This window comes from Papaver somniferum, unplaced genomic scaffold (assembly GCF_003573695.1).
Source record: "Papaver somniferum cultivar HN1 unplaced genomic scaffold, ASM357369v1 unplaced-scaffold_154, whole genome shotgun sequence".
NCBI lineage: Eukaryota > Viridiplantae > Streptophyta > Magnoliopsida > Ranunculales > Papaveraceae > Papaver > Papaver somniferum.
In genome coordinates, this window is record NW_020624820.1 from 2,860,852 (window position 1) to 2,931,419 (window position 70,568).

The following is a 70,568-nucleotide window of genomic DNA, read 5'->3' on the forward strand; positions in this document are numbered from 1 at the left end:
CATCTTTACTACCAACTAATACCACACCTGCATGTCTACATGGTCGACTCCAAGCATGAAGCAACATGCAATCCGTGCATAACCACATTTGCAGCTGCCACAAAGCAAACTCTCAAGCGTTGTAAACATCATGAATGGTGGATAATCTAACCATGCAGCGTTCTTTTTCATCTCCATTGACAAGATGCTTGTCATTCAGGTGGCGAATCAAAGAGTTCCTGGCATAACCTCTGCCTCATACCCCATCTTTATTGTAATGATACTTATTGGTTTATTTTTTTGTGTATCAGTATCAGTAATAACAATATTTTTAATAACTGAAGGAGCATTAGCAGCTAACTCCAAAACATTATTAACACCAATGGGAGGAAAAGCCTCATGGGATTCTAGCATAAATTTTACAAGACATGAAACATACCAGAAGATGATTCACATATTTCATGATTTTTTTCTATCTCTTCAACTATTTGACCTTCTTCAATTATAGAATTATCTTTGTTTTTAATAATGGACCCTGACAATTCTATTTGAACAATTGAAGGAGTTTGAGATTTCTTACCGGAACTTTGAGATTTCTTACCAGAACTTTGAGATTTGTTATTTGCACTCTCTGATGCAGAACTATTCTTTAGTATCCAAGTTTTTTTTTCCTCTCTACATTCTGCAACTAAGTGACTCACCACCTAGCAATTATTACAGAATTTAGGAGTATTTGGAACATTTTCTTTCTGAAAGAAACCTCCATGCTTGGTTTGAACCCAAATTTGATGTGGAATTTTCTTTGCTAAATCAATCTCTACTAGAATACTTGCATCATACCCTACTTTCTTCTTGAGAGTAGTTTCATCACCTTTAACTGGTCTACCTAGTGCTTTTTCAATAGATAAAACTATTTTTTCACTCCAATATTCAATACATAATCCCGGAAACTGAACCCATACAAAAGCTGAAGATGATTTTCGTTTTTCTGGCTTGAAATCGGGTTCCCAGAATTTTAATTTTAAAATCTGATTTTCAACAATCCAATAACCAGAACAAATCATCTTTTTATCTTCTTCATTATCTAATTTAATGATAAAGAAACCTATTCGCAAAGGGATTAGCTGAACTGGACCAACTAAATTCCATTGTTTACGTAAAATAGATTGGGAATATTCCATTTTAATCTTCACAAAATCTAACTGACCGATTAAACTAAATTTCTACTCATCAATGCTTTTATCAATTACATCATTTGGAATGCAGATTGCAGGATCTTCATCCTTCTTTCCACACTCAGGTAGACTAGAAATATCAATTAAAGAACCAGATTTGTTAAATCTGAGTTGATCCATTTATTGAGACAAAATTGGAATAAAATTTGACGAATCTACCATTAAAAATGGCAGATTACTAATCATCAGAAACACCTGAATTAACGAATATTACCTAAAGGATTTGAAGATTACGCTCAAAAACTGAATTCAAAACAAAAAAAACAAAACCGAGTCAACAACCCGATTCACAGGCACTCTCTCTCCTCACTTACAAAGCCACATGTTAGCCTTAAATTCTCCATTTTTCCGTATAATCAGTTGTCTTATACCCGTTGCATAACTTTGAGGCTGACCCCCATAGAAAAATAGTCAGTTGAACATCCACAACTATATCGTCAAATCTCTCCATTCTGCATTTGAAATCGATGTTATTTCTTTCTTTCCAAATAACCTATATTATCGTGTAAGCCTTTGTTGAAATAGGAGATACCCAACTGATATTGAAACTATCAAAAAAATGGTTCCAAACGTTCATTAAGGTTGACCAGTGGATGAATAAGTGGTCGGTTGACTCATGGCAAGTGTTGCAAAGGACTATTGATTACCAATATTAAGCATTACCAAACACAAGCCTTGTTTCGGCGAATGAACTATGAATTTTTACGTACCTAAACATTGCCCATCTATATAGCCGTCCAATTAAAACTCCACGTGCACTTTTCTGACCTTCCCAAATTATTTGGAATTTTGACGTTCCGAACCAAAATCTGGTGTATTAATTCAGAGTCCTTTTATTAGGAGGGAAAGAATGGATTCGAGGAGGGAAAGAAATAGGCTAAATCCAGGTCAAGGTTTGGTCAATGAAAAATCCAACGAAAATAAATAAACATTTAAAATATACCAGCGTTACCCTTAGCAAGTTCACCATCGTTACTCACTCGTCTCTTCCTTAGACTCCATGATTGTTTATCTTCTTCGATTAAAAACCCAATTTTTTTTATAAAAACTAAAAATGATTGATTAGTGATTGAGCAACCATAATTTCTTTATTGGAGTAGTCCAAAAGTGCGATTATGTCACACAGGGTCTAATGAGTCCCATATGCAACCACCATATTTCATCGAAATCTTGTATTAAATTTTCCTTTTGTAAGGCTAGATTAACGTTTTCATGGGAACATTTTTTAAGTTCGGGGTTGAACAAATTTGATTGGAAACTCATTATTTTGACATTGTTTTCAGTCATTAAACACAATGTTCACATGTCCAGATGCTTACGAAAAATTAATTTTCTATAGTGTACAAGAAACTGAAATGTGAAGAGGAGCGGCGAGATTGCGAGAAGATTAGCTTTCTCACTTGATTGTTTTAAAAAAATTAGGGTTAAGTTTAAGGATGTTATGAACATTTTAACACCTTTTCAATCGGTCAATCCCTCCTGTAAATTTTTTGTTCCCTCCTCATAATTCTTCCCTCCTCAAATCTAGGGATGGCCATTTTCCCCACCTAAATCCATCCCCGTGAGTATCCACTCCGTTTGGGTAGGGTTTTATCTGCACAAATGGGGATGGGTCGGGTATGGGTAATACCCGAAACCTAAGTTATGGGATGGGGCGGGGACGGGATTTAAGGTCCCCTCCCCATACCCACCCCGTTCATATCATAGGGGTTTAGACTTTCGTGCAAGAATTTGTATGAAATTTTTATACTTCCACCACTTAGTCAAGCTTTTTTTCATTTATTATATTCTCGATCATTCTTGTATGTTCATCACTTTCACTCCGTTGTTGTGATCCGAAATACTCTCTAAAAGTTAAAATAGAAAAAATGAAGTAGATAATAAAATGGTTAACGTGGACGAAGGTAGAATGAGAAAAGAAAGAGTAGAAAAACTAATAAGCCAGTTAAAGATTTTTTTTATTCACTTTAAAATAAATTTCTGAATTAAATTTTTTAGAATGCATTATTCTTACATTATTATTTCGGTTTGAATCATATTTAAGTTATGATTATTTATAAACAAATTTATGTATTAACTCAGTGTTATAGATAACTCATGGGAAACCCGCTTCGTATGTGCATTTTCCGTACCCGTCCCGCCCAATTCATGTGGGTAACTGAACATGTATGTGTATCTTTTTTACGAACGGGGTAGCGATTGGGATTGGCATACCCGCCCCATGGCCATCCTTACTCAAATCCATTCTTTCCCTCTTATTAACCGGACTCTTAGTTCGGCCCATCAAATCATCGACTTATTTAACTTTTACAAAACCGAATGATACTGGTACGTTTGCATTCAGACGATTCCGTTGCCCAATTTCGAATCCCTAACCGGACTGGGGACTACATTGCTAAAGAAGATCGCATAAGGCATCTTCACCACTTATCACCACTTGCTAAAGATAAATCTAGTCTGATGTCCAATATCTTTGATAAAAAGGAACTTGTAAATTTATGTACTTTATTTCTTAATTAATATATTCTTTTTTCCATAACTGGGACACAAGTGTTAATTTGGATTTTTGTTAAAAGGACAGCCAAAAGTTTAAGGGGAAAGCTGACTTTTGGTCCAATGTCTTTGATCTTGACTTAATTTGGGTGTAAATATAAACTAGTACTAAAAGTTATCTGTAACGTCAATTCTTCATCGCTACTAAGACGACAGTAGTGATGATGGATCAATGATAATTGAAACTAACATTTACGCATCACCACTTAGATATTTTTTGTTTACTGACCGTTTTTATAGATTCTCTCTCCATGTTTTCTCTGATTCATTGAGAGAGACACTAAGGATTTTCATCAATGCTTCATCATGACCAGCAGAATCCACCTATTATGATCAATGAACAAAAACCTTATTTCGTAATCCTTTGTGTTACTTTGTCGGCAACATTAATTGGTACTAGACTACAAGCTACTTCACAAATAGCCTGGGCTCAATCAGGTTGAATTAATACTCAGTTGGATTGATTGATCAACAATTTGGTCTTTTACAAGGAAGAAAAAAACGATTCAGAAGCTCCACTCTTACGGAGGGACTAGTGTATTCGAATAAGGGAATTCACATGGTTTGGATCTGCTTCTTTACAAATGAAAACTTTCTAGCTATCTTTAATCAAAGATCCATCTCTACTGCCTACTTGTGATGGCAGCGGTAAAAAACTAAGAGAGAGAATTAAGGTCGGAGATCAGTTTTAGTAGTAATTTATATTTGCACCCAAATAGAGTCAAGGTCAAATATAATCGACCAAAAGTTAGCTTTCCCCGAATGTTTTGGCTTTCCCTTTAAAAAAATGTTAATTTGTGTAAAAAGATTCATTTTTGATTCTGTTGAGACCCATTTACCCATTAAACAGGATCATTTTGGATTTTTGTTTTGTCTTCGGGTGTTTGTCTTCTTCTTCTTAGAGTAAAATAAAATACAAACATATTCAATTTCCAAAGGATCCTCGCTCCTTTAATCTGAACTAAAAGCTTTGTCCCCCTCACAGATAGTTTTCCACCGTCTGTGATGTTTCTCTCTCATCCCATTACTAATCACACTCTTCTCTTCAAAGAACCCAAAAGATCACCATGGACGACCACTTCATCTCCTCTACAAGGTTTCATCTTTCTCTCCCTTTCTTGTTCAAATTTAACTTGTGGGTTTCTTTCTTCCTTGATATTTAAGTAGAGGGTTTTGCTTTTTTTGTTTCTTATTCAACATATTATTACTTGATTTTTCGGGTTTGTTTTTATTTGATTACTTAGGAAATGAAATAGACAAATGACTTGCATACTGAATATCATTTACCGCTCTTGTTTTGGCCAGGTAGACTTTATTTCGATTGCGTTAGGACTAAAGTACATTTCTTTGGTTTAATTATGAGTTTGTAACATTAGTTTTTAATTGGATTTGTAAAGAATGTTACTTGCACGGCACAAAGATAAACTTAGAAAACCCATTATTTGAAACATAAGAATGTATCAAAGAAACTTGTCTTGGGGTCCATCGGCATGATCTAGCTCCATGCTCGTCTATATGTAGCATTGTAGGCTTATATTCGTTTCCTTAAGTCTTAATACTAAGCATAATTTTTGCTTAAGACTGTCACATTGAGCAGGTAATCTTTTTTTTTTTGAGAAACATGTTAGCTTCATCCTGAACAATAAGCATACTAGTACATGATTGTCATTTTGATTAATGCTGCAATTTTATGAAGCTGTTCTTGTGGACTCTCGGATTAGCGCATCAAAAGGAGCTAGTCATTATGTTATGGTACTGTCGTCCAGTATTTACTATTTTCTATACTTTTTTAATGTTATTGATACCACAGATTGTATGCGTAAACCAAGAATTGTCTTGTTTGCACTGTAGTACCCCTCGAAACCAAAGGAAAGAATCAGGGAAATGTTCACCAAGGTTGAACTCTCGGTTTCCTCGTATGACACTGCTTGGGTGGCAATGGTCCCTTCACCAAATTCACCATCATCTCCCTGTTTCCCCAAGTGTTTAAGCTGGATATTGGAGAATCAGCTTCCGGATGGTTCATGGCCTGTTGCTCACAACCATCCCTTACTGATTAAAGATGCTCTGTCGTCCACATTAGCGTGCGTCCTTGCTCTGAAGAAATGGGACATTGGCGAAGAGCATGTAAACAAAGGTATGCGATACTAACATGCTTTCATTCATCGTCCTTCCTGTTTCTTTTCCTTTAAATGGTCTGAAATATTTGCAGGCCTTCAGTTTATTGGATCAAAATTCTCTCTAATCAGTGATAAGAATCAGCATGCTCCAATTGGATTTGATATCATATTTCCTGGTATGGTTGAATATGCTAAGTTTTTAGGCTTAAATCTTCCCATGAGTACACCGGCTATAGATGTTTTGCTCCAGCACAGAGACTTGGAGTTCAAAAGGTGTGGCCTCAAAACCTTTTATTTTCCACAAGAAAATATGATTTGAAGTTAGAAAATATGTGCTCTAATAAGCATGAAACTAGGCCCAGCTTATCATATATTATACCTTTAGATGGACTTCTAAAGATGCTGTGTTTTCTCAAGGCTAGATGCCTCGCAGAGAGGATGTTTCGCCATTAATCACAATTTCCAGTTAAATATGGAGGCTCTCTATCAATGACTCCGAGATTCACTTTTGATGAGTCAACTGTCAGCGTGAAAAAGAAAAATTGAAAATATCTTGAGGATCTTGATTGTCTGTTTTCAGAGTTGTCCATTTTTACTAACTTTTCTTGTCACTGCAAATGTATCCCTCCAGAATTTCTGAGAGCAACTCCGAGGGAAGTAAGTTATATCTAGCATATATTGCAGAAGGTTGGGGAAAATATCATGATTGGAAAGACATCATGAAGTATCAGAGGAAGAATGGATCACTGTTTAACTCACCATCTGCTACGGCAGCTGCTTTTGTTCATCTTCAAGATAGTAACTGCCTCAATTACTTGCATTCACTCTTAGAAAGGTTTGGTAACGCAGGTGATTCTTTCTCCTTTTCATTAGAGTTCCTAGGTATCTATGCTATCATACAATACAAATTAATCACTTATGTCGCCTTGTACAGTTCCAACAGCTTATCCTCTAGACATATATGTTTCTCTCTCCATGGTTGATAATCTTGAGAGATTGGGTATCGATCGACACTTTAAGAATGAAATAAGAATTCTTTTGGACAGAATATACATGTACGTTCAGGTTTAACATTTTTATGTTGGTTTAGTAACTTAAGTTAGTTGAAGCTTTGATAAGTGCGAGATTGGCCAATGACAGATGTTGGTTGCATATGGAGGAGGAGATATTCTCAGACATGGCCACGTGTGCATTAGCATTTCGGATCTTACGAATGCATGGATACGACATCCCTACAGGTACTCAATCCAAGAGAAATTATCAGTTAGGAATCTTCTATTTATTGCGACTAATATATCATAATTCTGGTGTAGATGCTCTAGCCATGTTTGCTGGAGAAAATTTCTTTGAAACTCCAGGAGGATGTCTAAAAGATCTGTGCAGTACATTAGAGTTATATCGAGCTTCACATATCTTGATATCTCCTGATGAACAAATTTTGGAGAGACAACATTTGTGGTCTAGTAATTTCCTAAAACAATGTTTATCCAAATGTTTGACAGCCACCGATGTGTTTGATGGACGTATTATCCAAGAGGTAAGTGTGGGCCTTGTCGAATTCTGATACCCTTGTGAGTATGTGTTTCTTGTGTGCCAGCATAACCTTTTCTCCATGTGACATTTTCTTGCAACTTTCTTTTCAATTGCATTTCTACATTTTAAAAAAAGTTTAGTTGGTGAGTATGGTTGTTATGTTAATAATGAATATATGTCTTTAAGAATATTGTAACTGTGCGGCTGGTTGCTATAGTAACTGCAATGTTCTATAAAATTGATATTGACATTGTTATCAAAAGTTGCACCTACCTACCTACCATATTTTGTACATTTCAGGTGGATTATGCCCTTAAATTTCCCTTATATGCCAATTTAGAACGCCTTGAAAACAAGAGAAATTTGGAGCACTACAACATAGATAACTTGAGGATTCTCAAAAGTTCATATAGGTATACTTGCTGAACTGTTGGAGAATATTTCTTAGAATTTATCAGATAAATCAGTAGGCTACTATCAGACATATTTTATCGGTATTTTTCTAACTATTGGCAGGTCCTCGAACATTGAAAACAAAGATCTCCTTGATTTGGCTGTTGAAGACTTTAATCTGTGCCAATCAATACACCAGAAAGAGCTGCAACAACTAGAAAGGTGCCTATTTTATTTGCAGAGATTATTTTAAAATAAATATTTGACTCAAAAGCTTAACTACCCTTTTTCTTTCAAGGACAAAAAAGACGACGGCAGGTAATGCTTATCGAAAGTAACTTTGGTGCTCTTCTGATGTGAGCAGGTGGGTTATAGAAAACAGATTAGATAAGCTGAAATTTGCAAGACAGAAGCTGACATACTGTTATTTCTCTGCTGCTGCGACTCTTTACTTCCCTGAATTATCTGATGCTCGCATGTCATGGGCCAGAAATGGTGTCCTAACTACTGTGGTTGACGACTTCTTTGACATTGGAGGTTCCGGAGAAGAACTAGTAAACCTGATAGAATTGGTCGAGAAGTAAAGCTTAATTTCTCCTTACTATTTTTATGTCTGTCCTACCAAGTTCAGTTTTAATTGTTGCTCATTTTACTAGAGTTTTCACTTTGTTGATTCACTAGTAATGTGACCAATGAAACCTATTCCATTATGATGATGGGGACTTGAGACGGTAAGTCTCCACCATGTATTTGGTGAAGTTTTCGTGATGCACTTTACTTGTGTCAACAGAGCTGGATTCTTTAGTAAGCTTCAAGAGTTTGAGATGTTATATTAATGCCATGGTTACAGGTGGGATGGAGTTTCAACTACTGATTTTTGCTCTGTACATGTGGAGATTATATTCTCCGCAATTAAAAATACAACAAATGAGATAGGAGAGAAGGCATTCTCACGGATAGGGCACCACGTCACAAGCCACATAATTGAGATAGTGAGATCTAGCCCTATGTTTATTCCGTCTTTATATATACTTACAAGTTATGGTTACGCGGCCTAAATGTTATTTCTTCGGCAGTGGTTGAAATTGCTAAACTCCATGATGAAAGAAGCAGAATGGACCCATAACGAGGTGGTACCAACACTGGAGGAATATATGGCAAATGCATATGTATCTTTCGCCTTAGGACCTATTGTTCTCCCAGCACTTTATCTTGTTGGACCTGATATCCCGGAGGAGGTTGTTCGAGATACGGAGTACCATAATCTTTTTAAGGTTATGAGCACATGTGGGCGCCTCCTAAATGACATCCAAGGGTTCAAGGTATCCGTTACTTCCCTATTGTATTTTCCAGTAATCTTTATAAACTAAATGTGTTAGAGTCAGTCTATCCCACCCTCTTGCATCATCCCTATCGACAACCCCATTTTGTGTGGCTCACATATGATTAAAATGCTGATTTATGTCTCAACACTTGTTCCTATAGATTCTAACCCCTTCAAATGCTGTGCTAGCAGTCTAAATTTCCATATAATGATATATGTTTTCTGGAGGTATTCTCCTTAAATTCGGTTGTAGAAACATTCTCATTCTGTTGATATATTTTATTCTATATCCAATGTGTTCTTCACTATAAATAGTTACTTGGGGACCAACAAGTGAGGTATTTCAGTTCAGGAGAAAATCTGTCAAGTGGTTTAAATTTTGGGCGTCTATAATATTCTTTTTTTTTTCTTCGTCGTGTCTGTCTGCTGCAGAGAGAAAGTAAGGAAGGGAAACTGAATGCTGTATCACTGCTCATGATTCCTTGCAATGGTGTTGTTTCTGAAGAAGAGGCTGTGGGAAGGATTAGTGGTATGATCGAGATCAACAGAAGAGAATTGCTGAGATTAGTTTTACAGTCCAAGGACAGTGTGGTACCAAGACCTTGCAAAGATTTATTCTGGAAGATGAGTAAAGTAGTTCATCTGTTTTACAGGAATAATGATGGGTTTACATCTTTACAAGAAATGGTTAGTGCCGTTAATGCTGTCATTGAAGAACCATTAAGCATTCCTCCAAGTGATGTTTGTTAGTACCGCATAAGCTCGTCTTATTTCTATATTGTTATTAAGCAATCAACATTACTTGGCTTGTCTTCAGTCGTCTCACCCGATATGTACTACAAAGTGAATGATTTTTCTTTTTGGAATACGACAATGTTTTTCTGCAATATGAAGTCTTTTTTTGAAGGAATTGTTAGAAAGAAACTATCTAATGCAGTAGATCAACGAGATCATTCGACGATTATGAGATTTATTAAGCTTTTTCCGTTGTTAGGTCTTGAAGGAGAAGGGTTACAAGTTTATGTTAAGAATATAAACTTGGAAAATACATGGAATATAGGAAATTGAGTAGAGTAGAATCAGAAATCATTTCGTATAGTAAGAATATACTCTCAGTTGGAACTGTGGAAGGCCCGGATCCGAGAGAAGTTGAGCTGTATTTGGAAGAGATCTTGGCATTGATAGAATTGGGCGAGCAGTACACAGGGTTCATGGTTCGGGAATTGAGATCCGTTGATCCTGAATTGTGTCCACGGGCGACAAAAGCATTTAGAAATGGAAGTTTTAGTAAAGTTGTTCAAGAAATTACTGGGTTTTATGTGATTCTGGAGGAATTCTTTATGGTGGAAAATGTGAGGAAGGCAATAAAGATTGACGAGCACGTGCCTGATAGCCTCACTACTTCTACGGTTGATGATGTGTTCTATGTTTTGAAGAGTAGCTGTACAAGGGCTATCAGAACTTCAAGTATGAATTCATTACTTGCTATTCTCAGCGGCACAATGAATTTGTTAAGCAATGAGTATCAAGAAGCTTTGCAACATAAAATGAGAGAACCAAATCTTGGTGCCACGCTGTTTCTTGGTGGTGTTGGTGTACAAAAGATAGGAACTGAGATTGCAACAGCTCTAAATAACATGGATGTCAGTGGTGAACATGTCCAGAAACTACAACATTGTATTGAGGAGCAATGTGTAGAGGTTTTCCCTGCACCAGCTGACCGAGAAAAAATTATATCTTGTTTGTCTGAATTAGGGGAGATGAGCACCGGTTTTAAGCAAGCTCTAAATGCTGGCATGGAGCAACTGATCTCTACTGTGACTCCTCGAATCCGTCCTGTGCTGGACATAGTGGGAACAGTTAGCTATGAGCTCTCTGAGGCTGAATATGCAGAAAATGAGGTGAACGACCCCTGGGTTCAGAAGCTCCTCCATGCTGTGGAAACAAATGCAACATGGCTCCAGCCTACAATGACATCATCCAACTATGACTCTTTTGTTCATCTCATTATTGACTTCATTGTTAAGAGGTTGGAATTGATTATGATGCAGAAGAAGTTCAGCCAACTCGGTGGTCTTCAACTGGATAGAGATGCTAGAGCACTAGTGAGCCATTTCTCTGGTATGACTCAGAGAACCGTCGGAGACAAGTTCGCTCGGCTTACCCAGATGGCAACTATCCTTAACCTGGAAAAGGTTTCTGAGATTTTGGATTTCTGGGGGGAGAATGCAGGACCCATGACTTGGAGACTAACTCCAGCTGAGGTGAGGAGAGTTTTAGGTTTGAGAGTTGATTTTAGACCTGAAGCAATTGCTGCTCTTAGATTGTAGACCTCATTTCTTCTGTTCTTGTTCTGGCTAGAGTTCATATTTTCTTACTTATACTCAGGTGTTACAGATTGATAAATTCAGAGATTATACCCTGTATCCTTTCTGATGAATGACATATGGATTCGGCGGTAGAGTTGCTTATATCTTGAAAAGCTATCAAGTTTCCCTCTTTCCACAAAAACCAGACAATAGTCACAGGCAACACTTACAGCACCAAAGCACTTCGACCCGAAGCTCTCATATGATCAGTGTTCTTTCCAACTTGAAACACAATGATTGTCCCCAATGAAATCGCCACTCTCGTTTACACATATTGTCTTGTGCTGTCTTGTGCTCTATCTCCACTCAGATCCTGAATTATCTCAATACTTTCAGAATTGGAGTGTCCAAGACAAGCAAACACCATCATTATACAACACGGATTTTCGCGAAAACCACTTGCAAAATTCACAACTCAACAACAAAATTGCACCTATTAGAGATGAAGTATACAAAATAAGGAATATTTGAGCTTCATCAGTATCTCTATATAATGCTTCTCCACCCTTCTACCAAGTTGAACCTGGATGTCGCTGCATTTTTCAAAATCAGTCAGCTGGTGGTAAAAAGAAATACCACAAATATCTATGTGGGACCCGCAGCTGGTGATATATAGATATAGATCATAGACAGAAATTGAGGATAGGATTTGCAAAAACCATCCATGGGTAAGATTTTTGAAAAAGCGGAGACATAAAAAAAAACTTACCCAGAGCCAGAAGAAGAAGAAGGAGGAGAAGGAAACAAATTAAAAATTATGCAGATTTCTTCAAGCATTTCAAGCTCAAACACTCGTTATTTTCTTAAACCTCATGAACCCACATCACAAACATCATCAAGAGTCAATTTCCTAACTGTTAGAAAACAAAATAAATGGCATCAACGTGCTCCATCTGCTATAAAAGGGACTGGGTTTCCTGGGGCTGGGTCTGGTTTTCTTTCTACAATTGAAAGAGCAGTTGTTGAAGAAGAAGAGTATAGGAAAGCTAGGTCTGAAGTTAAAAGGAAAGGAATTGATATCGAAGGTTATTTAATTGAGGGTATGTCAATCGGAGGTCATGAAACTTGTATCATAATTCCAAGATTGAATGCTGCTCTTGATATTGGAAGATGTCCATCTAGAGCTGTGAATCAAGATTTCTTGTTCATAACTCATGCTCATCTTGATCATATTGTAAGTTTTTACTTCCATTCTTATTATTCAGTTGCCCCCCCTTTTGTACATAATATACTTTTAATTGGAAAATGATACGCGGGTCAATAGAAATTTGATTAGTACCTTAAAACTTAGAAGTGTCATTCGGCATCTTGTTACAGTTACATTTACAAGTTTCTGAATAATTTGTTCAGCCAAAATGATTTCTGCTCAAATGACACCAATATTAGAACTCGCTTTTCAGAAAGGGTAGAGGTTTTAAGGCCCATTGAGTTGCCCTATGTATCAGATGGTTTCATGAATATGCATTTTGGTCCTGGCTGATGTTGATTCAGTTCATTAAGTTGGTGGACTAGTTAAGTGTTGTATTGAATGGTCACTACTGTTAAATGCATAAAGATTTGAACAAATATTACGCTAGACCACATCAACATTCAGTACTTGTGTTTCATGAAAGGTAAATTATACTACCATGTTGCTGCTGACAAATCATATCTGAGTGAAGATTATGTATCATGAATATCCAACATTCAATATTTGTTTTACAAGAGGTTACTTTCTCGAAAGTAGTCCTGCAAATACAACTTGGATAACCATTTTGTGTTATTTACTTGAGTTTTGTGTCTTTAGATTCTTTAAATTGCTTTATGGAGCCATCCTGTATATTCCAGAATGAGTAATTTGTTACGTGATTTTAGGGTGGGCTTCCAATGTATGTTGCAACTCGTGGCCTTTACAGCTTAAAACCTCCAACAATTTTTGTACCTTCATGCATCCAAGAGGATGTGGAAAAGTTATTTGACCTTCACAGATCTATGAGTCAAGTGGATTTGGAATTTGATCTTGTTGCTTTGGATGTGGGTATGTCATCCTTTTTTTATAACCTATTAAAACTTATCTCCATGGCTAATGAAAGCTGCCAGCTGACACGCAAATTTGGTTCCAGGTGATACCTATGAAATACGGAACGATCTTGTTGTTAGAGCATTTGAAACTAGCCATGTTATTCCAAGTCAGGTTTGTCCTCTTCATCTTCTTTTTTCTATCATTTTCCCCTCATATATGTGTGCAGTTTGGTGGACTGCTTGACCCATTTGGTCAGTAAATATAATTCCTTTGTTTGCGCAGGGCTATTGTTTTTACTCGGTGAGGAAGAAGCTTAAAAAGCAGTACTCTCATTTAAAAGGAAGGCAATTCGAGAAACTAAAAAATTCAGGTGTTGAGGTTTGTATTTGTACACTACTCTGTAGGGTGCAAATTAGACATTTTTTCTCTAGTTTTAAAATGATGCTACTCGTTGGAGCTGGATCCAAATTCTCCAACATTATGCTTGACAAGTTTTTTTTTTCTTTAGATTACAGATACTGTATTATCTCCAGAGGTAGCTTTTACAGGAGATACATCGTCCGATTTTTTCCTTAACCCACGCAGTGCTGATGCCTTGAGAGCAAAAGTTCTGATTACTGAGGTAAAACTGTTGAACTGAATTGCATGTTAAGTTTGTTAACAGCACGCATGTACTCCATAGAAGTAAAATCAGTCGATTGATAATAGCAATTAGCTAGCGGTTGCACGTAATAAAACAGATAAATAGTTTCATCTTCTGCTGATTTTTCTTTTTCCGCAGGCCACTTTCTTGGATGAAGCAGTTAGCGTTGAGCATGCTCGAGATCATGGGCATACTCATTTGTTTGAGGTACACAGACAACTTTTTGTCATGGGTTTTTCGTGCATCATTTGTCCATGTCTTCTTTTCCAGGAACTAGTGCTTTTCTTTCACCATGAGTTACGAAACAATCCACTGTAGTCTGTAGTATACTATTTCTTATGTCCTTGCTCCAGAAGACCCAAATAGTGGAGTATGACTGGTTTTGTCGATGACCTCATTCTGAATCATGAAACTCTTGAACCCATGTAGATCATGGAACATGCAAATTGGATCCGCAATGAAACGGTACTGCTCACACATTTTTCGTCCCGGTACAAGCTTGAGGTGAGCATCACCCATTCAGTTAAGATTTTTTTTTTTCCACATGCTAAGAAAATTTCAATTTATCCTTTACTATTTATTTGATAAATCATACTCTTGTGGGCAAGGCTTTGAGTAAGCTACCTTCCTCGGGAGCTGTTTTATCAGATAAATCATACCCAAAGTCTGAAAACATTTGCAGTAACCTCTCTGAACAAGTTTGGATTTTACTAATACAATGGAAAGAAGTACATTTATATTACAGCCATTGAATATGATAAATGGCCAATACTTAGAAGTTATATCCTGCATTTGATTGGCCATTGTGTAAGCATGCTAATGTATTTCTCTTTCAGGACATTCGGGAAGCTGTTCTGAAGCTACAGCCAAAGATGTCGGCCAAGGTGGTTGCTTTGACAGAGGGCTTCAAATCAATGTACAATAACTAAATAACATATAGATGATTCTAGTTCTGCACATTTTTGATGTAAAGAGATGTAACCTCTTCAGTCCATTAGTATTCGTTTCTTTCTCATGAATAACGTTAGTGTTTTTCCTAGTTCATATCATGCCATTCATACTCATGCTGCTCGTGCAAAAACAAACTCATGGTTTTAATTTTTTCATTATTATTTTTATTTTTCTCAGATAATGTCAAGCTTTTCCAAATTGGACTCTATGCAGCCTTTGACATTCTAGGAAGAAACTACCTGTCTTCGTTTTGCTGCTGCTTAAATTGTAAATAAAAAACATACAAAAATTCAAGAACATTTTTAACTCCAAACAAGCAATTGATATTATGGAAAGTCGATTCAATCTTACAAGCATCGTGTGTCCATAAAGGTGCACTTGCGAAAATAGAACCCCAAAACCAATATTGTTGCATAGATTATGCCCCAGGTGACAATAGTGACATGATGAACGCCCAAAATCATTCTTGAACCTACCCCTTCCTGGAGGGTAACGGCGTAACGCCCTCTCCTACTCGCCCACTTTTTTTGTTGAATGACCATCACAAATTTAAGACACTAAAGTTTTGGTGTACGGCCGTATTTTTCATGTGCCACACGTATTTTTCACTGCCCCCACGGCGAGGCATATTTTCCAGTTGCAACGCTTATAGTCGTTCCTAAAGGTGTGGATTTATAATCTTTTTGGCGGTGCTCCTATTAGGAACACTTGTAGTTGTTAATTGGTGACTCGAATAACTGTTGTTAGTAATTTAAGAATGCAAATATATGTTCCAAAATTCACCCAATAGTTCCAAGAGTGTCGCAGCTGTTGTGCAACGGACATCCTCTCAACTTGTAACAAGTAATGGCATAGTCCAATATAAAATTGTGATAGAAATCCATTTCACCTAGAGGAAGGATCCCTTCACACTTTTATTATCACACTATCTCACACGTTGGACGTTATTTTTGTGAATAAAAAACCAAACCGTAACGGATTTGAAGCTAATATTTTTAGGATATATTCCTCTTACCAAGTTCTACATGCCTACCAAAAATGAGCACATTCCAAAATATAAAACCTCACAATCTACCGGTCTTAATTTCGACAGCCAGAGATCCGTTGATTTTCAACGGTTCATTATCGAAGTAGTAGATGGTGGTGTTATACGTCTCGGAATACGCTCATTTTTGGTAGGAACGCAGAACTATGTAATAGTAACATATCCCCTAGATATTAGCTTCAAATTCGTTATGGTTTGGTTTTTATTCGCAAAAATGACGTCCAACGTGTGAGATAGTGTGATAATAAAAGTGTGAGGGGATCCCTCCTCTTTCACCTGTTGGCATAAAAGATATAAGTTCTGGTGTGTTTATATATTTTTTTTAAGTACACAACATAGCATAATATAGACCAGGACCAATTATTTACCCAACGAGTGAACGATAGTTCCTTGGAAATCAATCACGAATGCTATGTGCTTGTAATGTTATACCGATATGAATCGACTATGGCGAGAGCATACTAAATATTACTTAACAATTGGAATCATAGGTGTAATATAGTGATCGACAAAGCCGAAAACAAAGCTTGGGCTTCCCTTCTATTTTGAGACCTTAAGTGCAGGTTCTGAATATAAATTAGTGGTTGCAATTGAGTTTATTTAGTGAAACTAGCGTTTAACAAGCGCAAACAAAATAAAAATCTTTGTCAAAGAACGAAGTTTTCGCAAAGTTCATACCTTATTGCATATTGTATGTAGTTCAACTGTTCAAATTCGACAAAGCCAAAGCAGAATTCGTGTTGCCACAGATCATGTATAATTTAAATTTGATTAAAAAAATTGATAACTTTACGTCAAATGGGATCGGTTAGAGCATCGCTCGGTTGAACCTATAAGTATCGGTATGTCAAGCTTGTTGTCAGTGTTAAACAGCCAAAAATATTTTCTGATTTGTTGTCTACTAAAGTCAATCTCGGATATGATAAAATTTAGTTGAATCTCATAAATCACCGAATACCCTTGAAGATTGAAGACTGAATAACACGAAGAAATATGCGAGAACTTCATAGTCAAAGGTATGTGAATACTGACTATCTTATTTACTTATTATTTCTACCATTCTATCTTCCGAGATAATGTTGTACAACTTTTATACATATGATGAATTACAAAAAAGAAGTTTCGTGTTCAAGCTTGTACTTGACTAATCTCTAAACACGGACTCAAGCATTGGATGGTCATGGTACTTATCTATTTTGAAGTTAAGCACATTTTTTATTGTTCAACAAACTATTTTTTGCGAAAGAAAATCCTAAAAACATCAAGTTACATTAATGTTCACCAATTGATTTTCTAGTTCGCGAACGGTCCAAAAACTTGATGTTACTGAACTCTAAAGTGCATAAGAGTTCTCGAACTGATTTTTGTAGTTCGCGAACTATGTAGTTTTCACTACGTTCCTGGAACTTGTGAATTTTCTCTTGTGTTCACAAACTGTGCATTTTTGGATAAGTTCCTAGACACTCCAAACATCTCGAGTTCGTGAACCAAGTTTTTTATTTCGCGAACTAGACAGTTTTTGAGTGGTACTAAACTCCGACTTTGCTTGATGGTTCACGGACCATACTAGGTAATTCGTGAGCTAACTTTTTGTGCATGGTCCTCAATCGACAAATATGCGGATACACATTCTTCTTTGTATTACAAGGAAAACTTCTCACATGCTTACAGAGTCAACATTCTATGGATTAATCTATATGGAAAAGTTAAAGTTTTCTTGGGTGATTCGTAAACTTGGAAAAAAATTCACGAACTTGCTTTGAATGCAAGTAATAGTTGCTTGAATTTTAAGCAACCTAGCATGATTCATCATTATATGGAGGATTCTCTGCAACCATGCACGGCGTTCACTAGTTGTTGCTAGAGTCGTCCTCCAAAGATCTAGGTTTCCTCGAGAAACATAATTAGGCTATGACTTTGAAAACTTCATTTGGTATTCGTGAAGCTCGATGAGACTACATTTTACCTGATAGATCTTTTTTATCCGGAAAAAATCTTGATAAGGTCCGTCTCTTCTACTATATGACCATTCAAGAACTGTTGATTGATGAATAAGATTAATAGAAACTAGAAAGAGTTCTTCGTCTCGATAATTGAATTCAGAAGAAAATCGAAAATAAATAACGAGTCTTCACAAACTAAAATCAAGGTTTGTGGCTATCAATTCATGAAACAGTAAGCTGGAAACATAGTTTGTTTTTGACATGGAAAGAGAAATCATATTTACTCGTCGTTGTGTCATACTTGGTAATTGAATTTTTCTTTCTTTATTTTATACTAGTTTTCTTTGTGTATGATAATCAATAGTTCATTGATGTAATTTTTGTTGTTTTTCATTGTATATCCTACTGTTGCAAAATCAATGTTTGTTAACATGTAAAAATTATGGTTTTTCCCATTTACCAAGATGTTGTATGGATACTACCATCGAAGTATATATATGGGACCAATTTTATTACCAGCAATTAGTAATTAAAGTTCTATATCAATTCATTATATATATTTTTTGACAAAATTATGTAAATTAGTTTTAAAACATAATTTGAAGTGAAATGTAACCTAAATAAAATATTACACATATTTCTCAATAAGAGGCAAAGTAGTCAACGACGAATTAATTATTATTAAAAATTATTCATCTAATGATTTAATTATATGACCCCCAAAATATACTACCTGCAAACGATTGGATATTAACTTACGCAACATTGCACGAATTAATAATTACATCTCCCAAAAAAAAAAAAATTTATCATGGAATATTCAGGGTTCAAACTAGGAAAGCAAACAAAGAGATATCGAAAATTTACCAAAAAAGTAAATTAAAACTACTTAACACAACTACAAGATACAAGAATCAATAGGTTATGTAATTCTCATATGTTGTTTTTTTCTAGAATGGATGAAATAGACGTATTTTACAGTGCCATTAAAACTCGTAAATGGAATTTATTCTCTCATAGGGATCACTGCTAAATGTTCCTAAATCTATGCTTCTTGTTGGTTGAGGGAGAGGAACTTGACATAGGTTATCAACTAATTGTCTTGCAACAAAGAAAAAAAAGAAAAAAGAAAAATTTATTTGATTTCTTATTGGAATACATGGTTAGCGAAAATAAATATAAAGAAGTCATTAAAAATTTGTTATTCGGTTTTTACGATGAAAGAGTGATGCCATCACAGTGAAGCATGTGAATGAACTAAAGGTAAAGTCTTACATATCATGTGAGATCACAATTCAATGTTTGACTTTGTATAAATTTTGAGGATGGTGTTTTTCTGTTTTTTTAACATGCTATAATCCAAATCACATTTCCAAATATTGTAAATGATAAAAATTTTAACCATTTGTGAGTTTGTATATGAGCCTCGATTGGAATGTTATATTATTTTTCCATATAAATCATCAATTGCCTTTCCATCTTTATGATCTGCCTTCCATTTCTCCAAATCCAAACTACAAAGACACTATAACTTTGTGATAATTGTTTTTCTTTTAATAATAAAGAAATTACTGGTAAAAAAAATTTACCGTAAATTCAACCTTATGATAAAACTGGTTCGTCTTGAGTATTCTTATACCTTATAAATGGTTTATTTCCTTACGTGAGTTTAAGCGTGAATCGTGAAGTGACTTTTTTTTTATATTTAAGTATTGAATCGCGAATCGAAGATTCATGGTCAATTTTGTATTCATGAAAAATAAGATGGATACACATTATAGATTTTATTATTAGTTAATATGATGTAATTTACTATAAATAGATAATCTTAAGAATAAGTATGTATTTGAGTTAGATGATTTTATGATCCAATTACGTTATATATTTTTTACATGTGTTACACATCGTAATAGAATCAGTGGTTCAATGGTTAAATCACAAACTAACATACTTATGTTAAGGGTTCCACTTTTGTTAACGACTTTTTTTGTATAACAATAAAGTATACTTCTAGGATTTACAAGAGTTGGAACGAACAGAACGACAAGCACATCGCGCGTGCATATTGACTAGTAAAACATAAAATCAATTTTATTTTTTCTCGCTTTTAGAACTATTATCAGAAACTGATAAACCAGTCAAATGACATTTTCAGCAAAATGAACCTACTAAAAGCTACTCCACTTCTTCTTCATAAACTATATTGTTATTCATCTTTAGATCTGCAAACTTCAGAATCTATATAGTTATTCATCTTTAGATATGCGAAACTAGTATCTCTCTAAAGATCCAGGTTCAATACAATACCTGGTTTGATTCTTCACTAAAAGCATCTTCATAATAATATAGTGCTATCTTCACAAAGCTATTCATCTTTAGATCTGCAAAACTAGTAACAATAATGTAGGCTTCAAGGATTTACATGAATTTGATGGTGATTTTGTACGATTCAAAATAAAATTTATGATTCATAGTAAAAAGAAAATGTTAAAGTGACTCCGTTGAAACCATGAACATGTGAATGCACTTCAGAGCATGGATACACTATTATTTTCCGCTTATTTATTTTTCATACAAGTAACCAAACTATGATCTTGAAAACTAAATAAGTAAACATGAATCAATTTTGTTTGTTTTTTAATAAATGCGCAAAAACTTTATATTAAGCAAAAACAATTACATCTTTCTTAATAAGAGAGTACGGACCTTGTCCTTCATAAACATAGATTGAGAAATTCTCCAATACGTTTTGTTTCGAGCAAACTTAGCTAAAAAGTCTCTAATACCACTTTTATTAACTAAAAATTGATTATGATCATTATCTTTCTCCTCAATTTCAAATATTAGTACAACACATTATCTCAACTTTTATTTATGTTTTCCTATTTCTCTCTCCTTCTTGTTGAGTTATCTGGAAAACCACGAAAAATGCAAAATCGAAAATTCTCATAGTTTTGATTACATGAAAATTCATTAACATTTTCAAATATGATATGTAAAATGATAACAAATAATAATTTTTTTCATGAAAAAAAGCAATAAACTAAGGACAAAAAACTAGTCTTACTACCTCAAATTAATAAATCAAGTTCCGGTTTGATTGCCTTGTCTATAACCTCGCTAAAAGAATGTTCAAGTTTTTCTAACAATCACGCTCAATAGTATTTTGCCAAAAACCTACATCAGCTTTTGTACTTACATTCGACGTTTTCACATCTTTCCTCCATCTTGTTTTTATGTAGTTGTTAGGCGTCAACTCTATTCCATGCCAGATTCATATATTAAAAGCATGGTTCAAGAGTGTCTCATTAAACTCTAGCTAACATCATGCAAAAGAAACCTCATAGTAATTTGAAATTGAAATCACATCAAAGTTAAACAACTTTTTAAAGTTTGTATCATCAATTCCATGCATTCACACTCTTTCACGAGTAACATACTTAAATATTCTAATAATATGATCTTCTTTTTGTTTATAGGTTCACAATAAATTTTCGACGTCAAATACAATATATAGGTTTTTTCGAAGAGAAAAAAAAAAGTAATATGGTCTTGTAGATTAGTATGCATTTCCGGGAGAACCAGCTAGCTTTACGACTCATCAGCTTTAACTTTTGAAACATTAGACGATAAAAGTCACCAGAATCTAGTGATGACGTCCCGGTTGAAAAATAACAAAATTATGTGAAGACATTATAGTCGTGAACTACAAAACTTATCTGCTATATTTCTACTATATATCTTTCTAAAAACATGTCACATTCCCATGATCGCCAAATCCATTCATATACACATTATTGTTTTTGTACTAACTCACTACCTGATTGATTAAGGAGATCAATTTAATTTTTTATCCAAAAATTAATGTAGAGATCATGACGAAAAAAACTAAGCATTTTTCGACTTTAGTTCATGAACATGCTCCAAAACGAGCTTGTTGGTCACCTCTAGCTTGGCCAGACCACCATATCTAATTGTAGCTTGAGGCTGTAATAGTTTTTCAGATACAAACTCACGTTTACCTGCTCGTCTCGGGAACTATCAAACCACTTGGGCTTTAGTTTTGGTTTGTGTGTTGTTTTTTTTTTGGACCGTTAGGGCATTTGGACATGTTTAAGAATTGTTGTTGGACCTGTTTTGGGTTGTGTTAGGGGTGAGCATGGGCAGGTATGTGACGGTTTTTGCCTCATCCGCATCCAATCCAATAGATGACGAATTTCAAATTTGGCATCCGCATCCAATCCAGCATCCAATGGATGCATAGATAGACGGATTGGATGCGGATGATCCAATGGATTTGTTTTGTATTTAAACTTGTAGACTAAAAAGATAAAACTAACAAAAATGACGTGAATAATGAACGATCAACGAATAAAAGGAGAAGAATATGACTTAATTTTGCGTCTCAAGCTCAAGTCCTAAAACTTTGATGGAAGAAAATGATGAAGAGATAAATCAATTATATTTTTTAGCGTTTCCTCCCTTTAGGAGGAAACACAAAATAGCCCTATTTTTTTTTATAATAAGAAGTTTTATTGCTTAAGTAAAAGGAAAGTTACAGTCTCTTGCAAGAAGACTACAAGTTTCTACAGAGAAATTATTCAAGAGATTCATGTTTGTAGTTGTTTCTCTAACAGTTTTTGCAATCGCATCAGCTACTCGATTATCTTACCTACTAACAAATAAAAAATTACAATGAATAAAACTTGAGCTTAAGTACTTTATTTCTTTCAATATGTTCATGTTTTCCCACTGAATAAGAAGAACATTGTCTGTGATTGACTAAATAACCAGTTTCGCATCAGTTTTTATGTGAATTTTCGTCAGATGTTTTTCTCTTGCCCACATCAATGCTTTACGTATATCCATGTATTCACCAGTTTCCGGGCTCAGAACTCCATCTGCGTAGAACCTTTTGATTCATTCATAGTTGCCTACATGGGAACGTAAAAAAATACCAGTACCAAGTGCATTAGTCTCAAGATCAAAGCTAGCACCAACATTCAATTTTAGTAAATCTTGCATGGGAGGTTGCCATTATGAGATTCTATAACGATCCATGTTATGCAGGATCATGTTAGAATCATATGAGTGGGAGTGCAAATGATACTGTATTTTATGCATTGAACTAAAAAGGTTAAGAGTAAGTCCCTGGAAGACCGCGTCCCATCTATACTTCCAAATTATATATGCACTCATTAGAGTGAACAACAATTTAACATCATTGTTGATGTTGCAGATTGTAAACCAACTCTCCACCCATTCAGATACGCTATTGCACCTGCTTGCACTTCATCTATGTCTACATTAACTAACCTCCAAACTGTTCTTGCATGTCTACACCTGAACAACAAATGTTCTATGTTTTCCTCACTATTACAACAGATAACACACTGATTTTCAATGTTGTCATTATAAAGACTCAGCTTAAACCTAGTATGATGTATATCATGTATGCATTTCCATGTAAATAGTTTAATCCTATGTGTTGTATTGCTACTCCAAAGTGTCTTCCAAATTTTTCCTTGAACAATTCTTCCATTTACGATCACTTCTGAACTGCTCATAATGAGTTTCTTGTATGCAGTCTTTACTGAGAACTTTTTATCTTTAGCTGGCATCCAAATCATGACGTCTTCTTTAGAAGTATCAAGGAATAGGTTCTGAATTTTCGAAGAGGTATTAGTATCAAAAGTTGGTTTAGTAAATCTACATTCCAGTTTTTGGTGTTTGGCAATATCAACTCATCAACTTCTTGATGAAATTTGTGAAGTTCACTATTCATTTTTGGAGGAAAATCTAATCCAGGTATCCATCTGTCAAGCCATATTTTTATTTTCCATCCATTATTAACCTCCATGAAATAATTATGTTGAACTACCTGAAGACCTTTGATAATACCATTTCAAGTGTAGGAGCAATTAACATCTTTAAGGTTTTGATGAAGAATGTCATCATTGTTGAAATACTTGCTACCAATAATTTGAATCCAGAGTGCATCTGATTCAGTACACAGTCTTCATGCCATCTTAGTGAGTAATGCTAGATTAAGCATTTCTAAATCTCTAAAAGTAAATCCTCTCAAATCTTTAGGCTTACAAGCTTTGTGCCAAGCTAGTGGATTTGTACCTATGTTAGAATTATATCCCCAAAAGAATTTCCTCTGAATTGTTGTAAGTTTTTTGATGAGCTGATATAAAAGTACCCATTTGATAAAATGGAATTGAATTTAGGACATGCTTAATCATTGTTGACCTGCCAGCTTGAGTGAGAGAAGTAGAGGACCATGTGGTGTATCTGTCATGAAATTTTCTTCAATAGCCTTGAAAGCTTCTTGCTTTGAATGACCTAGAAGCAAAGGAGAACCAAGATATTTTTCCTCAGAATTCATTGTATTAACACCTAGAATTTCTGTAAGAGTCTCAGCAACTTCTGGTTTGGTTTTTCTACTGAAATGTACATAAGATTTATTAAAGTTGATGACCTGTCTTGATTGAGTACTGAAATTATGTAGAAGCTCCAAGAGATTATTAACTGATGAGAGATTTGCTTGAGTGAAAATCAAGTAGTCATCTGCAAATAGCAAATAATTAATGGTTGGAGAGTCAACAACCACTTTAACACCTTTGATTATGTTGTTCTGTTGAGCAGAACTGAGATGTCTTGAAAGAAATTCCATATATAGCAAGGATGAAAAGATATAGTGATAAAGGATCACCCTGTCTAATACCTCTTGTAGGTTGAAATTCTTCGAAGGGGAGCCATTGAGCATAACAACAAGAGATGTAGTGCTGATACATTGATAAATAAGATCACAAAAATCATCATTAAAACCAAAATACTTGAGAACCTTAATTAAGAAATTTCATTCTGACCTGTCAAAAGCCTTTGACATATCTAGCTCTAAAGCCATCCAAACAATCTGACATCTTTTCTTCTTCATTGAGTGTATGATTTCCTGAGCAATGACTGTGTTGTCACTTATTAATCTTCAAGAAACATTGGCAGCTTGATATGGAGATATAATTTTCTCCATTATAGGCTTCAATCTGTTTACAATAATATTGGAAATGATTTTGTATGAAGTATTACATAAACCTGCGGCACATAAAAACTTCTTCTTCTTAGGAATGAGCGAGATGTAAGTTTAATAATTTGTCTCAAGATGTGCCTGGTTTCAAAAAATCTTGTAATCGTATATTTGACTTACATCTTCACCAATAATAGACCACTGACTTTTAAAGAAACCTGCTTGAAAACCTTTTGGCCCTGGATCACACCAACTCTCCATACTTTTGAGGGTGTCATGTATCTCTTAGTGAGAAGGAACACTAGTAAGAATAATATTATCTGCCTCAGTGATTATGGAGGGAAGAAGCATAAAAAGACGTTCATCCAGACTAGAAGCTATTGAAGTACTTATATCCTTGAAATGATACTGGTAGACTATTAAAAATACATAATGAACCTCATATATTATAAAAGACTTATAAGTATTTAATTCTAACGAATGCGGATATCCAATAGATTTTTAAGAGTGCATTCGCATTCAATCCAAAATTCGTCATATCCCAAAAGTTGCGTCCGCATTTAATCCACTAGTGAACGGTCCGGGCATCCATCTGCAAAAATGCGAGAGGACCGGATGAAAACCACAGATTTCAGGCTTAATGCTCACCCTACTTGTGCACAAAGGAAACAAGGGGAGTTGCATTCTCGGCTAATTTGGGCATCTTGCCTTCGAGAATCGTAGTGCCAAGTGTCTTTATGTTGGGATGCAGCTTTATTTTTAATTATCCAATACTCACACCATATTAGTTTTTAGTTGTACCAGAATGAAGGAGCATCAAGCATTTGGTTTCAATTATCTTTTTTTTGTATAGAAAAACTTAGGCCTGGACAATCAGCTAAGGCAAGTACAAAGCATTGTTGATGGCATGGAGATTGTCACTCCTCCTGCCATCATTGTTTTTACAGAAATTGGCTAAATGAAAAGCATCCATGTTTTGAGAATGATGAATGATATTGAGATTCAAAAGAACAAAAGAAACTTGATGGATTCTGTTGACTGAATCGTCTTCATGTTTGTGTATTCTTTCATGGTAACTGAGTTGAAATCTTCCTTTTATAGCTTCATGGTAGAGAAACTTGAAACGAGTTAAGACCTACAATGATTCAGCAGATATTTTCACATTTGTTTGCTGTCATTCTTTAGCCCACTGGAATGCTAGGTCTGCTCCTCCTGATGCTCCCCAAGGTCCTGTGTATCCTGAATATCCTCTGGTTCCAATGATTGTTCATGTAAAATCAGTCATAATTAGTGCAGTATAGTAGAGATGGTTCTCAGAGTGTCGGAGGGTACATATCTTAAGTATGTTCCCAAATTCTGAGGAAATGTTTCTGTTATATGGGGAAATGTCCTGACTCATAGTTGGGTCAGCTTCCTCAGGGAGAAGAGTAAAGTCATTTATAATATGGTTCTGCATGTCATGCATTCGATGGTGATTGCACAAATGTTGCTTTATGTGCATAGCTGTAACTTTTGCATTTGGCTGTATGTGTCTGAAGATTAGATCACATCTAGCCTTCCAGATATACCAGCAACTGGTAGATAATATACTCTTTTCATTACTTAACATTCCTGATAAGAACCAAGAATTTAACCAATCTATGAAAATAGTATTGTGATCGAAATTGGTGTGATTATCACCCATAATCTCCTTCCAAACTTGTGTGACAGCAGGACAGTTTAGGAACATGTGGGTCATGGTCTCTTCTCCCCCACTATTGCAAACAGTGCATCTAGAGTTTATATAGTGAAGGATACTGGTTGTTTTTGCATTAGTGGGGAGAATTCCATGTGCACACTTCCAGATGAATATTATGATGACAGGAGCTACCTCCATCCTCCAGATTTGATCCCAATTTCCTGCATGAGTATCATTTCTGTAAAGATGTTCAATTTTTTACTTATAGACGCCTCTTACAGAGAAATCTCCTTTTTCAGTTAAGTTCCAGATAATTCTATCTTCTTCATTTGGGTGGCTTTGCAGATTCAGAATCTTTGTAGCTTCATTTGTGTTGAAGAGAGTGATGACTTGAGATTCATTCCAGGTTCCATCTGGAATAAGAAGAGATTCCACCTTTTCTATGTGGTGAGGACAATTCTGTGGATTTTGTAGTCTGGAGGAGGTATTTGGTATCCAATGTCCTCCCAAATGTTGATTATCTTCTCATTTCCTATTCTCCAATTGCAATGTTGTTGTATGTTGCTTATTCCTTCAAGGATTCTTTTCCGTATCCAGGAGTCACCATATTTTGGCTTAGTATCCATATTGAGAACATTTCTACCTATTAAGTACTTAGAATCCATGAGTTTATACCATAGAGAATCTTTATCCTGCTCCAGCCTCCAACCAATTTTTGTTATCATGGAGCTGTTGAAAAGTTCCAAGTTCATGAAGCCTAAGCCACCCAGATCTTTTGGCTTGCATAAAGAAGTCCAAGCTTTAGGATAGTAACCAGTAGGATTCTCTATGTTTTTTCCCCAGAAGAAAGCCCTTTGAAGTTTATCAAGGTCTTTGCAAGTTTGCTTTGGAACCTTAAAGCAGTTCATTTGATAGATACAGGCTGAGGAAGTGACAGAATTGACGAGAACTTCCCTACCTGCAGGGTTTAGAGGGGTATATTTCCAACCTGAGAGTCTGAGCTTCATCTTTTCTACCCCTGGTTTAAAGGAGATGATTTTGCTTTTGTGAGTAAAGAGGGGGGATCCCAGGTATTTATCATCCAACTGCAGAACTTGAACACCCATAAGGCCACTGATGTGAGGAATGAGGCTTGGATTAGTGTTTTTGCTGAAGAGAACACCAGATTTATTGAAATTTATAAGCTGCCCAGAAGTGCTTCCAAATAGTTTCAGAGTCTTCATTATATTTTGTGCTTCAATCAAGTTTTCCTTGCAGAATATCATACAGTCATCTGCAAAGAGGAGGTGACTAATGGGTGGAGCTGCTTTGCAGATCTTGAGTCCTGTAATGATTCTTGTCTCTTCAGCACGTAGAAGAGTTCTTGAGAGGGATTCCATGCAGAACAGAAATAAATAAGGGGATAGAGGATCCGCTTGCCTTAGTCCTCTGGTAGGTTTGAAGAACTTATCAGGAGAATCATTGATAAGAACAGCAGAAGTAGATGTGGAGATACACTGAAAGATTTTGTTGCACCAGAGTTCATCAAACCCATTTTTCTCATAATGTCCATTAGAAAGTTCCAGTCAAAATCTTTGGTTTCAATTATCATCTTTTTTTTTTGAAACTGGAAATTTTATTGAGGAATAAATGGCAGTTACGTTGTGTGCATCCTTGTTCAGTTGATCAATGATTTCAACCGGAGGAGCGATAATCCAAACATCACTAATTCCTTGAGTTCTAGCTAATTTTGAAAGAGAATATGCAACTTTATTTTTCTCTTTTGGCACATAGCAGCATTGCCAAAAAGAATGAGAGCTTAACAAGTTTTTTATATCTAAAGTTAAATCATGTAATCTCCAGTCGACATTCATAGTAACACCCAAGACAGCATCCACCACAAGCTTTGCCTCGAGCTCAAAGATGACTTTCTCCAGATTTTTCTCCACTGCCCACTGCATTGCCTCCCATAGAGCTTTACTTTCAGCTTGTTCTGGACTCGAGGCTTGAGTTAAGTAGAAGCATTTGGATCCATGATGCTCACCTGCAAAATCACGGCAAATTAGACCAATTCCTCCATTGTTATTAGTTGAACTAAAGGAACCATCAGAATTTATCTTAAAGTAATCTAACACAGGTGGTTGCCAGTGCAGATTTATTCTATTTTGAGGTTCTAGAGTTCTGTGATTTTTGATAGGCTGATACTCTAAGACGGCAAATTCTCTTTTGCATCTTTGGATGATATTTTCCACAGAAGGTGAAGTCCCTTTGAAAACAGCATCACATCTAGAGATCCAAATACACCAAGCTGTGATAGCTATCTTGCACAAGTCAGGTTCCTGCAACTGTCTGACAAAAAGTTTATCAAACCAGGCACATATCCGATCTTCTAACAAGCTACCCTGCACAATATGCAGACCCATAAGAGCAAACCAGATAGCTTTAGAGAAGGGACAATCAAGGATAAGATGATCTACAGTTTCAGGTTCATGGGTGCAGAAAGGGCAGCTGTAGTTCTCATCTTGAATTATTCCATGAAGTTTATCTTTTGTAGGGAGAATTTTCTTCACACATTTCCACAAGAATTGCTTAGTTCTTGGCAGCACTGGTAACCTCCATAACTTCTTAAAGATATTTTGCATTGTGGTTTCAAATTATCATCTTGATAGCTTTTGTCATAGATTGGATATAGCATGTGAACTGTAAAGGACTCATGACGTACTTGTGCATTAGCTTTTAACACGCGTAAAAACTGTGCTGCCTAGTAGCATGGTATTAGTATGTCCAGTGCTAGCTTTACAACTCATCAGCTTTGACTTTTGAAACATCAAACGAAAGTCACTGGAATCAAGTTTTTTTTTTTTTTGACACAACTGGAATCAAGTTATGCCTGGGTGAAAAACTGCAAACTATATTGAATCAAAATTGAGACCATCACATGGAAATAGTTAAATAAACAACAAAGATTTAAGACATTTACATCAGCACTAGAATCTTTGTAGTGGCACAAATTAGATGATCCTTTTTAGCTAACGGGGGCAGAAGTGAACAGCAGGGACGCATTTGTTCCTCCAAACCCAAAAGAGTTCGACATTGCAGCTCTTATCTGCATCTCCTTAGATTGAGTCAAAGGCATGAAGCCATCTTGGAACACTGGATCTGGTTGCTGGAGATTCAAAGTTAAAGGAGCAGTTCCCTGCAGCAAGCAAGTGTATTACCACAAGTACTTGCGAAGAAGGTGTATTACGGATAATCTACAAAGCAAGTATAGAAAGTCATAACAAAACATAAGATATCATGCTTACATGGGATATGGCTAAAACAGCAAAGATCGCCTCTACAGCTCCAGCTGCCCCCAGAAGATGACCGGTAGCACCCTGGAAAAGAAACAATATTTTCACTCTTATCACCATCCGTAAAAACTCATATTTATGTATCACTAACAGTCATTTTGTTCATCAAGAACTTAGTCCCAAATTGTCAGTCTAGAATGTAAAGGATCTATTCATAGATCCGAATTCTTTAGGTTTCTGCCAACATTTCACATCAAATGTAAAATATTTGAGAGGTAAAATCATTTGCTTTACAAAGTCATCAGAACTTACCTTTGTCGAGGACAAGGCCAGAGCACCTGAAGTATGCTTTGAAAACATGGATTTTATGGCATTCGCTTCTATTGCATCTCCTGCAAATAACATATTTCAATAATATGAATTGCCACTAGGAAAAGGCTTTGCAGATGCATCTGGAGCGATATCACATAAAAGGAGAAAATTGATAATGTTCAGAAATTGTACCTAGAGGAGTTGATGTCGCATGCGCATTTACATAGTCCACTTCATGAGGACGAAGGCCAGACTGCATGATATGGAAACAAGGTGGTCTACTTTAGTAGAACAGAGAATCAATGGTAAACTGCATTCGACAAGGGATAATTTATATCCTAGAATTATCTAGAATCTTTACTAACTTAAAAAGTAAAGGCTAAACCTTAAAGCACATAATCCATACTCCATATATTATTCTGAATCTACAAAAGATAACCAGTTCAAAGCTAAAAAGTCTCTTTACCTGTTTTAGTGCACGTGACATGGCCAAAATTGCACCTCTACCGTCATTGTGTGGTTGAGTAATGTGATATGCATCACCTGAAAATGCGAATTGTGGATAAGAAACAACCTGAGGTTAGATATAAGGAGCTATGAACCATAACATATCCACTATGAAGACCTGACATCCCATAACCTCGAACCTCAGCATAAATTCTTGCTCCTCGTTTCTGCGCATGCCCAAGCTCCTACATGTCACAAAAATGGATGATAGCATGAGATGTAAAAAACACAAGGGAGAGCAATCTTCAACGAAGAGACCTCAAAGTGCACAAACTACACTCGGAAAATTAACGTGTTTGGTAGAAAGTACACTACATATGCACAACATAAAGTATAAATCAGACATGTGATATGAATGTCGTTCTTCAGAATCAAGATGAAGATTTCCAGTTCAGATTAAGAAGGCAAGAACTCGATCTGAGAAGAGACCATTTTAAGCATGATGAACAAAGTAAGATTAGCTGCAACACCTCCCTGGGACACTATGCGAAATTCAATTTGTGTATGACATAAAAATGACAGACTTACCTCCAACACCATAACACCAGAACCTTCACCTATCCTGTAATTAAAAAAAATGTTTAATACGTAAACACCAATGAAAATATGTGCAAAAGATCACTTTCTACCAAACCCAATTGAGATAAGAAAGTATTTGCTTACACAAATCCATCTCTTCCACAATCAAAAGGACGAGAAGCTTCTTGCGGTACAGAATTATACTTTGTGGTCAATGCCCTTGATCTGTATACACAGTAAAGAAGATGTCACGTGTTAAAAACATTAATTTATGGCAAAACAGGGTAACAGTCTAAAAACATTAATTTATGGCAAAGCGAAGGATGCTTCCAATGTGAAGCAATAAGCAAAAAAAATACAAAAAAGAAAAGATCATAAACAAGCACACACTTTGCAACTATTTTCAATTTGCCATCAATCATACATAAGGTATGTAAAGCCATCAATCTAACGAAGTTTATAAAAGAGACATGGAGCTGCAGATCAATAACTGGGCAAAAGTTGCATAATGGATACCAATGGTGAAAAACGGGAAACATAATTGAGTTCTAAAATTCATTCACAATCTGAAAACAATCACACCATCAAGTAGATTAAGAAGGCAGCACAAGAAGAGTTCAGAAAACCGGAAAAAACGATGATAGCATTGTCGTGATCTGCTGCTTCTTCTAAAACTCAACGCCTCAACATATCCATAGTTTTTTACTTTTCAGATTGTCTGGGCCACCAAGGAGGAAAACAAAGGGCCAAACTAGTGGAAGCAGAAGGCTAAACTCATAAAGCGATGGTGTTGCAGTATGCATTGATCGCCGTAAAGAATATATGTATCATGTTAGAGGTAACAGATATTTATATCCCGTATAACACTTGCCATGTATGCCACACTGACAGAAAATTATAAGAGACCATATTGCAATAGTTGAACTAATTTTCATAAGTAGCGTATAGTGTCACTAAATTAAAAGGGAATAATAGAAGGAAAAAAGATATTCAGATAAAGTATGAAGCATGAACTGTCACATTCAGCAAATACAAGTGACTATTGGTCCATACCAGTTTGTAATGGTGTATCAGATCATTACCTACAAAATCCTGCTATTGACAAAGCATCGATACTGGATTCTGTTCCTCCAGCTACCATTACATCTGAATCTCCAAACTGAATCATCCTCGCAGCATCACCAATTGAATGTGCACCAGTAGCACAAGCTGTTACAGCAGCATGATTTGGACCCTAAAGTCAAAAGTCAGAGTTTACAGCAATTCCATACATACATTCAAAGTGCTAAGAATTGAGAAACATGTATTCTCCTTCTGTATTCAGACATGGCATTGAGAACCGTTGAGTACACAGGAGTCATTTATTAAAGAAGAGGAGCCCCATTGGCTATATCATTAACAAGCGTACTCATCTATCAAACTGTTCAACTGTGGGGCCCAACTCTTTTGACTGCCTTGGTAGTTCATAGATGGAACTCCTGGGACATCCCTGATCAATGAGTTGATGAGCACAGGGAATCATATATGTAAAGAATCAACCATCCTTAATGAGCTTATCAGATTCGTTTTTGGAAATTTAGGTGTGTGTGTGTGTGGGGGGGTGGGGTGGGGGTGGGGGTGGGGGTGGGGGGGGGGGGGGGGGGGGGGGGGGGGGGGGGGGGGGGGGGGGGGGGGGGGGGGGGGGTGGGGGGGTGGGGAGGGAATTGGTGGATTTAATCCAAGCACCTTGAATCCATATCTCATGCTAACATGACCTGCTGCCATGTTGATCAATATCCGAGGGATGAAAAATGGACTAAGCCGGCGCAGACGCTGTGATAAGAAAACAGAGAAGTGCCAATACATTATTGCCCCGACCATGAAGCTCATAAACATGGCTTAATGAAGGCCATCAAAAAATAATGATCATGTCAACAAATAATCTGATAAATAAGTTCATTCATAGAAGGCAGGTCAAACCAACCTTCTCACAGATCATTTTTGCTGCATCCAAAATGTCACTGATGCATCCAGTGCCTGCTCCAATAGAAACTCCCTGGGAAAACCAAGAAAGAAAAGTTTCATCACAAAAAATCAAGTAAGAAAGTCACCAAGAAAAAATTCCCATCTCTAAACACTATAATCATATAGAGAAAAAACAATCTGTGACCAGTAAACTTTACCGTCCTTTCTTTCTTCTCGAGTTCAGTAGGCAGCCAGTTAGCATCTCTTAGAGCTTCATCCGCGGAACACAATGCATAAGCTATAAATCTCGCCATAGACCTATTGTCCTAAAAATAAAAAGAAACCATAAACATGAAAAACTACATTGTATTAGCTCTTCGAAACATCCTTCTCATTTTCCATAAAACTCAACAAGAATTGTACTAGCTATGTGAATAAAACATCTCAGCAACTAATTCCCACAAACCGACATTATGCCCACATAAAATTTCAAACAGGGTTTAGGGTTTTAGAAATACAACCTTAGAATTCATCCATATTTCCTCATTAAATTCACCAAAATTGGTCCCACAAGGAACAATAGCAGCAACCTTAGATGTTAATTGTTCAAATGTCTGCAACTGAGTTTCTTCATCAAACCCTTTCATATTAAGATCCTCCAAAGAAAGTGCCCTAACTCCAGAACATCCTTTTATAAGTCGTTTCCATGTAGTTTCTACTCCACATCCAAGTGGTGTCACCATTCCTAACCCTACAAAACTCAACCAAATTTCAAATTCCTGTAAGAAAAAAAAAAAAAATGAAATAGTAATCAAATTGATAGCAGAAATTAGAGATTACCAGTGACAACAACTCTTCGTTGAGGAATTAACGGAAGCGGACCAAATGGATCAGATGCAGTAGTAGCAGTAGATATTGAACGACTCATATGATGATGATAACGAGAACGAAGCAATTTATTCCAGGCTCTACTCATTGCCATGACTACTGAACCTCTCCTACTATGCTCAGGAAATTGAAATTTTGAACCCTGAATCCTAGACACCGAATATAGGAATTCGAGGGGAGATTCATGCACATCCACACCGTCCAATTTGTATAACTGGACCCTTATCTCCCAACCTTTGAGTTAAATTTAAACCGTTCAATATCTTCAAAAAAAATCGAATCAGAACCGTCGGATGGACAAAAATGGCAGAAATATAGATCTTTCTTTGTTTTTCTCTCATTCTCAAAATCTCTGTTCGTTCAGCCACAAGCGAGATTTCTCTCGGTCTATTTCAAAAACGCGCCAAAAGGTAACAATATAAACGGATCATTGTATTTTGTATTCAAATTATTTCCCTCTGTTCGTCCCTCTTCTTCTTTCTTCTCTTAGGGTTTCGTTTTTCTTTCTCTCTTCTCTAATGGCTTCTGATTCTTCTTCATTGCAGGTTTCCCTCTCAGTTTCCTCACCCCAGAGGTTGATTTCCAAGCAGATTTTGGGTTTTACGGGTTGGGTTTCTTGATTTTTTTTTGTAATTGTGTTAATTGATGGTGTAAAGGAGGGAAGGGGGAATTTTTGGAGGTATGGATCTGGTTGGTGATGAGGCTGTGGAAGAGAATTTAGTTGTTGGGGAAAAGAGGGTGGTGGATTGTGATGAAAGTGAGAATTTGAATGTGAAATTGAAGAAGGCGAGAGTTGATTATGGCGGAGATATGAAGAGGGTTGCAGAAATTGTATTGGTTTTGTCTGCTATGGGGAAAATGAGAGGTGGGAGAAATCCTACTGATGTGGAGAAAGGGTTGATGGTTGAAGCGAAGGACAAGTTGGTTGAGATTTGTCAATTCATGTCTCCTCAGGATGTTATACCTAAAGATGCAATCAGGGTTGTTATGGAAGATCTTGGGCTTAATAAGTCTGCAGATCAAAGGTTAGGGTTTTGCCCTCACAAAATGTCCATTTCTGCAAAACTTGTGCTGGCAAAGAGGAAGGTACTACACTTTGATTTGCTTTGCTTCTTATAAATTTCGATTTGCTTATTAGCCTGAGAAATTCCAGTTGCATAGAATTAAAACGAAACCAGTTTGTTCTGTATGTTTTCATGTGCATCGTAGTAAGAGTTACCATTCTATGGATTTCTATCTTCTTCTTGTTTTCTTTGGGTTCCACAGTCTGCCAATTACACTTCAGTTAGATGTGTGAGCCGAATTTTCTAAATCCATCTGGAAAAGCCAAAGCTCGACTTCTCTGGATATAAACTGGTTGAATTTTTCGCTAATACTGCTTAGCTGAAGTTGCTAGAGTTAAATAGGGTGGAATGCTAGTGTTAAATGAAGTCATTTAGGACTTCAGAATGAGAATGTTATGTGTATTTATCCTTGGTTTTGTGTATGTTTAAGTGGTGTTTCTTTTATTATGTTAGTTTCTATTGGTCAGTCATTCCGTGCACTATTTGTGTAGACGGAAGAGTCCAAGAAATTTGCTGCCCAATCTGGAACATATACGTTACCAATCGCGCAAGAAGGATATGGTACTAAGGCCGACGCCAACCGTCCATTTCGTACAGTTCACAAGCCTCCAGCACTTGGAGGCTTTCAAGCTGCTTCATCAGTTGTTCATGTTCCATCCCTAGCTTCACCAGTTGTTCATGTTCCATCTCTAGCTTCACCAGTTCACAAGCCTCCAGCACTTGGAGGCTTTCAAGCTGCTTCATCAGTTGTTCATGCTCCATCCCTAGCTTCACCAGTTGTTCATGTCCCGTCTCTAGCTTCACCAGTATTACTTAATCAATTGCATGTCAATAAACTGCAGTCTGCCTTAGTTTCGATACGATCGATTGGCACTTCTTCTGGACCTGTTTCTTCTTCCTCGCAGTTGCCTCGGAAAGAAGGGGCATCTTTCAGATTAGATGGAAGACTGAATGGGACAATTCGTCCGTTCCACGTTCAAGGTACTACCTTATTTGTTGTTTTTTGTCCATTTTTAAAATTTAATGAAACAGCATATCCAGTGAGCATGTAGTCATATGATTTCTTTGTGTCCCTTCTTTATTTGTTTTCTCCCTTAAGTATACCTTCAAAGTAATTTGCTAGTTCACCTAGTAGTTTTAAATATGTAAATTATGTTTCCATAGTGCCAAAAAAATATCCTATATGCACGGTGTGGTACCTACTGGAAGTGGCTTTCTAGGGAATACGTAAGAAAAGAAAAACTGATGGAACTTATTGATGCTTACTAATTGTGATTCTGCGAATGCTTCAAAGAATCCAGTAGACAGGTTGTGTTAGTCTAATGCTGTAGGTGCCGAATTCTGTCCTTCTGGTGAGGATACCCACTAGGAACTTCCTTTCAATGCATCGAGTATGTAATCGTTCTTACTTGTCTAAATTGAGATATACTCTTAGTTTGGCCCAGTCTTGTCAAATCTAGATTTCAAGAATAAGCCAGATCGGAAGCCAAAAAACACCCTCTAACATTACAAGACCCTGAAAATCGGACATGAAATTTGAACTCAAATAATTCTGAACCTTTTTTCTACAATACAAATCGATCAAGAAAACTGAGAAATATTGTGAAACATGCAATATATGTACTGCTGTTGTAACATGAATGGTTTTTCCTATGTCTTACCTGCTGAACTAAGATGTTTTCTCTGTGTGTCTAGGAAGATACAATTTCGTAGATTTCTGATCTGTAGCTTAACTTCAGTCTGTTTTTATGTACATCAAACTTGGATGTTAAAGTTGACGGCTTGTAATATTGCTCTTTATGCTTCTAGCAGTTTCACACCAGGCTTCATGCTATCATATTTTATGTAACTTTTAGTCATCAACTGTTTTGGGGTTTTGAAGCTTTTTTTTCTCTTGTTGTTATATTGCTCAACGATTATAGATCTTTTCTACAGCAAATGCCTCCGGGAATCACTCAACATTTTCTCCACAATCTTTAGCTGCAACAAAAGTGTGTCAGGGAAACGCGGCTCTAGATAATACTCGTAGTGCCAATGGAACTACTGAAGTAAGTACATATAAGGTAGCAGTCCAAGTTACAAGAGATCAAAACTCAAAACCTTCTGTTCAAACTGTGCACAGAAAAGTTAGTCATCAACCTACTCAGGTGACGAACTATCAGTATCCTTCTTCAGTCTTCTCCAACCCCAGTGTCATTGGCACAAATGCTCAAAAGTTCTTGCATCATGTAGTTGTCCGAGAAACAGTATGTATCTATATTTTATCTTTAGATGTTTGTTTTATTCCGTACAAGTTTAGGAGTTTACTGTTGTGTTATGGGTTGTCAGAAACGAAGAATAGCACAACGACAACGGCGTGAGAGAGAACGAGCAGAAAAAAAAACAGAAACAAAAATAGTGAAGGTGATTGATGAAGATGTATGTATATTTCAGAAACTTGATCTTCAATATTCTTCCAAATTCTGTATTATTTCAGAAACAAAGTTTGTTTTATACTGTCCAAGTTTGGGAGTTTACTGATGTTAATATGTGTTATGGATCGTCAGAGACGGCTACTGGGACAACGGCAACGGCGTGAGAGAGAACGAGCAGAAAAAGAGGAAAGGTTGGCGCACCGGCAACGACAACAACAAGAACAAGCAGAAAAAGAAACAGGAAAGGTGAACGATGCAGATATATGTACACTTCAGACACCTGGTCTTTAATATTCCTCTATAGTTTGTATTATGTAATCGATTCAAAAAAAATTGTATCATATAGTCGTTAATTCTTGGAGATAGAAACCCTTCAGATTTTAAACTTTTAGATAAAAAGTTAACAATCCTGTTAAAGGGGCGGCATGATCCATTAGAGGGGCGTCAACCTAATAAGACAAAAAGGGTCATTACACGGTAATTCATGCCACCCTTATCAAAAAATAAATGGAAATGACCAATTAACCCTTATTATTAATAATCAAGATTAGTGATGATAATCAAGATTAGTGTTGATAATCAAAATTAGTGTTGACAATTAATTTTCACTTATAATAACTCTAAAATCAGATTTTTAGAGTTGAAAAAAAAAAGTTGTGAGGAGAAGAAAAAAGACATTTTTGTGAAATCCTAGATTTTGATTCACTCAACCAAAATGAGTGATTCCAATGACAAATTTGAGATGAGTGAATCTCTAAATTAGCTCCTATTAGCTTTTTGTCGCTCAAAATTATCTAAAGTACGTAAAAAAATCGAAACTTTTAAAATTTCAGAAGAACTTACGGTTGGAATTTAGCTCGTTACCAACCGTAACTCTCAGTTACGGTTCCAAAAGTATCGAATACCAACCGTAACTGGTTCAATTTGGGGAAAACCCAATCGTAATACCAGTTACGGTTGGTAGAATGACAACATATAGCAACCGTAACAAATTACGGTTGGTAACTAATGAATCGAGATAAACCATAATTAACCTACGGTTGGTAAGGTTATTTGAGTTACAAGTCGTAACTCAAATACGGTTGGTAACAGTGATGCAATTACAAACCGTACGTAAAAAGAAAATGAAACATCCTAGACAACTTACGGTTCGTAACTTAAGTAACGAGACCAACCGTAAGTGATTTACGGTTGGAAAAAAAATTCGTAACTGAATATTTTATCTCAAAATCAAGAACTTACGGTTGGTATTTGAGTTAAATGAACCGTAACATCAACCAAATCTATAGTTACGGTTCCAATTGCATTATTACCAACCGTAACTCACATGCAACACATAAATTTTAAATTCAATTTTGATCCAAAACCCTAATTTTTGATACAAAACTAACTTAAATCAAACACAATAAACAAAACCCTAACTGGGTCTTTTGGAAATATAGTTTTCAATCAATGATTATCAATTTTTCAAATCGCTGATTAGTCGAGGACGATGAAAATTTCAATTTTAATGGAGGAAGAGAAGAGAAGATGAAAAAAATCAAAAAAACTGTTTTGATTTTTCTGATTCCATTAGGTTAAAAATAGAAATAAGGTAATCTGATCAATTTACACCCCTATAAGACATCCCCTGACCAATAAAAGGGACATTGTTATCACCCTTGCCGCCCCTCCAATAAAACATGCCGCCTCTTCAACAAGATTGAAAGTTAACCACGCCATGAGAGGAGGCAATTCTTGACAAATCGGATGAATGACAAAAAATAAAAAATAAAATTGTTACAATTGGACTGGGGAGCCAGTTGGGCTAGGTGTGCAGGTGCACACTAAGTTGGCTCCCCATCTGATGCGATTTGTAAAAAGACATGGAGTACCTTCAGTTATTAAAACATACACATGTCATGTTCTCAAGTAAAATTAATTATATAATTTTTTTATTTTTTTTATTCAAAAGTGGGAAATTATTATTTTTAACCAATTACATTATTTTTTCCTCCTATATATAAAATGTGATATCTAGCTGAAAATCATAATACTTGGGAAAAATTAAAAATATGATTCTCTCTGGCTTTCCTAGCTAATGAGTAATGAACTTACAACATCGTTAGCTAATCTATTGTTTTGATTGACTTACAAAACCAAAAGACATTGCTGGACATTTTACTTTTAATATCTAAAAAAACACCCTTCAGGTAGCTCCTTTGGTATGACACAAAGTCAATAAGAATTCCTATGAATAGGGATGATCGGAGCTTTACAAAGATTTATCTTACTATGCAAAGTCTACGTAAATATCCATAAATTGAGACCTATTTATTTATTTTAATATATTAAAAGAAATAAATTGTTATCCGATCATTTCAACTATCAGATGAGAAAATAATAAACATCCGGCAATTGAGCGACCTAATGAGGAAAGGAAAAAAAAAAGATGTATCCGTTCATTAGATATCTTTTCCACTATGCAAGCATCCAACGACCTCATAGATTATCCACAAGGATCCTCTCAACTTTGAGGGGTAGGATCTAGACTTCACGAAGATATGGATAATAAAGTCATCCATAATAGCATTTTTTTAGTCCATAAGATGTGGACCATCACAAAAATGTGGAGGATTTTTCACCCCATAGAAAATTGTCCTTGTTGACCCACTGCGGTGTAGATCCATGCTCATTAATTGGACTTAATGATGAGTGCCAAATATTGTATATATTTGCACCTTTTTATTGGCATTTAACTCATCATTTGTGCACTAACGCTCCATTTTATCCCATATTCTGTGTTTTCGTTGTTTTTAAGAATAAATACTTTTCTCAATTAATTTTGCATTTTTAGGTACTAAATAAAGCCTGGTTAACTCACCGAGCGAAAAGAGCAAAGAAACGACAAAGACTCCCGCAGAAAGGCAAGGAAGATTGATGTTTGCAAGAGCCGGATCAATTAAAAGTGGGCTTGAAGAGGAAGAATTGTTCTTAAAGAAGATATGGGCTTGGCATACCCAAGGCCCAAGACCCTTACCCAAATCCATTTCCATTATCCATACCTATTTCCATGAGAGCCGTCAGATTGGATCCATCTCATCATCCAACGGCCACCTCATCGTTGTGCATCAAAATCCGAAGCTCCTGTCAAACACATAGTACCTAACTCCAATCTAAGCCGTCAGAATTGTTGTATCACGCATCCAATGGTCGCTGCAAGCTTGTTCCATCTTAGCCGTTCGATTCAATCCAGATGTGATCTTCCAACGTATCATCTTCACTGGACATCGAATTTGCTACAACCGCTCAACACTACAACACTTAACACCTATACCCAAACACTCCCTAACCCATTCTCCATCGGGTTCTTCTCCTCTTCTCCCCAAATTCCTCTCTTCCATCACCTGCAACTTCCGCCACCACCATCTCCTGCCATCACTGCCACCACCAGACCTCGAACCACACCACCACCACAACCACCCGACAACTCCACCATCTCTCTACCTAGCCTAGGTGTTTCATCAAATTCACATCCCACTGACCTAGGGTGTGGAGTTGATGAGGCGACTCGAGCTAGGGTTCGCAGTTCACAAAGAAGAGCAGCAAAAGCAGCAGGACAAGTGGGAAGAACAGAAGAAGGTATGGGTCGAGGTGAAATCGCAAGTGGGTACGTCAAATTGAAAATCCCCAAATCAAATTTTAGGTTTTCAAAAATTAGGATTTAGAAATTTGGGGATTCTGCACTATAAATAGAACATGGTGTTTGTAATGTTAAGGGTATGCCCGGATTAGCCGGTGCACCAAGCTGTAGTAATTTATGTTTGTTTTCAGTAGTGTTATTATGTTATAATTCAATAACTAGGGTTTAGATGAAACCTTAGCTTTCTGCTGTGTTATTCATACTAATTGTGTTGCTCTTTAATGCTTAAACTGTTAGGATAGTTTCAATCTTAGTACGTCAGTGCTTTGCTTTCACAGTGTATGCCATGTATCCATTGTAGTCAGGATAAAACAGTGTTGATTATGCTGCAGCTCATGCTTTAGAGACTATTGTTAATCCCTTGACTAGTTGTGCTTAATTAGACAGTTAGTGCTCCGGATTGATATTTTAGTTGTGATTGAATCATCCATTGGTGAAACACCTTAGGTAAGTAATAGACTTGACACCTCTACCTTATCTGTTAAAAGGACAAGAGTACCATAATCAGTTGAATACATAGTATGAGTTAATGGTGGATTCGACAATTCTAGTACCTTCATTCTTAGTGTTTACTCCCTGTATTATTTGCCTCTTTTACTTTTATTTATTTTCTGTTGTAATCCTCACCAACACCTTGTCGTATCGACACATCAAAACAACCCCCATTTTGGTTACTCTTTCTTGTTTAGAATCAGTTTAAGTGAGACCATAGTTTCAGCTTTACACCCACCTTGTCCCTGTGGATCGACCTGTGCTTGCCCTGTGTTACATTGTGACACTGTGCACTTGCAGTTAGACATAGTCGTAGGTACTCTTTCAAGTCCTACCACTTAACAACCACTTCATTATTAGACTCTAAGATAACATTGTTATAACAAAGCGCTTCTGCCTAATTAATTGCTTCTTCCATAGGTAGGCACCTATATTTATAATATAAGATGCATCCATATTAACTTTTATGAAACCAGAATTTGGCATCCAATTACTTGTTGCAAGGAAATATTATTAATACATGTATCATTATCAATACAAAGAGTAAACAATCTGCGTACTGTACTCTGACTATTTGGATTCAGATTCTAAAATTCTTTATTGCACCTGTGTTTTCATATGAACCAAGAAGCAATTATTAATTTGTAGATATAATACTCGGGTAACATGTTCAAATTATGCCGAGATTTATTGTCCACAGTAAACTAAAGAATAATCCACTCTTTAAAGTTAATACATTAATTCCCAATTTGCCATATATTGATATATGTAAACTCAGCCAAATTATTCAACATGAATAAGCAAACAGATTTCCATTACCTTGATTGAATATACCTTTGTTGATGAAGTTCCTATTGACGTCGTTATTTTACAGGCTTCAATCTTCAAGGTCGATTGGCGAATTCTGATACTCAACTACCATGTTCATTCCGAGTCCGAGACTAACTCTAGTAAATATAAACCAAGATGTAGTTTTGACCAACTTAGTTTTCCAACAAGCTTGACATACCAAAATTGGTGAGTTTCACCAAGCGATGCTCTAACATCTTTCTCTCTTAAAAAGACTATTTTTTAAAAAGGATATAGTTTGCAAAATTCGCATACCATTAATGTTAGAGTATTGCTCGGTCAAACTCACAAGTTTTGGCATGTCAAGATTGTTGTCAATGTTAGTTGCATAAAACTATAAGTTAATTTATAGTCTACTAAAGTCAGTATCGAACTAGTATTAGAGCATGGTAGTTGAGTATCACCAATCAGGAACAGAGATAAATAGAAATTATACATTTCTCTTCCTCTCAGGCTTTGAAATTCCACAAGATTCATATATGTTCTTAGGTTAATCTTGTGAGTTAAAATTGATTGGCCATCTCAATTACCTTTCTAAGAGAGTAGACTATCATAGTTTTCTTGATATTTTCTTTACCTTTGAATATCCCTCATAAAAAAACTTCCATTACCTTGATTGAATATATTTCTGAAGGAAATCAATACGTGATCTGTTAGAGGCAGATTCGTTAAAATTCTTCCCTTCGGCTGCAACAACTCATAGGCATGTAAGAGATGTCATCTAGGAGAATCAAGTGTGTAGGAGAGATTTAAGAGACGTAAAAGAGCTCGATCAAAGGTGAATTGCTAAGAGGATCAATACATTCTTAACTAAATTCTAGTATGAAGTCTGATATTAAGCTAGTATTTGCAGCGGTTTGACATAGTGCGGTGTTCAAGATGGACGAGGTCCCATGATTTTTCTATGAGATTGTAGTTTCCTCGTTAACAAATTTTCCAGTGACTTGCGTTATTTTTTCCCGCATTATATCATTTATCTTTATAATTGAAATATCACATGTAGTACTGTTAGACAACTGCTCGGTCGAGCTCGCAAGTTTTGTCATATCAAGCTTGTTGTTAATGTTAGATGTATATCTTGATTTCTAGTCTACTAAAGTCAAGTCTCGAACTAGGACTAGAGTATAGTAGTTTAGTATCAGACATCACTGAATAACCCTTGAAGATGAAGACTGAAGAACAAAAAAAAGAAATTTTCAAGAACTTCATCAACAAAGAGGTATGTGAAAATGGAACCATCATATATAATCATAACATTTACCATTTTATCTTATGAGACTATATCGTATGATTTTGGTAGATTTTGGTAGATTTTGTACTGCAAAGAAGAATTTTGAGTCAAGTTTGTCTTGATAAATCTCTCGAAATATGATTCAAGCAATGGATGTTCTAGATCCTTGGCAATCTTGGTGAAGAACAATTTTTGTTTCAAGTAAATCATTTGGAAATTTCCTAAGCAATGATATTCATTATCCATGACGACTGGGAATGTTTCAAATTGTTTAAATAAAGTTTTTAAAACTACTGAAATTCTGAACATAGGGTAGGTAAGCATACCCAGTGTGTGTATCCTAGACATCTGAGTTCCGGAATAAGTAGGTGCGCATACCCTAAGAATCTTAGTTCGTGAATGGGGGGAGGTACGCATACCCAGTATGCGTACCCCAAGCGTATGAGTTTGTGAATGGCTAAGAGTACACATACTTGATGAGTGCCAAATATTGTATATATTTATCCCTTTTTGTTGGCATTTAACTCATCTTTTGTGCATTAATTCTACATTTTATCCCATATTCTATATTTTCATTGTTTTCAAGAATAAATATTTTTCTTACTTAATTTTGCATTTTTAGGTAATAAATAAAGTTTGGATGAATAGCAGAGCGGAAAAGAGCAGAAAAGTAGTGAAAAGCCGGGAGAAATTACACAAGGAAGCCGCGAAGAATGTTGTGCACAAGACCAAAAGGCTAGAAGTGGGCTTGAAGAAGAAGAATTGTCCTTAAAGAAGATATGGGCTTGGCATACCCAAGGCCCAAAACCCTTACTCAAACACATTTCCACTATCCAAGCCCGTCTCGGATTTCAGCCGTCAGATCGAAGCATCTCAGCATCCTACGGTCGCTCCATCATCGCACATAAAACTCCGAAGCCCCCGCTTTACATCGCAACGCCCATCTCCATCTTGGGTCGTCCGTTTTGCTACATCCCTTCATCCGACGGTCGCTCCACGCTTACCTCCGTATCGCCGTTGGATCCACCTACCATCTTCCCATCCATCGCTCCTTGTCGCAGATCATCAAACCGCGCTATCCCCGCTTCACACCGTAGAACCCGATACCCTATACCCAAACAAACACTTCCTTTCTCCCAAAACAGTCGAGCTCCTTCCCCTTCTCCCAAAACCAGTTGCAGAACCACCACCACCTCCATGCCCTGTTTCTGCAAACTGTCACTACCTCGCCTTCTCCACCACCATCACTTCTTCCCCGACCGTAGCAGATACCACCATCACGTCCCCTTCTTCTCTAGCCATCTATTACATCAACTTCTCAACCCGAAAACCCTAGTTTAGAAGTTGATGAAATAGGTGAGGTTAGAGACAGAAATTGAAGCAGCCGAGAAGAGCAGGAAGGTCAGAGGAAGCATGGGTCGAGACTACATGGAAGAAATTTCCTCGATTTGGGTGAGTATCACTAACCCTAATTTCTCTGTAATTTGGGGGTTTCTCTAGAAACCCTAATTCATGTTGGGACCGTACCAGGAGAGGATTAGAGTAGGGAAATGGGCTCAATTAGACCCATGACATTAGAAAAACAGTAAACCTAATTGTACTGTTTTATTTTGGGATTTTGGGAAAATGGGTGATAACCCTAATTTGATGTTTTGGGTATAAATAGAACTGGAGGGTGTGTGTGAGAGAATATGCTGGAATAGCCAGCGTCCAGAACTGTGTTCTGTTAATTTTTGTTCTGAATTTATGTATGTTCACTGTTTCTCCATCCATTCTGTTAGCATTGTTATCATGTGTGTTCTGTTATTGTTCAAAACATATTCTGTTCTGTTCTTACTGTTCCTGTCCTGTTTAATGTGTATGTTCTGTTCTGTCTTGTAATGTTCTCATGTTGTTCATGTCATTCTTAGATGTGTGAATGTTAGGCTAAAGCCTTTGAAGCATTGGATTGATTGAGCAGTGGGGAGAAACTAGTGCTCACTAGTGACTGTGAGCAAACTGGTTCTCTTCCCACTCTAGTTGTATGCCTAGGCTCTCTTGTTTTGTCAACTGTTAGCTTCTCAAATGTTAGGATTAGTTTACTGTTGTGTGTCAATGCTAGGTTAGAGCCTTAGAGCATTGAGTTGATTGAGCAGTGGGGAGAAACTAGTGCTCACTAGTGACTGTGAGCAAGCTGGTTCTCTTCCCACTCTAGATGAATGCCTAAAGCCATTGCCTTGGCTTTGTTTTTTTTTCCTTCTTTTTTTTTGTTTTTTTTTTTAGAACAAGGAAACACTTTTGATACATATACAAAAGGAAACAAAAGATTACATGACACTTTGCAAGAGGTAGCCCTTTTTGATGCACCCAGTTAAATTCGATGGTTGTCTTTCTTAATGTAACCTCCACCTTCTATCCCAACCAACCAAAGAACAAGCTAGTCAAGTTTCGTTCAGTATTCTAAAGTGATTGGCAATCGTAACTTCCTATCAAACACCTTGAAGATCGAGGCCATACATGTATTGGTAGATCGTGCGCGTGCAAATTTCTTATCACTATGTGAATTGTGCTAGAATCAGGGTGCCTAAATATCTAGACTAAGACTCCTAATAATTACATATTTGCACAAGAGTCAACATTTCAAGGTAAATGAGCTCCATTTTTATGAATTTTTAATTTTTTAATTTTTTATTATGATTTTTCAATTTTTTTGGAATTTTTCAATTTTTTCAAAAAGAAGGAGTTCTTGTTTTCAATTTTGGCATATTATCAAAGTATCTACTTTTCACCCCCAAACCTAAACTAAACATTGTCCTCAATGTTTCAAAATATGGAAAGAATTATAAAACAATATATGAAGAGGATCATGTTGAGTAGAGAAAAAGGAAAGAGAATGCCCGATTTCGGCGAAAGCAATATTAGAACTCCGTTATTCAAGGAAAAAAAAAATCCAACGTATGTCAGCCGAGATCATAGTGGATTAGCAAAATATATACAAAAGGAACAAAAAGGGTTTTAAAATTTTATCTACTGGATTATATACAAAAAAAATTCACCATACACTAACAATCTAAAGAGTTGAGGATCAACCCAAAAGACAAAGTGTAGAGGTTTCAACAGCTTCACACAATAATAATATGGTAGGCATGCAAGTGAAGCTGTGAAACAAAATGAGCTACCCCCAAACCTGGATTTTACAGAAGATATAATTTTGAAAACAAAATCGCGCAGTTTCGGGGGTTCATCATGCACAAGGTCTAGCTCGAAATGAACTGTGCTAGGGACGGGCAAACATGCTAATTCCAACTGTGGATCCTCAAAGATATTATACTTAGAAGCAAAATAGTCCAAGAGGACTTGGGAAGCACACAGTTCCAATCCTAGATTAGGGACTCTCAGAAAAGTCGGTTTGACAATATGGGTACAAACCAAATCTAGGTTGGGTGGAAGGCCATCAGAGTGTGACTTATGTAGGACGATAGGCACATCATTACTAATCACATCAACATATCCTAAGTCTTCTACACGTGTCACAACATGCTCACCATGCTCACACAAATCAGAATCATCAACATCATCAGAAGAATTATTCTCATGCATCGGCAAATCAGTGGAAACATCACAACGTGACCCAGGTAGAGAATCAGACACAACAATTATATTTTCATGCATATTAGTGTCAACAGAAGATTCTATATTACCTAAGTCATCTTCATAGGACAGATGCACATGCTCAAAATCAGTATCAACATCATATGTATATGGAATACTAGAAGAAACATCATTCATGAAGGTCGAGGCAGAGAAGCCTAATGTATTTGAACCCAAAGGTTCCATAACATTTTCAGCATAGACATGTTCTTCTAACATATCATCATCATCATCATCATCATCATCATAGTAATATGCATACTTGTCCCTATTAGCAGTTGTGGTGTCATTAGTCAACTCATGTTCCTCTAGATTAGGTTCATATTCAATATCATACACATGAGAAGGACTAGACATGCTATTTCCAAAGTTCAATTCATTACCACCAATATCATGTGACAGTGTCTCAGTTTCCCTAATGGACTCCCAGTGACGGGTTTTCTCTGCAATCTCAGCTAAAAATTTCCATGCATCATCCACAGTTTTATCAAGAAATTCACCATTACACATACACTCAACCATGGCTCGAAATTTAAAGTCTAGTCCCTCATAGAGGATAGCGACAAGTCTCCACTTCTCAAATCCATGGTGTGGACATTCGCTCAACAAATCATTAAAACATTCAAAATAGTCAAAAACAGTTTCCTCATCCAACTGGACAAAACAATTGATATTTTGACGAATAGCGATGGTCCTATGATGTGGAAAAAATCTTTGGAAAAATTAATTAGTGAGTTTTTCCCAAGTGGTGATTGATTGTGGTCTCAAACCGTAAAACCATGTTTTGGCCCTTTCTTTAGAGAAAATGTAAACAAACGCAATTTCAGAGAGTCTTCGGACATATGATCAGGTTGCATAGTCCGACAAATTTGTTCAAACTATCTTACATGAGTATAGGGGTTCTCAGAATCGAACCCTCGAAATATAGGAAGTATTTGTATCATGCTTGCATTTATTTTAAAAGGGGTATTGGTTTGAGGTAATACAATACATGATAATGGAATTTTTATTGTGGGATACATGTATTCATGGAGAGCACTAGGTTGGCCCATATTGAAAAGACACAAAGCCCACTATTTGGTTTTAATGGGTTTGGATTTCTGGGAAAAATATTTGGTTTTAATGGGAGACATTTTTTGGTTTTTTTAAAATTTGGGAGCAAGTTTGGTTTTAATGGGATAAAGAAGAAAAAATTTGGTTGTTAAAATGGGAGCAAGTAAAATTTGGTTTTTGAATGGGAGAAAAGTTTTGGTTTTTGAAATTAGGAGCAAAATTTTGTTTTTTTTTGTTTTTTGTTTTTTTTTTTTTTTAAAAGAAAATAAAATTTGGTTTTTGAATGGGAGCAAGCCCACTGTTGGCTTTGTGTTTGCTTTGGCTCAGCTGGTTTGAAAACGTTTGGTGAAACTGAGTCCAAAATCTCGGCCTAGAATTTGGGTACTCGGCCCACTAACGAGTTAACCTAGCGTGATCGGTTACAAGCTCAGCTGGGTTTAAAAACCCAGAATACAAAATACCAGTCCAAATTAAACAAGCTCACAAAAATTAAATACAAGCCCACAAATTAAACAAACAAGCCCACAGAAATTAATTACAAACCCAACAGAAAATAAAAAGCCCAAAAATTGGCTTTAATATTACAAGCCCACAATTAAAAATTGGAAGCCCACAATTCGGGTTCTCTTAAATGGGTTACCTTTTAAGCACAGCCCAGCTGCTCTGATATTGTTGCAAAAACCCAGTTGGGCTTTGGTTCTTTTCCTTGGTGGCGTCCCAGTAGAGGAAAAACTGGTTCAGATCAGCAGGTCCAACAGCAAATGAAGTGAAGCAGATGCAGATGCAAATGCTATGCAGTGAAATGCAAAAATAGCTAATAAAACTACAAGAAAAACACATCACCAATCCCCGGCAGCGGCGCCAAAAACTTGGTGGACCCGGGAAAGCGTATAAAATTGAGCGAAATGAAAACGGGCCTACAGTAATACCGTACTTGCACGAGCTACAACCGACGACCGTGCACTTGCGGTATTACTGTAGGCCCGTTTTCATTTCGCTCAATTTTATACGCTTTCCCGGGCCCACCAATACTCAGTAAGCGTACCCTAAAAACATAAGTTCATTGACTTGTATATAGGTATGCGTGCCCTTACACATACCTACCCAATAGCGAACTAAGCAGATGCTCACAAACTATTTCACAAATACATTTGGCATTGTTACACTCTTATAAACACGTCAAAGAAAACTTTGTTCACTAAATCACTTTATGTTTGTGAATCATGGTTTAAGTCTTGAGTGTTAATGAATACGAATTATGCTTGTAAGCTCATAGGAATATTTTCCGTGAACTATCATTGTACACGGTTCTAGAACCTTGGACCATAGTGTATAGTCTTCTATAAAATTTCAAGGTGAACTTCTCACATGCTTACATGAATTCCTAACAAGAATTTAATCTAAACTGAGAAAGTGTTGCTTGAATCTCAAGTTATCCTAGCTTGAATTCAAAGCTACCGAGAGCCTTGAAAAATATAAATATAGATGTTCTTGCAACTGGAATTCTCAATCCCTGACATTTCTCTGCCCTAGTTGCTTGCTAGAGTCGTCCTCTATTAATAAGGGTTTCCTACGTGAAACATAATTAGGTCTACGACTTGAAGACTTCACTTAGGTATTAGTGAATCCAGGTTCGACTATCTTAATTTTATCTGATAGTTCATGTATCCTTATCTTGTTCTTGAGGTTTTCGTCAATCTCATAACAAGAATGAGATAGATAGAAATTTTAAAGTTCTCTTCATCCCAGATTTTGTGATTCCTCAAGATAGAAATATAAAACTCTTCCTTATTGATTTGTTTAAATTCTTTTTGAGAGGAGGTTAGTAATTCAGGCGTCTCGGCTAACTGAGTGTAAGTGTTACATATTCGTGAGGTTTAATAGCTTTGTCTATTGCAAACAGATTTCCATGACCTAAATCAAAAAAGAGAAATGAAATAGGATTATTTTAAGTTGTAAATGGACGTCATCTAAGGAAATTAATTGCATAGAGCCTTGCAAGGTTCAAGAGACGATAAGGAGCACGGTTGCAGCTGAATAGCTTATAGGGTTAATTCGGTATCAACTACATTCTAGTAAGAAATCTGATAATAAGCTAGCGTCTGCAGCGGATTAATACATTTTGTTGTTCAAAGCTGGATGAGGTCCCAGGTTTTTTTTTGTAGGTGTAATTTTCCTCGTTAACAAAATTTCTGGTGTCTTGTGTTTTTTGTTTTCCGCATTATATTATTTTATCTTTATAATAGGAATAACACAAGTAGTGCGTTGTCAATCTAGGTAGTTTAAGTCCTTATTAATTGTGATCAATAACGAGACTTGTTCTTGTTGAATTCGTATCTTGAAAGATAAATTACAAGTTTCTCACTTGTCAGAATCCGGATCCTCTTGATTTGGATACGACTAGATTGATCGTGGATATTGATTTGTGAGATCGTCTAAGAACTCTTCTATATAATCAGGTTCACGAACTTGTTAGTATAGACATACTGGTTGTGGAAGAGAACTAAAAAAACTCCACATACATATTATTCAAGGATCTTAAATTTAAATCTACTTGAAATCGTATTAGGTTTTGTCCATGTAGATTGCTCAACGAAAAATTTGGTGGTGTACTTGGTATCCTCTCCTTTTCAAGTACGTTCATTAACCAAGATAGTTTTTGGCTCAACTGTAAAGAACCTACAAGACTTGTTCTTGTGAATTCGTATCTTGAAATATAGATTATATGACTTGATCTTGTTGGAATTTGGTTCGTGTACTTGATTTTGAGACCGTCCAAGGAATTTTTTCATAAGGTTCACGAACCAAAAATTTGGTGGTGTACTTGGTACCCTCTCCTTTTCGGTTACCATATAGATACGAGTCTAAAAAGCATGTTGTCATGGAATCAAATGATCTTTCTACACTTTCTAGAGATGTTTGGTAGGAAAGCTAAAAAATCCTTGATCATAAACTTTAGTTAAAAGACAAGACCATTGCATTTGATGTATCAAATAACGTTAGTTCATCCTCTGGAAAAAAAAATAGTATATATAAGTTAGGCCGAGAAATGTTGTGAAGAAGAGGAGTTGATTGTTGAAAATGAGCTTAACTCAACAATAACACTTCTTATATAACGAGTTAAAGACTTCCTAAGAAAAAATGAGACAAACAAGTCTTTGACAGATCATCTTCAAGGCAACCATTTTCTTTAAATAAAAAAAATTGTCTTAGAAGATGATGATAAAATTCAATAATTCAAATGTCGTGGCTTTGGACATATAGCTAAAGCATATCACAACAAAAGCTTCTACAAGGGTAACGAAGCATATCATTAAACTCTTGATAATATATCCTAAGATAAAAAAAAAAAATGAAAGAACAACAGACTATGATACATTCTTTGTTGAAACATCTTGTGGTCACATAGAAGATGAAGAGTCTGAAAAATTATTTATGAATTTCTAACTGATTTTGAGGAGGTCAGCAACGAAAATCTTATATTGGAAAAGAGAACTTGGCATTTTAAAAAGATGTTTTCTTTTAATAAGTCTCAAGAGTTAAAACATGTAAAGGTCGAACTCAACAATACAATTGTCCTAAAGGAAAGAGAGATTGATATCCTGAAAAGTGAACAACAAGGTCCCTCCGGCAGTTCTAGCAAAATCTTTCTATGCTTTTGCCAAAAGACCTTCGGTAATATGAGTGAAATTCGCCTATTGGGTATAACATAAATTCTTTTCCCCAAAAGAATATGTCCGTCAATGCAAAATAAGTTTTGCCTAAAAAATCTATAGATAACTGTAGTGTTGGAACAAAAGCTATTGCAAAAAATCAAGAAGAACGCGTCCCTAAATTATGTTCCTTTTGTGGAAGAAACTGTCACTTTATCAATTCCTGTTAGGATTCAACCAAAACAAAAAAAATTCAAAAGCCAAACTCTATAATAACACGAAACAAATGGAGACTGAACGAAAATTAAATATACCATTAAAATATGAGTTAAGATATTCGGCTTTTCAACGACCATCATTGTGGACGCTCTAATTGAATTGAAGATATTTTTTGAAAATTAAATTTGAAAAGGCATATATATATTAAAATTTCATGTAAAAAAATAAATCGATTTGCTTTTTATTTATCACCAGATTTTTAGAGCCAAAAGAAAAAAACAAATCATAAGTGAATAAGCTACTCTCATAAAACCAACCTATTATTTTGTAACGGAGCACCAAAAACACGAAATTGTACCCTAACTAAAAATCGCCAACAAGGAAAGGCAAAAGAGGCGACAATATAACCCAAGGTCCTCGTCAACCCTCTTATGTATTTCTTACCCAGGCCACACTAGTCCATCCATATTGTATTTTTCGTTTGAGCGACTCGTTTAAAACCCGAGTCCGATTTTTATTAATCCATCTCGTTTCTTTGTTTCTCTCAGAACTCCCCCTTGCTACTGACATCTCCAAACCTCTCCTTCCGCTCCACCATACGCGAATTTCTTCTCTCTATCTATTCAAACACCCGCCAAAAGGTAAATAATATAAACCCCCGATCGTTGTTTTCAAATTATTTCCCTCTCCTCGTCCCTCTTCTTCTTTCTCCTCTTATTAGGGTTTTCTTTCTCTCTTCTCTTATGGCGTCTAATCCTTCTTCTTTGCAGGTTTTCCCATCGGATTCTTCACTCCCGAGGTTGATTTCCGAGCGGATTTTGTGTTTTAGGGGTTCGATTTCTTGATTTTCAGTGTTGGATTTGTTAATTCATGGTGTAAAGGAGGAGTTTTGCTTGATTTTTGGAGATATGGATCTGGTTGGTGGTGGTGAGGCTGTGGATCCATCGAAGGTAGTAGGATCGGAAGAGAATTTGGTGTCAGTTGTTGGGGAAAAGAGGGTGGTGGCGGATTGCGATGAAACTGAGAATTTCGGTGTGAAAAAGAAGAAAGCGAGAGTTGATTATGGCGGAGATATGAGGAGGGTTGCGGAACTTGTATTGGTTTTGTCTGCTATGGGGAAAATGAGAGGTGGGAGAAATCCTACTGATGTTGAGAAAGAGTTGATGGTTGAAGCCAAGGAAAAATTGGTTGAGATTTGTCAATTCATGTCTCCTCAGGATGTTATACCTAAAGATGCAATCAGGGTTGTTATGGAAGATCTTGGGCTTAATAAGTCTGCAGATCAAAGGCTAGGGTTTCGCCCTCCCAAAATGTCCATTGCTGAGAAATATGTGCTGGCAAAGAAGAAGGTACTACGATTATTACTTTTCAATTTGCTTATTAGCCTGAGATTTTCATGTTACATAGAATATAAATGGATACAGTTTATTCTGTATGTCATTTTGGGTTCTATGGTCTGCTGTGTTATACCTCAACGAGATGTGTAAGACGAATTTTGTGAGTCCATCTCTTGAAAAGCCAATTGTCATACTTCTTGGACATGAACTGGTTGAATATTTTTGTTAGAACAGCCAAGCTGAAGTTGCTATAGTTAAATAGGGTGGAATGTCCAAGTTATACTTGTCTCACTTGGCTGTCCGCTTGTGTTAATTGAAGTCTTTTAGGACATTCTGAAATCATTTGCGACTCCAGAATGTGAATGCTCTGTGGTGTTATCTTCAGTTTTTTGTTTGTTCAGTGATGTTTCTTTTATTATGTCAGTTTCTAATGGTCAGTCATATATGATGCATTATTTGTGTAGATGGAGGAGTCCCAGAAATTAGTGGACCAATCTGGAACATTTTCGTCACCAATGTTGAAAGCAGGATACGGTACTAAGGCCGATATCAATCGCACAATGCATACATTGCATACAGTTCACAAGTCTCCAGCACTTGGAGGCTATCAAGCTGCTACATCAGTTGTTCATGTTCCATCTGTAACTTCACCAGCATCACTTAATCAATTGCATGTCAATGGAGTGCAGTCTGCCTCAGTTTCCAGGGGATCAATTGGCACTTCTTCTGGTCCTGTTTCTTCTTCCTCGCATTTGCATCGAAATGGGCCGCCTATCAGATCAGATGGAAGACCGAATGGATCAATTTATCCATCCCACGTTCAAGGTACTGCCTTTTTTGTTGGTGTTTTTTTTTCCATTTTCAGCAGCCTATACAGTGAGCATGTAGTCATTTGTCTCCTTTATTGCTTAAAAGAAATTTAGCTAGTTCACCTAGTGGTTTTAAATATGTAAATGATGGTTTCAAAAGTGCAAAAGTAATGCCCACATGCATGGTGTGGAACCTACTGGGAGTAGCCTTTTAGGGAATACGTGTTAGATATGAAAAACTGATGGAACTTATATAGTTGATACTAGTTAATTGTCCTAACCAGAGTAATCCGGATATAGTTTCAAGGATTTTATGGATAGCATTCTTTTTTCGTTGTGAATGCTTCAAAGTCCAGTGGACAGGTTGTGTGAGTCCAATGTTATGGGTGCTGAGTTTGGTCATGTTGATATCCACTGGGAAATTGAGTTTAATATATTGAGTATGTATCACAGGCCCATCTGATATATTGTTTTTTCTTGTCCAGATTGACATACGCCCTTAGTTTCTTTTTAGTAAAATGTCCCGTCTTGCCAAATTTAGGTCTCAACTCCCTGTTTGAATGGAATAAGCCAGATCGTAAGCCAAGGAACACCTTCCAATACTACAAGACCATGAAACTGTTCATGAAAACATGATATTACATAATTCTGAACATTTGTTCTACAATTAAAATTGATCAAAAAAACTTGGAGATGTAGTCGAGACATAAAATATGTGAACCGCTGTTATAACATGAATTGTCAATGTCTTTCATGCCGAAGTAATATAATTTTCTCTGTTACTTAGAAGATGCAAATTTTTAGCTTTCTGATTCTTTACTGATCTGTTTTTTATGTGCATCAAACTTAGATGTTAAAAGTTGAAGACTTGTAATATTGCTTCAACAGTTTCAGATATCAGGCTTCATGTTATCTTTTTAGTTTTTAACTGTTTTTGGGTTTTGGTACTCTTCACATCTGGTTTAGACAATACCAGTGTATCTTCTTTAAGTGTTGAGTTTTATTGATTAAAGATCTTCTCTACAGCAAATGCCTCCGGAAATCACGCAACTTTTTCACCACAATCTGTAGCAGTAAATAAAGTGGGTCAGGGAAACAAGGGTCTAGATCATACCCGTAACGCTGATGGAACTACTGAAGTAAGTACATATAAGGTAGCACTTCAAGTTACAAGAGATCAAAACTCAAAACCTTCTGTCCAGACTGTACATGGAAATGTCATTATGCATCAACCTTCTCAGGTCACAAACTATCACCAACCTTCATCAGTCTTCTCCAACCACAGTGACATTGCCAAAAATGTTCAAAAGCTTTTGCATTCAAGGCCTCCCCAGCATCCCAACTGGACCCCTCCCTCGACCGATTACATGAACAAGTCGTTAACTTGTCAAATATGCAAGGTTACAATCATTGATGTAGAGAGCTTACTTGTTTGTGATGCTTGCGAGCATGGAGTCCACTTAAAATGTCTGCAATCATTCAACCAAAAGGGCATCCCTAAGGGTGAGTGGCACTGCCCCAAGTGCTTGATATCAAGCAATGGGAAGCCGTTGCCCCCGAAGTATGGCCGTGTTACAAGAAATAATCCTACGCAGAAGGTTTCCTCTAATACAACTAAGACTCAGGCTCCTCCTGTGAAGGTGGAACGCCAAAATGAAAAGGTTGATCCACAGAAGATAACGGCTAATGGGAATCCTGATGGACAAAATGTTACTCATGTTGGTAGTACTGGTGGCACACATCCTGTCTCAGCCTCTGACTCGCAGGCGTCTAATGCAAGTGAGGATATTGGGACTAAGGTTTCATCATGCACCAAGATGGATGAAGAGCCTCTACCCGAGATGAAGTCAGTGCCAAAAGAAGCCACAGGAGTTTGCAGTCCGGCTAATTCTAACAAACCAAAAGACAGTTCCACTCAACAACATCAAAATAGCGACTCCTCCTCGTGTCAACAAGAGGCATTAACTTTCGAGGTCAAGTCACTTCCAAACGTTCAGTCAGGTGTCTCTTGTCCTGATAAACCATCAAATGCTAGTATTGATGTGTCTAATCAGTCACAAGCCACCTGCAGCTCACAGGATGCTGACATAGCAGAGCAGCCAAGTAAAATGGAAGTTTCTGCAAATCCAGATCACACCGTGAACACATCTGATTTGATAGAGACGTTTAAATGTAATCCACGGTCTGATGTCAGGCAGGATGGTGGAGATGTTGCTCAGATAATATCTCTTGGAAGCTCGGATGTCGGGAATGGAGCTAAAAGTTGCCTTAGATCATCGTTGGATGGAACACTTAGTGTTGAATGGGTTGGTGACATACTACATGTTGTGGATGAGAAGGCATTCTACACTTCTTGCCTAATTAACGGGATAGTTTACAAGCTGCAGGATCATGCTCTTTTTCGTTCAAACAATGATAACTTAAGACCTTCAAAACTTCAGGTAAGACTTTCGATTTGCAGGTAGTCAGACGTCTCCTTTATGTAATCCAGGCTGTTGGTATAGGCTTGTCCAAGTTTTTTTCCGAAGCTTTGGTCAGGTTCCAAACTTTCTTTTTTTCTGAAATTTGTTAGTCTCATGCAGTCTCTATGGGAGGATACTAAAACTGGGTCAAAGTGGGCTGTCGTAAATAGGTGTTACTTGCCTGATGACTTACCAGACGTTGTCGGCCTACCATGTACACCAGAAATTAATGAGGTGGGTGATATTAGTGACGGTGATACATGGGACTTCATTTTGTACATTTATGTGCATAAACTTGCTTATCGATTTGTATTTGTGAATTATTGGTGCTCTTCTTCTGCTCTTTAACTGTTTTTGTCACAGTTATGTAATATGTATCGAAGTTTGTGACAGCTTTTGGTGGCACTCTGGCAGGTATATGAATCTAATCATGGTAGCACCGTGAGGGCAGGCCTAATTCAGGGTCCATGTGAAGTCCTTTCCCCAAACAAGTTTAAGAAAATATCTGAAAGAAGAAGTCATAGTGAAACAGATGATGGGTCACAACCCATTTTCTTATGCAAGTAAGTCTCTTTATCTTCATGTTTACTAGTCAGAACATTAAAGTTTTGTTCTTGAGATTGTTATTTCTGAAAGTAGATGGTGGTTATCAAGTACTGTAGTATGAATTTTAAAATTAAGCTACTTGCCAAACCTGCACCACTGAGATGATGTATCCCAGTTTTATGTAGAATGCCTATTGCCCCTACTTGAATGGCGTCCTAGGTGGAGGTTAGAGGCAAAACATTATGTGATGTTCTCCTCAATTTTAGGTGGTCTACACTAGTCGTTGGGGCTATGCTATTCCCTTATTTTCCATGTTAATTGAAAATTGACTAAAATGGTCTGTAATTGCTTAAAAGCTAAATGTACTAGACAACTTATCTTTACTCCTCATATGCTTAATAGTTTCCATTTCCTTCTTCTAATTTAATTTGCAGATGGTTTTACGATGAATCGAAAGGACTATTCAGAGCTGTCACCGATTTAATATGAGCTATACCTTGTAAATGCAGTTCCAGATCCACGAAGATTTATCTTTATTATTGGCTTGTAAAAACCCTGTTTTCAAGTATTTGTCTTTTAAGATTTTAGTACACAAATTGTCTGGATTACTCACAATTCTCCAAGCTATTTTACTAACCATAGCCCGATTTACCTTACTTGCCTCCTTGAAACCAAGACCACCTAATTCAATTGGTTTGCACAGAAGATCATTGGATTTTATGTAAATACCTTTTGAGTTTGTGTGTTTTCCCCACCAGAAATCACGCTGAATGGCATTGATTCTTGATGTGATTTTTTTTGGCAGAACGAAACATCCCATGCTAAAGATGGTCATACTTTGAAAGAACCGATTTGTTCAAGATAATTTTGCTGGGTTGGGAAAGAATTTTCCCTAGCCAGCTCTTTATTTTTTTGTTCAATTTCTTCATTAATGTTATCAAAAGCTTTTAGTTTTGACGTATCTATGAACAATGGAACACCCAGGTGTTTTTCCTTTATGTTTATTTTCCTTATCTTCATTAGCCTAGAGATTATACCTTGAAGTTTGGTATGCACTTTTTTACCAAAGAACAAACCGAACTTTGTAAAGTTTATTACTTGTACGGAAGATTCACTGAACATGTTTATAGCATCTAAAAGATTTTTGCAACTCTCTAAATCTGTTTTGGTGAACAAAGAATAAGTGCGAGATCAGTTTAATTCCTTTAACTTGTTTTTTTTTTTTTTTTGACTCTTAGTGGATTAACAATCTGGAGAAAACTTCCAACTGAGGATGAAAAGATAAGGGGATAGAGGATCCCCTTGTATGATCCTCTTGATGGCCTGAACTCATCACAAGGACTTGCGTTGAGAAGAACATCAATAGAAGACGTTAAAATGCACTGGAAAACTCCTATTTACCTTGTTGAAAACCTGACATGTGGATTTTCACTCCTATGTTTCCTGTTTTTTTCTTCCTACTACTTTTTTTTTCATGGAGTGAACTATCTTACGAGCAACTATATAATGTTGGAAAAAATTTAGCTCCCGCAGCGCGAGAGCCTTTTTGATCGAGCATGTCTATAACCATCAAATTTAGTACGATGTGACGTCATATAACTATGACTTAACCCCAGTTAGTTTCTCACCGAATGTTTGACTTTTAATTTATACGATATTTGGTTTCCTTTTTTTTTTTTTTTTTTTTTTTTTTTTTCTTTCTGTTGGCTAAATAAGATGAGATAGTACTCTGCGTCTCTGCTTTTATAGTGTTGTCGCCATGATACAAAGGATCTCTATTTTTTGCGGACTTAAATGTATACTCCAGCTTGATGTTGTCGTGACTTGTTAATGGTGAAAATGGTTGTTGTTATTGGTGTCAATGTTTGTGTCAAACTGTCAATGGTGATGATTATAATTTAACTATGAATGATTATGAAATTTGCGATGAAGATGTACAAGATGATGAACGTTGTTCTTGGTTGGTGAGGAAAAGAAAGTCATAGAAATTCAAGTTGATTAGTCCTTAGTAGCCTAGTTTGATATGGAGAGGTACTGATCATGATGAAAATAATTAACAATTTTAGGTTTTTATACAATCCTCACAAAATAGGTCACTAATTATTATTGATAATGAGCCTTGATTGATTAAATTTGTATCCCATTGAAACGGAAAATTCAAAAGAAACCATTTTTCATATAGTAAGCAAGAACATCATCACCAACTATTTGGTTGGTTGCTTTGTTTACGACGAGAATGAAATATATTTGGTGATTCTCACCAAAGCAAATAATATGATACACCAACTATCTTCTGTGAAAGAGATTTCACTTTGACCAATTATTCGGCCGGAGATGATAGGTTTAACTCACCGTTAGGTGACGTCACATCTTCCCATATCAAACGGTCAAGAATCTGCCAATTCAATGCAATTTTTTTTCCTATAATGTTGTTTGAGATTTATCTTGAAGATAGAAAAGCCCACTCTAATACCGAGATTATTTTTCCTTCTACTTTTTTTCGTGGAGTGAACTATCTCATGAGTAACTATATAATGTTGTCTGAGATTTGTCTTGAAGATAGAAAAACCGATTGTACAAACAAAATACCGAGATTATTTTTTGAATATTTTTTAAAATAATAATTTGATTTTTAACTAGAAATCATACAAAGCTTTTGGTTGGTAATCCAGCAACAAGCTGGGCTCCAACTCCCCTTTGAATAGCAATGCCTAATTTATAAAAAAATAAAACTACCCAAACCACTACTAGCATCATTGCTGATAAGACAATTCTTCAGACGCTTGAAGAAATAAATTTTTTATTTTTTTAAATTCCAAATCCGAAATATCTTGTAAATAGGAAAAGAGTTTACAAGAAGCTGGTTGGGAGCCTAGCAACAAGCTGGGCTCCAACTCCCCTTTGAATAGCAATGCCTAATTTATAAAAAAATAAAACTACCCAAACCACTACTAGCATCATTGCTGATAAGACAATTCTTCAGACGCTTGAAGAAATAAATTTTTTATTTTTTTAAATTCCAAATCCGAAATATCTTGTAAATAGGAAAAGAGTTTACAAGAAGCTGGTTGGGAGCCTAGCAACAAGCTGCGTCCCAACGCATTTTTGAATAGTGAGACCTATGCGATGAAAGAGAAAACTGCCTAACCTAATAAGAGGGTCGTGGCTGGCTAAACAATTCTTCAGTCTCTTAAGAAAGGCTATGGTATCCTCGCGCGAGTTCACCAAGTGTGGAGAAAGCCAAGATACCAAAATCATAGCCATAGCTGGTGCACTTGTCTAGGTACTTATTTCGTTTGCGGAGGATGGCTGAGGAAATTGCATGACCAGGGTGAAATTTTGTATCCCGTTGTTAGTGAATGGAGAGACACCGGTCACGTCAAACATACGTTTTTACCGTTTTCCCAATTTTCCACGAGAATGTCAGCTGGCTGTAGCGCGGTGTTATCATCCGAAAATAAACCTAAAGGAGCCTCTTTCCTGGCTGGGACACCGGCTTTGTAGCAAATATCACGGTGTTTTTTTGAATCTATTTGCCATAAGGTTAGTTATTATTTTGTATGAAATGTGCACGGGCCGATGTGCCTGTAATCTGCTGGTGTTTTTGGATTTTTGATTTTAGGGATAAGAAACAAAAAAGTTTTATTTAGGTTTATGTCCATTATTACTATTATTATAATTATTATTTGAAGAGTCACCTCTGAGGGATTTTATTAAACTAAATAAAGATCTATTTATACAAAATTTGTTGGTAGTCTAGCCACCAACTGGGCACCAACGCCCTTTTGAATTGCAATGCCAATTCTATGAAACAAAAAGAAGCCATTGTCACAGTTTGCATTGTTGTTAGCGAGGAAGTTCTTCAGCCTCTTCAAGAAAGTGACAGTGTCCTCGCCTAGTTCGCCTAGAGTAGTGAATGCGAGAATGACCAAACCGTAACCATGAGTCTCACACGTGGGGATATATTTATTACGCTTGCGAAGAACTGCTTTAGTGATGGCTTGTCGGGTGTGAAGTAACGGATGTCGCTTATGAATGGCGATACACCGGTGATATCTAGGAAGGTACCCTTACCATTCTCCCAATTATAGACGAGCAAATAAGCCGACAATTAAGTAGTATTGTTATTGGAGGTGAAACCCAGGGATGCTTCTTTCCTTGCCGAAACTCCTGCCGTAAAACATATATATATGAAGACATCACGTACAAGTTCATGTCGAAATTTAAGCCTGACTTCACTAGCGCAGTGAACTGCATGGTCTCCATAAATGTCCATCCCCCGTTTAATTTTTGTTTTATTATTGGATAAAGAGTATTACATTAACTAGTTGGAAGCCTAACGAGCTAAGGTCCAACAACATACTACTACATTAATTGAACAGGTTGTTGTACTAGCCTATCCGCGAGCCTCATGGGTAACCTATCCACGGGAGACGAAGCGGATGGGGGGGGGGGGGGGGGGGGGGGGGGGGGGGGGAGGCTGAGATTGTGTCACAATGGGGGCAAACCAACTCTACCTTCCATTTTAGTTTCTGCAATATTACGTCACTGGGGCTCGAACCTGGGACCTCCTGGAACGCATGAATTTTTGGAGAACGAGGATGACCAGCTGAGCTAGGTACCCGAAAAAATCGTCAAAATTGTGTCAAAGGCTTTCGTCAAGATTAGTTTCTGTCCAGACATCCATTTTTGAAAAAATCTTGAATTACAACAATCAACTGAGGGCCTACAATCTCCCAATTATGTTTGAAGAAACTAATCAGGAATCCATATGGTCCCGGTGGCTTATTTGATTTTAGTTTTTTTTACCACATCCCATATCTCTTTGGATGTGGGAATGAAAGTTAAAGCAATGTTCTTTTCCAATGTACTGCAAGGTTGAATACAGAGAAAATCTCCTCCTCTGTATTCAAAGCAAATTCCGAGAAAAGACCAGAAAAGTAAGAAGTCAAAAATTCTTCTATTTTCATTCTGGATTTTATTACATTACCATTTGAATCTTCTATACAGTCTATATGATTTCTTTTTCGTCTTTTTAAAGTTATTACATGGAAAAATTTAGTGTTTCTTTCCCCCAAAGCTATTGTGTTGTTTCTGGACTGCTTCCTAGCTATTTCTTCTTGACTATTATATAACTTTTCTAATTTAAAAATCTTTTTGTTTATCAGGGTTGTATTAGTATTCCTTGAATCATTAGCCGTTAGGTTTTCAATTGTGTTTAACAGATTTTTAAATTGTTTATGAGGTTTGCCAAAAACATTTGTCTTCTAAGTACAGAGATTCTTTCCTAATACAATAACATGTTCTCTAACAGGTCTAAAACATGTCTATTAGTGTTAGTTTTCCAAGAGATTTTGATTACTTCTATGCAAGATGGCTCCTTAAGCCAAGTATCGTAAAATTTGAAAGTTGAGACTAAATGCAAATTTAATAGGTTGACTAGATAGACGAATAAGCCCGTGATCAGAGCCTATTTCCACCAGATTTTCAACAGAGATTTCCTTTAATTCTAAAATCCATTCGGCATTCGCCAAGGCCTTTATCAAGCCTTTGCTTGATATTGGCATTTCCTTCTCTTTTATTAATCCAGGTAAATATGTTTCTTTTGAAACCTAGGTCTTTTAAACCATTTCTCTGTATTAAATTCATAACTGGATCAATTTTTTTTCTATCGAAAGGAAAACCTGATACTTTTTCCTCACTATTGAAAATAATATTTAGGCCACCTATTACTAGCCATAGCATGTGGTTAAGGTTATTTCTTTCCGCAATATCTTCTAAAGAGAAGAGGGATCTTTCTTTGAATCACATTCCACTGGATTTGTCTTACTATTTTATTTTTATACGCTCTATAGGTTAAATTGTTGTAAATGGAAAAACAAATTTCATCCAAAACCACATGAAAATATGCACGGCTTGGTTTTGGGTTCAAACTTATTTTTATTATACAGGTTAGATAAGGAAAACATCGACAACGAAATGTTTTTAAGAATGAGTAATCTGGTTTTTTATTGAATAGAGGTTCAAATGGAGTTTGATTTTTCAAAACTGAAGTAGGTAGCCTATTTAGCCATGCTATTTCAACTGCCATCCTTTTTTCAATTTTCGAACAAATTTTTTTTGTGGTCAGTTTGATTTTTGAAAACTGAAGTAGGTAGCCTATTTAGCCATGTCGTTTCAAGTGCCATCTCTGTTTCAATTGCCCGACAAATTATTTTTTTTGGTCATGTCGTTTTACTGGGGTATATATGGGCATGAGAATTGATGAGAAATGCGATTAGCAAGAACAAATTCTTTAACAACTACCGATAAATTCACCCCCACCATGGTATTGAACAATTTTGATGGTAGATGCGACTTTTTTTTTTGAAGCAAGGTAGATACGACTTGATTTTCGACAACAATTTAAATTTCTTGAAATCATCAACTATAATGCCGAAATATTTGAAAGAAGACTCGATTTGGGGTATACAAAAACTGCAATCATATGCAATTTGATTACCATATTCAGGATTAGTGCTAAGGGGTGTTATATCTTACTAAATTACCTTGATTGTTCTACTTGATTTTTATGATTTTCTTAAAAAATATTTATTTACAACTCATTAGGTTAATCTATCACATTATATATAAAAAAAAGAACAGCTAAACCTCAAATTCGACTGAAAACAAACAAACTACCTAGTCGAACCCCTATATTAAATCTTTGTATATGAATAACTTATTGGGATCGGCTTGGAAAAAAATTTCCGAACCTCATGGTGGCTAAGAAAATAAACATAAAACTTGTTGTACCTCTATGTTAATCTCCTTATATGAAAAAAAAAGTAAAAAAAATAAAACTTAAACCTCTATGTTAATGTCCGTGAATGCACACCCCATTGGGTTCGGCTAGAACATAAATAAATAAAAATTTGTTGAACATAATTTTAAAAAGAAAAATGATAGAAAAGTTAAAAGTATATATATTTAAAAATTAAAAATATTAATTGATTAAATTAAATAACACAACATAGGGGAAACTTTGTCATTATGAAAAATATACGAATAAGGGGCTTTTACTTTTGCTGACTATCCTATTTCGTCTTATTCAGTATAAGCTTGAATTTTCCATATGGTTCGACGACCGACTGCGCATGCAATTTGGGATCCTCATTTTGGTCAACCGGCGGTGGAAGCATTTACTCGAGGGGGAGCTATCACCGATTGATCCATGTTCAGTATCAAAAATATCTTACATCTATATTGGATATGTATTTCGTGTTTGTCCTTATGTATACACTGATTTAAAATTTAATGGCTCTCAGAAATATACCCTGAGATTTTTATCTCTTTTGACTCGCTAAGTTGTTCATGTCTTTAAAACGTATATACACTCTATAGGTTGAAATGTTGTAAATGGAAAAAAAAGTTTCATCCAAAATGACACGAAAAGATGCACGGCTTGGTTTTGGGTTCAAACTTATTTTTGTTATACAAATTAGATAAGGAAAACATTAACGACCAAATGTTTTTAAGAATGAGTAATCTGGTTTTTTATTGGATAGAAGTTCAAATGGAGTTTGAGTTTTTAAAACTAAAGTAGGTAGCCTATTTTGCCTATGCTGTTTCAACTGCCATCCCTGTTTCAATTTCCCAGTCATTTTTTTTTGTCATGTCGTTTTACTAGGGTGTATGAAATCATCAATTAAAATGCCAAAATATTTGAAAGAAGGCTTGATTTGAGGTATACAAAAACTTCAATCTTATACAATTTGATTACCATATCCAGAATTGGTATTATGGGGTGTCCTAGGGGAATATATCCTACTAAATTACCCTTGATTGTTTTATTTTATTTTTATGATTTTTTTAAAAAATATTTATTTACAACTAATTAGGTTAAGCCATCACATAAAAAATAAAAACCAGCTGAACCTCAAATTCGGCTAAAAAATAAAAATAAAACCTACCTTGTCGAAACCTTATATTAAATCTTTGTATATGAATAACTTATTGGGTTCGGCTTGGAAAAAAAACCGTCGAACCTCATGGTGGCTAAGAAAATAAACATAAAAACTTGTTATACCTCTATGTTAATCTCCTTATGTGAAAAACCTATAAAAAATGAAAACTAACTAAACCTTTATGTTAATCTCCGTATATGAACAAACATCCCATTGAGTTTAACTAGAACACAAAAAAATAAAAAAAATCGAAACAATTTAAAAAGGAAAAAAAGATAGAAAAGTTAAAAGTTTATATATTTAAAAAATTTAAAATAAATAAATTAAATTAAATTAAATAACACAACACTAAGGAAACTTTGTCATTATGAAAAAATAGGGATAAGGGGCTTTTAGTTTTGCTGACTAATGATCTTATTCCGTCTTATTCAGTATAAGCTTGGATTTTTTTTTTGTACATCCTAAATTTGGGATCATTTGAAAATCCGAAGTGACTGGAGCAAGAGCTCATAAATCAGAGAAATTTAAAAGATCGGTTTACTTGATCTTGAATCAGGTGCCACAAAAGAAAGTTTGTAATGCCTTTTCAGCTAGGACAAACATCTAAAGAGTTTAATTTATAACTCAAATTACACTTATGTGCGGCATGAGATTGAAATTGGAGCAAATTAGTGTTTGGGTCGCAAGTTTTGGTACTCTTTACTTTTTAGGTCCCAAGTTTGTCCATTGGTGGTGTTGGGTCGCTTGACAGTGAGCTGATCGTTTATTTGTACTATTTTGACCAACAATTTACAAAAATGTCATCCTGTGTATTTAACCACAACAATCCAAGTTGGTAAGTTTTATTCGAAATCCATAAAATCTGCATCCTATTGGAAGAGTAACCCCAAGTCGGTCTCTTCAAAATCCCCGAAATTATTAACCATTAGTCATCATACCTGAAACCCGAAATTTAACCTCAAATGAAGAAGAACTTCTTTCGCCTAACCGATATTTCGAGGAAACGAAATTTTCAGTGATGAATATTTTGCTAATTCAACACAGTGGTATTGGTGGTATCATTAATAAACATAAGCGATGAAATGGATTAGGTATATGGGATTTAATGATTGAAGAAGAATTTAAAGTCAATAGACTGCCAAGAAAAATCAAGCAATGCTTTGGTAATTTTCTCATTAAAAATTGAGACTTGTACTTTTTAAAAAAAAAATCATACATTAATATTTGTGTAATGGGTTTATTTTGGAACTTTGATTGTGGATTGAATTATGAAACTGAGATGATATGGTAGGAGTTAGACTTAGTTGACATTGGTACTTAACTGATTAATATCGTGTTGATATTGAAAATAAACTTTTGTTCTTAACATATTAACATACGATTAGACAATGAAATAGATTTAAGTTTCTTATTTCAATTTTGGGTAGACATAAGGCTGTATTGTTATCGTTGATGCTTTGTTTTAGGGTGGACCGGGTGGCAATTGTCCTTGCTGATTTAATGCAAAAATCTAACTTCTAGACGGAGTTAGGTTGGTTACGATTAGATAGACAGAATGTCATTTTTGTAGATTATTGGTCAAACTATTTAACAGTTGGTCGTCACAAACTATTTAACAGTTAACCGTAAAGCCACCCAAAACCATCAACGAACAAAGTTGGAACCCAAACACTAAAGGTATCACAACTTATGGCCCAAACACTAATTTTCTCTTGAAATAGTTCGGTTATTTGGATGACTCAAACGCATATGCCAAGTTTTAGATGATGCACGAAAGTTGATAAATGCAGATGGAGAGGATGTGGATGAACAAGCAGAGGAAGAAACATCACTTTTTAATGGAAATAGAACAACTTTGTTCAATCCATGATCACCACGTTTATTGATCAACGTTTTTTTACACAAAAGCCAAAACGATCAAAGAGGGAAAAAAATAGTCATGATTTATGAAAAAGATTTTCTATTAGTTATAGAAATAACATGTAATTAAAACATTACAAAAAGACATCACCAATATGAGATGAGTAGGTACATTAGCTTTGCCAGCAAGGATTTGATCTGAACGATTATTTGCAATACGATTTTCATAGAGCTAGCATAATTAGTCATATCGTGTGTAGCACCAGTATCAGGATATCAGGCGGTATCAAGTTGATTACCACCTGTATTCATGGCAACAAAGCTTTGAAGGGAGTTAATATACAATATAAAAGTGATTAAACCTTTCATTACAACGTGCATAGGCATGTCAACATTGATAGCACATTTGGCATTACGGTGGATTGGTTTGTTGATGAGAATGATCCACAAGCATCAAACGAGAATAATTTTCATGACCACGTCCACCATCATCACCACTACGCTGGTATTAGTGTTGCACATCGTTCGGTACGGTTAATAGTTAAGAAATAGATTGAAACTGAAGTACTCGGTTTTCCAAGTTCCAATACCAAATAGTACAATGAATAAATTCGGTTCAGTTTAGAAACGTACCAAGTCGGTTAAGCTAATCACCACTTGGTTATGGTTAACTGAATTTGTACCCAAATTTTTGTTGGAAATTTGAACATAAATTAAGTTAGTTACCACCAAATTGTGAAGGGTTCACAACCAAAATTTTGCTGGAAATTTGAAAAGAAATTAAGTTAGTTACAACCAAATTGTGAAAGGTTGTGTCTATTCATATAAACCCTTTCAAGGGATGTGTCTTTCCACAAAAGGATGCGTCTCTTCACGAAAATTTTTCTCCAAGAGTCTCCTTGCATCTATATATAAACCCCACTCATTCTTTATTGCAATGTTTGGTGATCCTCAAAAACTATTATTAGAAAAATTGTAGTTTGTTACATCTATTCACTTGCGATGTTTGGTGATCCTCAAAGTGTTGTGAAGAACACCAAAGGTATTGTTGAATGCTGGAGACATGCTATACACTGTAACAACATTAAGTACAGGGCACTTCGTGAAGTACGGCTCAATTTGGAGCAAACATGCTATCATTATACTCCCTCTGTTTTGGAAAAGAGATACTATCACATTCGCATTTTAGATTATAATCAAAACTAACTAATCAAATGAAAATATTGGAGTCACACCGTCTTAAGGATCAGTGCGCATAAAATTGGAGAAAAAAATTCATCTTGCACCGTGAGATCAAAAAAGAACTCGCACCTATACGATCATTGGATGATGAGGATGTGATGTCACTAAACCGTAGACTTAACCATGGTTAAAAAAGGAAAACATGAAGATTATCGCCAACAACATGATCTATCACCACCATCATACTTATCTCGTCGTCCATCTGTTTTTTCGTTTCAATTATCTTTTCAACACAAAATGGAACCCTAATAATTCATATAATCCTTCTCCTAATGATGATATTCAACAGTCTAAACAAAAAGATCGAGATACTGCTGAAGCTAAACGTCCTCGTTTCTAAAACAACGATAGCCTGAACGACGAACCTAATTATAAGTCTTTTTTTCTTTATTCTTTCACCCTCTCTTGAAATCTTTCTCTTTCGATTTGATTAGTGGAATTTTTGTTTGTTTGGTGCATATTTTGGATAAAAACAACATCAACGAATGTCGAATCTTTGTGGTTCTTCTCAAGGTGGAAGTAAGATAATTGAGACCCCAAATAAAAGGGTTGGTATTGTTAGAGCATTTCTCGGTTGAACCCACTAGCGTTAGTATGTCAAGTTAGTTGTCAATTTTAGTTTCCAAAATGCACTCTTGATTTAGTATACTATATATAGTTTCAGACTAGATTAGGTCTAAGAAGAGTTATTCTTGAAGGATGAAGACTGAGATTACAAGAAGACATCAACAAGGACTTCATCAACAAAGGTATGAGGTAACTGATTTCATTTGGATTCTTGTTCAATTCCACCTTTCTAATCTATCCAAATAAATGCTCACTCTATGGAACAATTCCTCGGTAAATGTACATTTATGTATATATACTCGAGGTTATTTGAGCCACGATTTTGTGACAATAACCTTTATCCATGGAAAGGTTCTCATGTTATAGTGAATGAGCTTATGAATTCAACGAGCCAAGAATCACTCAATTCCGAGTTATAACGATGAAATTATGAGTGATTTATTAAAGTAACAGTTATAAGTGTTGGTGTAACTGTTACAGTTCGTTAGTAGGAAACAACCCATGGACTGCTTGTAACGGTTCACGGACTTGGGCCCAATTACGCGACTAAAAGGCATTTTTGGTCAAGTTGGTGATGATTTCTTATCTAGGCAAGATGGCCATTAATCCAAACATATTTGATTACCTTATTAAAGTGTTTGTGATAATTTTAAATTCCTGCCTAAGTTAAAATGTGATTTATTCACATAAATACAATATTTGCTAATTAATTATTTATTTAATTATTTTGGCAAAATTTGTAACTTAGGAAAGACTCCCAAAATTAGGAGAGTCTTGAAAAAGGAAAATAGCTTTGCTTAGGTTTTAAGCTATGTTTCACTATAAATATAAGAGTTCGTGAATGCTACACGGTTTTCATCCCCTTTGGAAAATTTGGTGTAAGCTACATAAGGTTGTTTTCCATGTCTTCTGTTCTTCGTGAACAAGAGTGAGATAAAAGTCTTTGTATTGGGGATCACAAAGCCGAGTTGGATTAATCTTCATGATTGATTGTACAATTTGTAATCAAGGTTTTTCACCTCTTGTTTATTCTAAGGTTTTCTCTTCTGATATAAAACCATTCAAGAGTTATTGATCATAAACCCTAGGTTTTGATAGATTTCAGTTTCCGATCGTATACCAACAATTGTTAGTCGAAATCGGAAGCTATAAAGAAAAATTCAATTAAGGTATCTCGTAAAAATCCTTAAGAAGTTTTAAAAAAGATATCTCTAGATTTGTTCTAGTTGTTCTTGTGGTAGAATAATTAGGTTTCTCTTCCATTATTGAAGA

The 70,568-nt window shown here is 36.0% G+C and overlaps 7 protein-coding genes across 8 annotated transcripts; 5 read left to right on the plus strand and 2 right to left on the minus strand.

The window, feature by feature from the left end:
* The first annotated feature begins 4,659 nt into the window (after positions 1–4,659).
* On the plus strand, positions 4,660–10,044 carry LOC113336662 (ent-kaur-16-ene synthase, chloroplastic-like). Of its 2 annotated transcripts, none has more exons than XM_026582309.1 (14): positions 4,660–4,863; positions 5,464–5,519; positions 5,619–5,904; positions 5,980–6,160; positions 6,519–6,736; positions 6,822–6,942; positions 7,028–7,125; positions 7,201–7,424; positions 7,721–7,833; positions 7,937–8,035; positions 8,178–8,393; positions 8,664–8,805; positions 8,890–9,135; positions 9,570–10,044. In XM_026582309.1, exons 1-14 carry the CDS (start codon positions 4,773–4,775, stop codon positions 9,885–9,887), a joined length of 2,409 nt encoding a protein of 802 aa, XP_026438094.1. In that variant the 5' UTR covers positions 4,660–4,772; the 3' UTR covers positions 9,888–10,044. The 2 variants fall into 2 exon arrangements, with proteins under 2 accessions (XP_026438094.1, XP_026438095.1); XM_026582310.1 differs by having other exon boundaries at positions 8,304–8,393.
* Positions 10,045–10,127: 83 nt separating this feature from the next.
* Positions 10,128–12,027, plus strand: LOC113336663 (conserved oligomeric Golgi complex subunit 4-like). The gene is made up of 2 exons (XM_026582311.1): positions 10,128–11,401; positions 11,526–12,027. Exons 1-2 carry the CDS (start codon positions 10,187–10,189, stop codon positions 11,571–11,573), a joined length of 1,263 nt encoding a protein of 420 aa, XP_026438096.1. The 5' UTR covers positions 10,128–10,186; the 3' UTR covers positions 11,574–12,027.
* A 109-nt stretch (positions 12,028–12,136) lies between these two features.
* Positions 12,137–15,217, plus strand: LOC113336665 (tRNase Z TRZ2, chloroplastic-like). The gene is made up of 8 exons (XM_026582312.1): positions 12,137–12,680; positions 13,361–13,523; positions 13,609–13,679; positions 13,791–13,886; positions 14,017–14,130; positions 14,290–14,358; positions 14,581–14,655; positions 14,988–15,217. The coding sequence occupies exons 1-8, from the start codon at positions 12,264–12,266 to the stop codon at positions 15,078–15,080; spliced, it is 1,098 nt and encodes a 365-aa protein (XP_026438097.1). The 5' UTR covers positions 12,137–12,263; the 3' UTR covers positions 15,081–15,217.
* Positions 15,218–28,378: 13,161 nt separating this feature from the next.
* LOC113336652 lies at positions 28,379–29,526 on the minus strand. The gene is made up of 2 exons (XM_026582300.1): positions 29,255–29,526; positions 28,379–29,179 (listed from the first exon to the last, which is right to left on the minus strand). The coding sequence occupies exons 1-2, from the start codon at positions 29,417–29,419 to the stop codon at positions 28,379–28,381; spliced, it is 966 nt and encodes a 321-aa protein (XP_026438085.1). The 5' UTR covers positions 29,420–29,526.
* Positions 29,527–29,670: 144 nt separating this feature from the next.
* Positions 29,671–34,635, minus strand: LOC113336914 (3-oxoacyl-[acyl-carrier-protein] synthase, mitochondrial-like). Its single transcript, XM_026582618.1, has 14 exons — positions 34,193–34,635; positions 33,874–34,103; positions 33,571–33,678; positions 33,372–33,443; positions 33,134–33,220; positions 32,491–32,642; positions 31,553–31,633; positions 31,418–31,451; positions 31,008–31,074; positions 30,849–30,925; positions 30,575–30,635; positions 30,383–30,462; positions 30,083–30,154; positions 29,671–29,973 (listed from the first exon to the last, which is right to left on the minus strand). Exons 1-14 carry the CDS (start codon positions 34,332–34,334, stop codon positions 29,803–29,805), a joined length of 1,434 nt encoding a protein of 477 aa, XP_026438403.1. The 5' UTR covers positions 34,335–34,635; the 3' UTR covers positions 29,671–29,802.
* Positions 34,636–34,888: 253 nt separating this feature from the next.
* Positions 34,889–38,176, plus strand: LOC113336913. The gene is made up of 5 exons (XM_026582617.1): positions 34,889–35,326; positions 35,796–36,285; positions 37,240–37,550; positions 37,633–37,722; positions 37,851–38,176. The coding sequence occupies exons 1-5, from the start codon at positions 34,922–34,924 to the stop codon at positions 38,007–38,009; spliced, it is 1,455 nt and encodes a 484-aa protein (XP_026438402.1). The 5' UTR covers positions 34,889–34,921; the 3' UTR covers positions 38,010–38,176.
* A 14,842-nt stretch (positions 38,177–53,018) lies between these two features.
* On the plus strand, positions 53,019–58,337 carry LOC113336912. The gene is made up of 7 exons (XM_026582616.1): positions 53,019–53,168; positions 53,298–53,876; positions 54,329–54,689; positions 55,700–57,114; positions 57,256–57,369; positions 57,550–57,698; positions 58,116–58,337. Exons 2-7 carry the CDS (start codon positions 53,436–53,438, stop codon positions 58,168–58,170), a joined length of 2,535 nt encoding a protein of 844 aa, XP_026438401.1. The 5' UTR covers positions 53,019–53,168; positions 53,298–53,435; the 3' UTR covers positions 58,171–58,337.
* The last annotated feature ends 12,231 nt before the right edge of the window (positions 58,338–70,568 follow it).

Coding starts and splice junctions, on each gene's coding strand:
- LOC113336662 (XM_026582309.1), top strand. CDS start 4,773: ATGTTTCTCTCTCATCCCATTACTAATCACACTCTTCTCTTCAAAGAA. Junction 4,864..5,463: donor CACTTCATCTCCTCTACAAG/GTTTCATCTTTC, acceptor AATTTTATGAAG/CTGTTCTTGTGGACTCTCGG. Junction 8,036..8,177: donor GAGCTGCAACAACTAGAAAG/GTGCCTATTTTA, acceptor TGATGTGAGCAG/GTGGGTTATAGAAAACAGAT.
- LOC113336663 (XM_026582311.1), top strand. CDS start 10,187: ATGGAATATAGGAAATTGAGTAGAGTAGAATCAGAAATCATTTCGTAT. Junction 11,402..11,525: donor GGAGACTAACTCCAGCTGAG/GTGAGGAGAGTT, acceptor ACTTATACTCAG/GTGTTACAGATTGATAAATT.
- LOC113336665 (XM_026582312.1), top strand. CDS start 12,264: ATGCAGATTTCTTCAAGCATTTCAAGCTCAAACACTCGTTATTTTCTT. Junction 13,680..13,790: donor GCCATGTTATTCCAAGTCAG/GTTTGTCCTCTT, acceptor TTGTTTGCGCAG/GGCTATTGTTTTTACTCGGT. Junction 14,131..14,289: donor CAAAAGTTCTGATTACTGAG/GTAAAACTGTTG, acceptor CTTTTTCCGCAG/GCCACTTTCTTGGATGAAGC.
- LOC113336652 (XM_026582300.1), bottom strand. CDS start 29,419: ATGCAAAATATCTTTAAGAAGTTATGGAGGTTACCAGTGCTGCCAAGA. Junction 29,180..29,254: donor GCACCCATGAACCTGAAACT/GTAGATCATCTT, acceptor CATATTGTGCAG/GGTAGCTTGTTAGAAGATCG.
- LOC113336914 (XM_026582618.1), bottom strand. CDS start 34,334: ATGGCAATGAGTAGAGCCTGGAATAAATTGCTTCGTTCTCGTTATCAT. Junction 34,104..34,192: donor ACGAAGAGTTGTTGTCACTG/GTAATCTCTAAT, acceptor TGAGTTTTGTAG/GGTTAGGAATGGTGACACCA. Junction 33,679..33,873: donor AAATATGGATGAATTCTAAG/GTTGTATTTCTA, acceptor TTTTATTTTTAG/GACAATAGGTCTATGGCGAG.
- LOC113336913 (XM_026582617.1), top strand. CDS start 34,922: ATGGATCTGGTTGGTGATGAGGCTGTGGAAGAGAATTTAGTTGTTGGG. Junction 36,286..37,239: donor TCGTCCGTTCCACGTTCAAG/GTACTACCTTAT, acceptor TCTTTTCTACAG/CAAATGCCTCCGGGAATCAC. Junction 37,723..37,850: donor TGAAGGTGATTGATGAAGAT/GTATGTATATTT, acceptor ATGGATCGTCAG/AGACGGCTACTGGGACAACG.
- LOC113336912 (XM_026582616.1), top strand. CDS start 53,436: ATGGATCTGGTTGGTGGTGGTGAGGCTGTGGATCCATCGAAGGTAGTA. Junction 54,690..55,699: donor TTATCCATCCCACGTTCAAG/GTACTGCCTTTT, acceptor TCTTCTCTACAG/CAAATGCCTCCGGAAATCAC. Junction 57,370..57,549: donor GTACACCAGAAATTAATGAG/GTGGGTGATATT, acceptor GCACTCTGGCAG/GTATATGAATCTAATCATGG.